The sequence below is a fragment of the Sarcophilus harrisii genome, chromosome 6, assembly GCF_902635505.1.
Source record: "Sarcophilus harrisii chromosome 6, mSarHar1.11, whole genome shotgun sequence".
In the NCBI taxonomy this organism is placed as follows: Eukaryota; Metazoa; Chordata; class Mammalia; order Dasyuromorphia; family Dasyuridae; genus Sarcophilus; species Sarcophilus harrisii.
In genome coordinates this window covers 241,938,337-241,990,878 of record NC_045431.1, presented here as the reverse complement: position 1 = coordinate 241,990,878, position 52,542 = coordinate 241,938,337, and the positions used below count along the sequence as shown (strand labels likewise).

Sequence of the window (52,542 nt, the reverse complement as noted above, 5' to 3'; positions counted from 1 at the left end):
CGGCTAGAAAATAAGCTAGAAATGTAGGGAACAAGTGGCTGGTTTGAAGTGAGAGGATCTGATTCCAAACCAGACTCTGCTTCTCTCTCCTTCCCTCCTTTCTTTTCCCCTCCCTCCTTCCCTTCCCTGGTCATCACTAGAATGTTTTCCCTTCCTTTTCTCCACCTCCTGGTTTCCTTCAATTCTAAGGGGCCACCTATGTCAGAAGCTATTTCTGATCCGCCTCAATGCTAGTTTCTTCCTTCTGAAAAAGCCTCCAATTTACTCTATCTTCCGTGTTTATCGTTGTTTATGTGTTGTCTTCCTCATTAGACAGGGAACACTTTGAGGGCAGGAGCTGTTTTTGCTTTTCTTTGTATCCTCAGCACTCAGCACAGGGCCTGCCACATAGTAGCTACTTCATAAATGTTTCTTTTCTTGACTTATATGACTTTGAACAAGACCCTCAAACTCTCTGGATCTCAATTTCAAATTTAGAATGGATCTCAGGAAAACTGGCTCCCAATTTGCACTGAACCAGGGGCCGGGAGAAGTGTTAGGATGGCTCTCATGGGAGGCCCTCAAGCAGAGGCTGGTCAGCCACTTGTCAGTTATGTTGTGAGGGGGAGCCAGTGATGGTTTGAGGTTGGACTTGATGTCGCTGGGGACCCTTCCAACTCTGAGAGTCTGATTCGGACACCAAGAAACAAATGAGGAGAAATATTGTGCAACTGAGTCATTCCCTTCTGAGAGTCACTATCCTTGTCAAGCATACCAATCAATCAATAAATATTATTAAGTACCTACTGTGTGCCAGGCACTGTGCTACATGTTTTATTTGGCAAGTGCCACACAGATTAATATGTGATCAGAGTCGGGCACCAAAAACCCCCATAGTTTTTCCTCAGGGGAAACGGACTTCCTCTGCTTTTCCCCATAAATCAAGCCAAGGTGAAGCAGGTACCAGAACCAAATGGGATTGTCTTTGCCCAGAATTACTTCCTGGGCCCTGGGGGTTATTTTTAAAAGGCCTGTGCTGTGGGGGAAGGCTGTTTTCATTGCCAGGTCTGGCATTGACATTGCCCCAGCTCTGCCCCATGTCAGCTCTGGAGGCTCCTTCCCATGTGCAGTCCCTCTCCTGCAGTCACTGGGGCCACCACATGTACCCCCGAGCATGTTGCCATATGTCTCTCAGGTTGCTGCTGCTCCAATATTTACAGAGAATTTTGGGACTTTGATCTCTCCTCTGTGATGAGACAAAATTCCATTGTTTCTAAATCCATTCACCAGGCTTTATTAAGAATCTATTTTTAAAAAAGAATCTATTATAGGAGCAGTTAGATGGTGCAGTGGATCGGAGCACCGGCCCGGAGTCAGGAAGACCTGAACTCAGACACTTGACACTTGTCAGCTGTGTGATTGTGGACAAGTCACTTAACACCCCTAAACCCCCTGCTAAACCCCCTAATAATCCCAAAAAAGAAAAAGCCCTATTGCATGCTGGGCACTGGGCTGGGTACTGAAATGCCATTTATGAGGGTTCCCCCTGTGCAAAGCCCTCCACTGAATCCCAAGGATACAACTTTAGGACCAATGCGGGTTTACTGTCTTTGCCAACAGGGGAGCCCCACTCACATGGGAGGGACCAATGGATAAAGCTTAGAGAGGCTTCAATTGAGGAGGAGTGAATTGGGTGTGAATTAGCCCCAGGTTGGCCAGGGCTCTTGCTGGAGGCTGGTAACAGGAGAGCCCCTTCTTCCCCTTAGTTAGCTCTTGCAATCCCACCCTCTCCAAATTGGATTGTCCTTGCTGGTTCAGCAGAAAGAAAGGTCACAGGTGGGAACTGCAAGAAAAGCAGGGTGAGGGGCAAGATATAGGAACTTGCAGACAAAAGAGAGTTGCTTTGGTTTTCTCCACTCCTCCCACTGGTTCCCCAGATTTGCTCCTTCATCAATCTCTGAGCTTCCCTCCTCATTTTCAAAACTTCTTTCCCCACATTCTCCAGCAGCCTTTCACTCTGGAAGATTCACGGGTCCCTTCATAGCCTTGTTCTGATTGGTCCGGTCATCTCAGAAGCTCCATTTTAAGGAAGGTGCCAGGCCAGGCCTATCAGAAACCTCTTGAACACAAGTCATTCACTTTATTTCCAAGTCTTTCCTCCAAACAATCCAAAGTATCTATCCATCCTAAAATTCATCATGACTACCAAAAATATTTATTAAGTGACTTGTGTAGTGATTCCTCCTCCTTCTCCCATCTCATTTCTTATCTCATTTCTCATTCCACAAACAACTAGAAGGAGCAAAATGTGGGTGGCAGTACAAGGGCACAGCAAGGATGAGAGAGAATGATGTGGAAGAGAAGCTAGAGCTTTTATTATTTTTAATTTTTTCTCATTTCACACTACTTTTTTTCAAAAACTGTAATAGTTTTATATTACATAATATATATTATTATATAAGTGGTACTTATGTAATAAAATACTATATACCATTACCCTGCATTTCTGTGTTTCCTTCCAAGTTTTTTCTTTCCTGCTGCACCCTTTTTTATCTCCCACCCTCTCCACCCTCCCTAGAGAAAGTTACTAAAAGACACAAATAGGTATATGCATGTAAAACCCATATACATATTTCTATGATCAATTCTTTCTCTTCATGTGGATAATATTTTCTTTCAAATGTTCTTTGTAGCTGATGCTTTCGCTCCACCATCTTCCTTTTCTTCTTTCTTGTTCTCATCAATGAGCAATTCCTTACATAATGAGAGGATGACAGATGTATGTGCTCTGAATCTGATGTGAAGTGTTTGGGCTTGGATACCTCTCTTTTGTCCCTCCAGTTTCTCTCATCTTACAGCCTCTAACTTTTTCATTCTTATTTCTATCTTTGTTGAGAGTATCTTAAAGGTGCTCTGTTCAGGTACTATAGGATGGACAAGTGAAAGTTTTAACCTATAAGTCTTTTCCAGATGGAAGTTTTACCACTGAAGAGATCTCCACATTTATAATATTCTTCTGAATATTCTTGATCATAGTGTAATGATTACTTGAAGTTCTGTTTGGTGTCAATCAAACTTGATTTTTGAATATTAGGTTTGCTGCTGATCAATCATTCCATGTTTTGCTACCACTTTAGTTTTATTTCTTGGTGTCTTTGAATCCAGATATTGCGTGTATTATCTGCTTCATCTAATTTGTGTCCCTTGTGGAACTTTAGAGCTTCAACATAGGTTTTTTGGGGTGGTATTCATCTATTCCTTTCCTCAGCAGAGATGTGGAATTATTTGGGTCCAGTCAGAGAGACTTCTTTGCCCTATAACAGCTTCACAAAAACTCCTCGAAGAATGTGGACATAAGCCATTTGGCTGTAACATTCTGCATCATTCTCTTGCACTGCTCTTCCCTGCTGCCACCAAGTGGGGAAACTTCTGAAAAAACACCCAGGAAGCTTGGATTAGAGCATTTAGTGAGGAGAAGTATATGGTCAATTTTTATAAAGCTACCATGGACTCCAGAGAAAAAGGGTTCTATTTCTATTCAATTCTTTCCAGCTATTGATCATATCTAGCTTATTTAAAATTTTATTCATCTTCTTAATTTCTTTCCTAAATTTTTTTTGGAGGGAGGTTAGATTGTAAATCCGAGAGGGAAAGTTTAAAGTCTCTGACTATTATTGTAATACTGCCCGTTTTCATCTGTAATCCATTTAAATTTTCCTTTAGAAATGTAGAAACTATAACATTTGGTGCACATAGATTTAGATTGAAATTACTTCATTGTCTATGGTGTTTTTTGTCATAATGTAGTGTCCTTGTTGATCTCTTTTAATTAAATGTAGTTTAGCTTTAACTTTATCTGAGATCATGATTGCTACTCTTGCCTTTTTTTTTTTACTCTTGCCTTTTTAAAACTTCACTTCAAGCATAATAAATTCTACTCTAGCCCTTTATTTTAGTTTTCATTGATCATTTCTTGGAACAGCATCCCTAGTTTTTTCCCTCCTGGATTTTAGGGAGATCAGTGATTCCTTAATTATCTCCTGATAATTTTTTTTAAAACCAGATAACGTGTTTTTGATTGTTTCTTTTGAGTTGTTTTAATCCTGTCTGTCTTGCTCTGACCCCACTTGAGATTTTCTTGGCAAAAAATATTGAAATGCTTTGCCATTTCCTTCTCAGTTCATTAACTGAAGGGAAACCTGAGGAAAACAGGGTTAAGTGACTTGCCCAGAGTCACATAGATAGTAAGCATCTGAGACTAAATTTGAACTCAAGGCTTAGCACTCTATCCATTGTGTCACCTAGCTGTTGTTGTGATATCAGATATCCTATTTATTGTCTTCTATATTTTCCATCTTTTGATTTTTGTTCTTATATATTACAAGTAGCTGGAAAGAAATGATTTAAATATTGTGGAATCATAGAATAACACAAGATTTAGCTGTTTCTTTATTAAAGAATGAGAGGGTTCGGAGTATATCTTGGAGCTAGGAGTACAACCACGACTCAGCAAAGTGAGTGTAATCCTTCCGTGAAAAATGAATATTTAATGAAAGAGAAGACTTGTAAGCATTCATGATGAAAAGACCAGAGCTGAATAGAAATTTTGACTTTTAAAAACATTACTCAAGAGAAGCATAAATAGGTAAAGAGGAAAGGGAAATCACAAAGGTTTCAATAAGATTAAACTCTTTACATTCCTACTTGGAGAGGTGATACTTGTAACTCCTGAACACTTTCTCATTATTAGGACAGTTAGAAGGAATCTACATAGACAGAGGTCACACGTGTGAGTTGAATATGATGGATGATTATCTAAAAAATAAAAAAATTAAGGGCTGAGAAAGTCAAATGCACAGGGAGAAAGAGAAAAGGAACGGTAGAATGAGATAAATTATCTCACATAAAAGAAGTTTGAAAAAGTTTTTACAGTGAAGAGAGAAGATGGGGAGGTCAACATTTGGGAGCCCATGAGCCTTATTCTTATTGGAGCTCACTCGAAGAGAGAATAACACAACTCAATTAGGTATCTTATCTTACAGCAAAGTAGAAGGGGATACAAAAAGGGAGGGTAATAGAAGGGATGATGGAATGGGATAAGTAAAAGATTGAAGCAAAAGACTTTTGAGGATAAACAGGGTAAAACAAAAGAGAGTAGGATAGTTTGGGGAAAATAGGATGGAATGAAAGACAAAGACAAACCAAACTGTGAAAGAACTTTTACAGCAAATTTTTTCTGATAAAGAAAAATATGTAGAGAACCGAGTCAAATTTATAAAAATAAGAGTCATTCCTCAATTGATGGTCAAAGGCAGTTTTCAGACACAGTAATCAACACCATCCATAATCATATGAAAAAATACTCTAAATCTATTGATTAGAGAAATACAAATTAAAACAACTTTGAGCTACCACTCCAATCCTATCAAATTAGCCAATATGAAAGAAAAGAAAAATGATAAATGCTAGAAGGAATCTGGGAAAATGGAGACACTAAAGTATTATTGGTGAAGTCGAATACTGATTCACCCGTTCTTAGAGCAATATGAAATTATGCCCAAAGGGATATAAAGCCACAAACCTTCATTGACCTAGCAATTCGACTTCTAGGTCTGTATCCCAAAGAGATAAAACAACAATAGGAAAAGGATATATATATATATATATATTTATATATATATATATATATATATAATGTATATACACATGTACATACATACAACACACATATATATATACAAAAATATTTGTAACAATTCTTTTAATGATATAGCAAAGAATCAGAAATTGAAGAGATGACCATCAATTAGAGAGTTCTATTTCCCATTGGATTTCTTGATCATTTTTTTATCTAGTGAAAACTTCAGTGGTGAAGGGTGGGGACTGAGGTAAGAATCTTGCCATTTTTGCAGAAACAACTGGCAGGAGACTCTAAAAAACAATAGAAGAAATTATAAAAGATGAAAGAGGTGATATCAATTATATAAAATTGAAAAGCTTTTGTATTAACAAAATTAATACAGAAAAAAGCTGTCAATTGGGAAAAAGATCTTAAATCAACTATCCCTTATAAGATCCTAGTATCTGAGATGCACAAGGCATTTTTGAGAGATATTACAGGTTCAATTCCAGAGCACCACAATAGAGTGAATAATTTTTTGTTTCCTGGTGCATGTAAAAGTTATGTTGTCACTATACTGTAGTTTATTAAGTGGGCAATAGTATTATGTCTAAAAAACCAATGTATATAACTTAATTAACGAATATTTTGTTGCTTAAAAATGCTAACCATCATCTGAGCCTTCAGTGAGTAATCCTTTTTATTGGTGGAAGATCTTGTCTCATTGATGGATGGTCAAGTGGTAACTGCTGAAGGTTGGGTAGCTGTGGCAATTTCTTTTATTTTTAAAAATGTGTTTATTTATTTAAAACAAATGCAAAATGAGAAAGAAATAGAAAAAGACAGAAAAAGGGAAAAATTTGTCAGTGCCCAGCAGAGCATCAAAGGTAGATTCAAAATATGTAACAATAGATTTCCATTTCAAGAAAGCACATAAAATAATAGAAGACATTGTATTTATATCTGTCAATTTTTTCTTTGCTTCCTTGTAGGATTTTTTATTTACTGCTGTGTACTTTTTATTTTATTTTCCCCCCTTTCTTCCCCACTATCTCCCCAAAACAAGCTACAATTAACCTGACATTTTTATTTATACATACATACATACATACACATCCATATATATACGTACATATACCTATCTACCTATACACATACATAGATATTTACATATAAACATACACATGCCTACATCTAAAATAATATTAATATGGCTGACATATAGTGTAGATTTTTCTCTTGATCAAATCTTTAAATTTGTCTTTGAGATCAATGATCTATTTTTTTCTAATAAATTTTACTTCTGATTATTGTTATTGTGTTTATGTTTATCTCTTATTTCCTATCCCTGATAACTCTTCCACTTCAGTTCCACTCCTTAACATGCCTTGTTATTAACCTCCATACTTTCTCTCCCCATGAATCTTTCCCTTATTTTCTCTCCTCAACCTTTCCCCCCACTTTCCTTAATCTAAACACCCTTCTATACACCACTTTATCCTATTCCCTCTCCACTTATTTCTTTATAGATTTTTGAGGGTGCAATAATCTTCCTGGTATATATATATATAAGTATGTATTGTTCCCTCTTTAATCCATTCCCAAGTTGAGTAGGTTTTCAGAACTACCAGCCCTGCTCCCCAACCTAATTCTTCTGTATTAGTTTTTGCTTTCACACTTTATTCATATAGCATAATTACTATTTTTATCTTTTCTTGGATGGTTTTGCTTTTTAGAATCACATCATATTCAACTCTACCCCAATCTTTCTTTTGATGTCAATTTTAGACAAATGGCTTATATTTACACATATAAAATATAAATAGTTTTGAGTCCCTTGAAATTGGTCTTTGATATTGGCTCTTTTTCATTCAATTTTTTATTGAATTCAAGTTCGTCTAAGACAAAATCCTGAAAATCTGACAGTTGGTTGAATGTCCATTTTTGTTTCATTTGATAATATACTTAATTTTGCTGAATGTAATATTTTTGGTCACAACTTTAGTTTTTTTTATTGTTGATAAATAGTATTCCAGTACTATTGGTATCAGTAGTTCTTGATAAATCTTTACAATTCTAATTGTACTTCCAGCATACTTGAATTTTTGTTGTTGCTTGTAAAATTTTCTCTTTGACCTGAGGTTTTAAAAATTTAGCACTTATGTTCCTATATGTTTTTCTTATAGGATCTTTTTGAGATTGTGATTGATGGATTTTTTTTTTATTTCTGCTTGTTCTATCACTTCAGGACAATTTTCTTTAATTATTTCTTGTATATATTTATGCACACATGCATTTTTGATTTCCTTCACAAGCTAATTGTACAATAATTCAGAGTCTGATTCTTTTTGTACAGCAAAATAATGTTTTGGTCATGTATACTTATTGTGTATCTAAGTTATATTTAATATATTTAACATCTACTGGTCATCCTGCCATTTAGGGGAGGGGGAGGGGGTAAAGGTGAAAAATTGGAACAAGAGGTTTGGCAATTGTTAATGCTGTAAAGTTACCCATGTATATATCCTGTAAATAAAAGGCTATTAAATAAAAAAAAATTATTTCTTGTATTATTGTGTCATGGTTCTTTTTTTTTTTTTGTCATAGCTTTCAGGGAGTCCAATTATTCTTGTGTTTTTTCTTCTTGATCTGTTCTCCAGATCTCTTGTTTTTCTTATAATTCTCATTCTCTTCTATTTTTTCATTCTTTATATTTTGTTTTGTTATTTTTTGGTTTCATAACTTCACTGGCTTCCCCTTGCCTAATTCTAGATTTCAGTGAGTTATTTTCTTCTTTAAGACTCTGGATCTCCTTTTCTTTTCTTTTCTTTTTTTTTTTTTTTTTGATCATCATTTCTTTTTATTATTATTAAAGTTTTTTTTGTTTTCAAAATATATGCATAAATAATTTTCAACATTCAACCTTGCAAAACCTTATATTCCAAATTTTTCCTCCCTTCCCCTGCCCTCTCCCCAGATGGCAAGTAATCCAATATATGTTTAACATGTGTAATTCTTCTGTATATATTTCCACAATTATCATAACAAGCATTATTATTTATGCAGCTTCTATATGTCAGGCATTAGTCTAGATTATTATTATTTTTTAATTGGGTTTTTTTTCTTCTTCTTTTTTTTTTATTATAGTAACTTTTTATTGACAGAATCCATGCCAGGGTTAATTTTTAAACATTATCCTTACTCCTTCTTCAATTTTCCCTTCCACCCTCCACCTCCCTAGATGGCAAGCAGTCCTATATATTTGAATTGTCCTAGTATATCCTAGATACAATGTATTGTGCAGATCAAACAGTTTTCTTGTTGCACAGGAGAATTGGATTCAGAAGGTAGAAATAACCCAGGAAGGAAACAAAATGCAAACAGTTTACATTCATTTCCCAATGTTCTTTCTTTGGGTGTAGCTCTTCTGTCCATCATTGATCAATTGAAACTGAATTAGGTCCTTTTGTCAAAGAAATCCACTTCCATCAGATTCCATCTTCATACAGTATCGTTGTTGACGTATATAATGATCTCTTGGTTCTGCTCATTTCACTTAGCATCAGTTCATGTAATTTTCTCCAAGCTTCTCTGTATTCATCTTGCTGGTCATTTCTTACAGAACAAAAATATTCCATAACATTCATATACCACAATTTACCCAACCATTCTCCAATTGATGGGCATCCACTCAGATTCCAGCTTCTAGCCACTACAAACAGGGCTGCCACAAACATTTTGGCACATACTAGTCCCTTTCCCTTCTTTAGTATCTCCTTGGGATATAAGCCCAGTAGAAACACTGCTGGATCAAAGGGTATGCACAGTTTTGGGCCTAATTCCAGATTGCTCTCCAGAATGGTTGGATTCGTTCACAACTCCACCAACAATGTATCAGTGTCCCAGTTTTCCCGCATCCCCTACAACAATCATCATTATTTTTTCCTGTCATCTTAGCCAATCTGACAGGTGTGTAGTGGTATCTCAGAGTTGTCTTAATTTGCATTTCTCTGATTAATAATGATTTGGAACACTCTTTCATATGAGTGGTAATAATTTCAATTTCATCATCTGAAAATTGTCTGTTCATATCCTTTGACCATTTGTCAATTGGAGAATGGCTTGGTTTCTTATAAATTAGCGTCAGTTCTCTATATATTTCGGAAATGAGGCCTTTATCAGAACCTTTAACTGTGAAGATGTTTTCCCAATTTGTTGCTTGCCTTCTAATCTTGTTTACATTAGTTTTGTTTGTACAGAAGCTTTTTAATTTGATGTAATCAAACTTTTCTATTTTGTGATCAATAATGGTCTCTAGTTCGTCTTTAGTCACAAATTTCTTCCTCCTCCACAAGTCTGAGAGATAAACTATCCTATGTTCCTCCAATTTGTTTATAATCTCATTCTTTATGTCTAAATCATGGACCCATTTTGATCTTATCTTGGTATACAGTGTTAAGTATGGGTCCATGCCTAATTTCTGCCATACTAATTTCCAGTTATCACAGCAGTTTTGTCAAATAATGAATTCTTATCCCAAAAGTTAGGATCTTTTGGTTTGTGAAAACTAAATTGCTATATTGATTATTCTGTCTTTAACCTAACCTGTTCCACTGATCAACTAATTACTTAAATAAATTGTTTTTGGTGACTTTTAATATAAAGTCTTTGCTATAATATAATTGTAGATCAAATTTATAGGCCACCTTTTTGATTTTTTTTTCATTAATTCTTTTTGGATTCTTGACCTTTATTATTCCATATGAATTTTTTTGTTATTTTTCTAGATCTTAAAATATTTTCTTGGAAGTCTGTTGGTATAGCATTAAATAAATAGATTTTTAGGAATATTTCATCTTTATTATATTCCTTGACCTATCGGAGCATTGATATTTTTCAATTTTTAAGTCTGACTTTATTTGTGGGACAGTTGTTTTTGTAATTTAGCTTATAAATTCCACTTTCCTTTGCTAGATGATTCCCAAATATTTTATTTAAGTTATTCTAATGGAATTTCTCTTTTACCTCTTGCTGTTGGATTTTTTGGTGATGTATAAAATGCTGAGGTTTAGGATTTTTTTATAACCTGCAACTTTGCTAAAGTTTGGATTATTTCTAATAGCTTTTTATAGAATCTCTAGGGTTCTCTAAGTTTACCATCATATCATCTGCAAAGAGTGATAGTTTGGTTTCCTCTGCCTATTCATTCCTTTAATCTCTTTCTCGACTCTTTTCCAAGGCTGTGTTTCAATACAATTTGATAATAATGGTGACAGTGGGCAACCTTGCTTCCTCAGATCTTACTGGGGAAAAGGTTCCATTTTTCCCCATTGCATATGATGTTACGTGGTTTTAAATATATCCTTTTTTTAAGAAAATCCATTTTTCCTATACTCTCAAGTGTTTTTTTTAAGGAATGGATTTGGATTTTTATCAAATGCTTTTTCCATCTTTGAGATGATCATATGGTTTTGTTGGTTCTTATTGATATAGTCAATTTGCTAAAGTTTTTCCTAATTTGAACCACCCCTGCATTCCTGGTATAAATCCTCTTGGCCGTGTATTATCCTGGGAATGATTTTCTGTAATCTTTTTTGCTAATATTTTTTTAAGATTTTGTTGATATTCATTAGAGAATTGGTCTATAATTTTCTTTCTCTGTTTTCAGCCTACCTGGTTTAGGTATCATACCATGTCTTGTCGTAAAAAGGGTTTGGTGGAGTCCTCCAAACTCTAGATTATTTTTCAAATAGTTTATATAGCATTGGGGTTAATTGTTCTTTTGTTTGGTGAATTCAATAAATCCATCTGGTCCGGGAATTTTTTCTTAGGGGAGTTGGTTAATAAAACTTTTTTTTTTTTCTAAGATGGGACTTTTGGATATTTACTTCTTCCTCTTTAATCTAGGCAAGCTATATTTTGAAGGTATTCTTCCATTTCATTTAAGTTGTCAATTTATTATAAAAGTTGGGCAAAGTAATTCCTAATTTTGCTTAATTTCCTCTTCATTAGTGGCGGTTCTCCTTTTCATTTTAAGACTAACAATTTGATTTTCCCTTTCCCTTTTTTTTAATCAGATTTACTAAGGTTTGCATTTTTTTGGTTTTTCATAGAACCAACTCTTAATTTTATTAATTAATTCAATAGTTTTTACTTTCAATTTTTTGATCTCTCCCTTTTATTTTTAAATTTCAAGTTTAGTGTTTGACTGGGGGTTTTAATTTGTTCCTTTTTAGCATTTTTTTAGTTTTCCCCAATTCGTTGACCTTCTTTTCTCTATTTTTAAGGTAGGCCTCTAAGATTAAAATTTCCCCTTATTACCCTTTGACTGCATCCACAAATTTTGGTATGATGTCTCATTTTTCATTTTCTTGGGTGAAGTTATTAATTATATGATTTCTGTTTCCCCAATCTTCTTTTAGTAAGGTTATTTGTTTCCAATTATTTTTTTTGGTCTACTTTCCCCTGGCTTTTTGTTGGTGTAATTTTATTGCATCGTGGTCTGAAAAGGATGTTTACTATTTCTGTCTTCTGCATTTGAGTTTGGGGTTTTTTGTCCTAATTTGGTCTATTTTTTGTATAGGTTCCATGAACTGCTGAAAAGAAAGTGTACTCCTTTCTGCCTCCATTTTTTTCTCAGGGGCTATCATATCTAACTTTTCTATATTCTATTTACCTCTTTGACTTCTTTCTTACTTATTTTGTGGTTTGGTTTCTAATTCTGGAGTAAGGTTGGATCTCCCACTATTTGTTTTGCTATCTTTTCTTCTTTTGGCTCTCTTAATTTCTTTTAAAATTTAGATGCTAACCAGTTGGTGCATATATTTTAATATTAATTTCTTCATTATTTATGCTCCCTTTAGCAAATTACCTTTCCTTATCTCTTTTTAATTGATCAATTTTTTGTTTTGCTTGTCTGAGATCAGGATGTCCCTGCTTTTGACTTACCTGAAGCATAGTAGATTTTGCTCCATCCACCTTTATTCTGTGTATCCCCTGTAGGTGTGTTTCCTTAAACAACATTTTAGGATTCTTTTTTAATCCATTCTGCTAATCTTTCCCTTTATGGGGGAGTTTCCTGTTTACATTTATGGTTAAAATTCCAATTCTGTTTACTTGCCATCTTTTAACCCTGTTTTTTTTCTCCTTTCTTTTCCCCTTTTCCCTTCCCAGTATTAGACTTGTGAGCACCATTGCCTCCACAGCCCTCCCTTTTTTAGTATCCCTACCCAAAGTTCCTCCCCAGATGACTAAAACCATTACATTGATTCCCAATCCCTATTTTTGCCACCTGCATTTTTTGATTTCCTTCACAAGCTTTGTACAATTTTCAGAGTCCAAATTCTTTTTCTACAGCAAAATACTCAGTATACTTATTTGTATCTAATTTTTTTTTTAATATATTTAACATCTACTGGTTCCTGCCATCTGGGGGGGGGGGTGGGGGGGGGATAAAGGTGAAAAAATTGGAACAAAGGTTTGGCAATTTTAATGCTGTAAAAGTTACCATGTTATATCCTGTAAATAAAGGCTATTAAATAAAAAAAAATAAATAAATAAGCCTCCCCCTATCTTCTCCTTTCCCTCACAGTTTCCTTTCCTTTCTGAGTTATTCCTTCCCTTTCCTTTTCCCTTCTCACTTTTCAATGGATGGGAAAGTTTCCCATCATTGAAATGTTCAAAATTTTTTTCTCTTAAAGTCAATTCTTATGGCAGTAAAATCTCATCCCCCCTCATTCTTTCTCTCAGATTAATGGTTCCCTTTGCCTCTTTGTGAGATATAGTACCCCCATTTTACCCTTTTTTTCTGATACAATGTCCTTTCCACCTCTAATTTTTAGAACAAAGTATACGTTTTTTTATACATTTTGCAGAAATATAGTTCCCAAAGATTTCTTTTTACCTTTTAGGTTTTCTTGGTTCTTTTTTGCAGATCAAACCTTTTAAGTTCTGGTTTTCACCAAAAATAAGTAAATTCCTTATTTTGTTGAATACCATCTTCTTCCTGGAAAAGATGCTCATTCTGGCTGGGTAAGATTTTTTGGTTTCATATCAGGTTCCTTAGCCTTTTGGAATATTATTCAGGCCCTTCAATCTTTTTAATGTGGATGCTGGATCTTGGGTGATCCTTTTTGGCTCCTCTATTTTGAATTGGGTTTTTCTAGCTGCTTGGAGCATTTTTTCCTTCGTTTGAGGGTTCTGGCATTTGGCCACTATATTTCTTGGTGTTTTGATTTTAGGATCCCTTTCAGTGGGTGATCAATGAATCCTTTCAATCTCTATTTTACCCTCTGTTTCTATGACTTCCGGGCAGTTCTCTTTGATAATTACCTGGAAAATAGTGTCCAGGCTCTTTTTTTCATTGTATTTTTCTGGGAGTCCAATAATTCTCATATTGTCTCTCCTAGACCTATTTTCCAGGTCTGTTGTTTTACCAAGAAGCTATTTCACATTTTTCTCCATTGTTTGATTTTTTTGGTTTTGCTTGACTGATTCTTCTTGTCTCCTCGAGTCATTCAATTCCATTTGTTCTATTCTGATTTTCAATGAAGTGTTTTCTTCACTCACTTTTTTTATATCTTTTTCTAATTGTCCAATTTGTTCTATGGAATGTTTTTCCATTTCACCAATTTTATTCTTTAGAGAGCTATTTTCTGTTTCCAGTTCACTAATCCTATTTTTCAAGGATTTGTTTTCTTTATCCACTCTGTCTTTAAATGAGTGGAATGACTTCTCCAGTCTCTCTTGCCAAGCCTCCCTCTCCTTTTCCCATTTTTCTTCTAGCTCTCTTGTGAGAGCCTTTTTAATTTCTTCTATGAGATTCATCTGTGCTGAGGAACAGATGATCTCCTCCTGTGGGGATTCACCTGGAGATAATCTGTTTTTAGTCTCCTCAGGGTTTAGAGTCTGCTCTCTGTCCGTATAAAAGCTGTCAATCGTTAAGGTCCTTTTCAATTTTTTGCTCATTTTGTCAGAGAAGAATCAGAGACAAACTAGCAAAGAAAAAAAAAGGAAAAAACCCCAAATGGAATCTGCTTTTTTTGGGGGGGAGGGGCTGGGTGGTGTTACCGAGCTTCCTCTACAGACTGCAGAGGCAGCAGCGAGGCACTAGCAGGACTGTGCTGCGCCTGCCCTCTGAGACTCTGAGAGCGTGCTGAGACGCTGTGGGGGAGGGGTGGCCAGGTCCCAAGGAACTCCAGCTGTTTGGGGTTGTATTCTTCACCCCCGGTGTTTTTAGCTTCTCTGCTGGGCTACTGACTTGCTGCCAGGGCAAAGTATCCAATCCTGTAGCGAAGCTCTCCCTGCAGAGGCGGCTGAGATCACACCCCAACCCCCTCCGGTCTGCTCAGCTGTGAGCTGCCTGCTGAGCTCTCACTGCTGCTGCCTGCCCTCAGCTTGTGCCCGATCTAAAACCGTCCCACCCTGGAGCAAAAACAAACCTTTCCTGGTGAATCTCAAGGATGTCTTCTCTTGGTAACTATCTGTGGGTTTTTTTTTTTTTTCAGTCAGGCATTAATTCAGAGGCTTGTAATGAGATGGATTCTGAGAGAAAATGCGGAGCTTACAGAGCTGTGTGCCTCCTCACTGCCATCTTGGCCGGAAGTCCCGGATCTCCTTTTCTAGTTGGTTGATTTTCTTTTCTTAATCTTATTTTTCTTGGATGCTTCTTACTTTAAAAAAACTTTTTCTTAAATTTCTCTCATTTGGCTTTTTAAGTCTTTTAAAAATTCTTCTATAATTTTTTTGTCTGAGCAGGGAACTATTTAACATTACTCTTTGGGGTAAGGGAAATTTTTTTTCTTTTACTTCAGAATCCTCCTCTGACGATGAATCTATTTCCATAGTAACTTTCTATAGTTGTGTACTTTCTCTTTTGCCTAATCATTTTTTAAAGATAAGAACTTATTAGTGTAATCATCTGTAGTTCTTGGGGAGAGGAAATAGTGCTTCTGGTTTCACTTCAGCTGTCTCCTCTTGTCTGGAACTCCCAACCAGAACTCCCTTCTCCTGTAAGTGCCCACAGCCAGAAGCACACCTGCCCCATTGCTTCTGCACTCACCCGGTGTTCCTGTGGTTCTGGCAGAGGATCCCTCCAAACCCAGATAGTCCCAGCTCCCCATTTAGCTGTTCAGAAGAGCTACCCTGGAGGTGTTAACACTTCATAGTTGTTAACTATCTTGGAGTCTCTCTTTGGGTTTTCTCAGGTTGTCCTAGGAGGAATGAGTTTTATTTGTTTTTCACTAGCCTACATTCACTCTGAAATGCCATTTTGTTTTGCTTATGGGGAAAGTTTGGAACATTTGGAATTTTCTGACCTACTGCACCATCTTCCCAGAATCCTCCAGCAATTTCTTAAGATAAGATAATAAAATTTGCTTTATTTATCAACTTTTCCTTTCATGAAAGAGTTATCTGTGGTATTCAGTGCTGTTTGATAGCATTTGTCAACCCCAGATTCGGTCTAAAGAAGAGTCAGGAATTTAAAAAAAACCAACAAACCCCAAACCCAGAAATGAACCTTTAATATGGACAAGAACAGGGATATCTGTACCAGGACACTTTTTGCAAGAGTGCCCAACAGTACAAACTACGAGAGAGGGAACAAAGAAGTTTGGGGGAGAAATTCTTGGAATGCATGAAACTGAGCAGTAGGACCTTGGTGTGGATCAGCAATCCTAAGATCACTTTAGGCTGGTGTAGGGGAGAATCTGAGCTGCTCCAGGCTTAAGGTTCCGTCAGAGGACAAACAAGAGGTTCATGGTTGTCTTTGGTGATTGGTCAGCTGAAGCCTTCCTCTAAAAATGGGAATTCTGCCAAAGCAATAACAGAATCAGTCATTTTCACACATTTTACTCACAGTAGAACTTCTTTCAAAAGCCAGTCCTCTCAACCCTGATTTTTAATTGCTACTTTACCATCCAAGTTTATGTAATATTCTTCAATATTTTTGAGTCTCAAGAAAGAGGGAGAGCTAAGAAAAGGGAGACAGATGAAACAGCCGGTCAACAGAGCAGTCAGAACACATAACATTTATTGATTAAATTTGTCACCTGATATGGATGTAATTTTTGATGTCCTAAAAGAATTATAATAGTAACAGCAAAGATCAGTGATCACAGATCACCATAACAGAGCTAATAATAATGAAAAAGTTTGAAATGTAGCAAGAATTAGCAAAGTGTGACACAGAGATATGAAACAAGCACATGTTGTGGGAAAAATGGTGCTGGTAGACTTAAATGATGCAGAGTTGCCACAAACCTTCAACTTGCTAAAAATGCAATAACTGTAAAATGCAATAAAATGAGGTATATCTGTACAGGAAACTAACACAAAGATATAATCAAAAGTCATTCCCAGATGCGTAAGAGTTCAAAATAATAATAATAATAAATAATAAATAAATAGCTCTCAAAAGAAGGATATGATTGGTGTAGGTAGTGTTTTTCAGTTCTGTCCAATTCTTTGTGACTCCATTTGAGGTTTTCTTGGAGTGGTCTGCCAATACCTTCTCCAGCACTCTTTATGGATGTAGAAACTGAAGCAGGGTGCCCCAGGTCACATAGCTAATCTAATGCTGGTTTTAAACTCAGGAAGACAGTTCCCTCCAGCTTGTACCTAAACACAAACAAAGATGACAAAAGGTGTAAGTAGTAAATCTTAAATCTTAAAAAAATTGTGGAAAGACAATTCATATGATTACATTTTTGGTGGACCTCTGAGGTGGACCAAACATTCTGGAAGCAACTTGATATTATTCTAAGTAAATGACTAGATCAAAGGTAGTAAAATTTTTTTTTGAGGAATATGTGATTTCTCAGTTTTCCAGTTCCCTCATTGCCCAAGGCTATAATCAACAATGAAATCAAGCCAAATACCCAAGGGTTATTTACTAATTAATATTACTAAAAATCAAACTGGAGTTGGAGGCAGTCAGTCTAAGAGAACAGAATTGTAAACCACTGCTGCCAGAGGTGTGGATATCCAAGATGGGGTTTTCTGAGTTATTGGACACCATCGGGGGTGTGGGCTGCTACCACGTCATGCAGGGTGTAATGACATTTATTTGTGGAATACTGTTGGCCTTTCAAAATTTCCTGCAGAACTTTGTTGCAGGGGTACCAGAACACTACTGCCAGTTCCTGAATCAGACGGGTGCTGAGTCTCTCTACCTGGGAGGTGACAGAAGTGGGGATCTGCTGAAAGCGTCTATTCCCATGGACAAGGGTGGGAAGCCAGAAAGATGCCTCAGGTTCACTGAACCTCAGTGGCATCTTCTGAATGCAAACTCCACAGAGGAGTTGAAACTGGACACTGAAGACTGCCTGGATGGATGGGTCTATGACAAGAGTATCTTCCTTTCTTCTATTGTTATTGAGGTCAGTAGAAAGTCACATATGAATGAGTATCTGTTTTGCCAAATTCTCTCTTCTCCCCTTTTCCTTTAGACCTTGCAAACAACATCCCATTTCCAATCTGCTATCCCCAAAGTGACTTCCTTTCTTAGGAAAACCAGAACAAGGCTTTTAAAGACTTCTGGTAAATTACTTTGTTTCTACTAACTTTCTAATGTGAATGATTCTCTTCTACATCCTTAGATGAATCCAACTGCAATTAAGGAAGTTGGGAGAGAGGGGCAGTTTCTCAAGGGTAATAATGAAGTCTTCTGGATATTTTGTATCAGGTCTATTGGGCTCCGTGTGTTGAACATTAGATATAAAATATTATTAGGATCTGAATGATTAGTAACAAGAACATTGTCAACAATAACTGACATTTCTCTAGAGCTATACGGATTTCATTTGAGGCTTCCAACAATCCTGTGAGGTAATTGCTACAGATATTGTTTATACCCCTTTTATAGATAAGAAAACTGAGGCTCAGAGAGATTAGATATTTAATAAATACTTGTTTCTTCCCCTTTTGAAGTCCCCCTGCTAATTATTTATAGGACCTTGGACAAGGTCACGTAATTTCTCTGAGCCTCAGTTTCCAGAATTCTAATGTGAGAAGGTTAAACTATTCCTCTGAGAGCCCTTCCAGGTCTATACCTATGATCCAATGAATACCAAAAATATATTGCCTTACAAAGAAGGGCCTTTGTTTTGGGGACGCTCTTGGATCCATGAAATATATTTCAAAGTTTCTGAATCACTGAAGCCCACTCCTTTATCCTGGTCAACTTTTAGCCTCATTTTTTTCCATTGGCAAAGTATAGAAAATACTCTTATTCAAAGGATAGGATACACATGACCAAGTCCTATTTGTTGTCTATACAACTGCTTCTCATAATGGGGGCAATGGGTATTTTTCATCCATTTGGTTTTTCTTGTTTGACCTCACTTGTTCAGAAATGTATATTTTATGTCCCAAACCATGAACAAAGAGTAAGACACCCACAGGACTAAGTGAGACTGATTCCTTAGGAGACAAATGGTGGGCACCAGAAGCCATATTGCTCCTCTGTTGACCAAAGATACATCATCAGTCTGTATCAGGAGTGGAATTGGGAGAATTAGAAAAATGCAGATTTCTCTGTGAAACAAGTAGAAAGACCTATGCCAGGAACAAGTTAAAGTGGTGATTGGTTAGAAATCTATGAAGTAGAGAGGGCTCAGTAAGAATTGCATGTCCTGCAGTGGACAAAGCTAAGCTTAATATTTAGTCTATTTGACTATAATTGTCTGTATATATGTGGTAATGAATGACTCTTGAAAAGGGAATTCCTGTGCCAATTGACGAGGTGCTTTCTGATGTCTCTTTCAGCTCAGAGACTCTGTGATTTCATGTTCTCATGCACGTGAGTGAATTCATACTCATTAAACCTCAGCCACTGACTTAAGTGGATGTTATTGTCTAGCGACCCAATAAGTTGAAGTATAAAATGTTCATTCTTAAAATCCACAAATGTTTGATGTTCTGGGTCCATATCTATGATGAAGACACCAATTCCTTTGAGTTTCAAAGAAGGAAAGAAGCCGATTTTGAAGTCACAGGCAGGATGCTGATATGAGCCAAGAGTGGGCTGTTGGGCACCCTACATGTGGTTCTACTTTTGGGCAATTACCCTTGAGCCCCATAGATTTTGGAATAGTTCTTGACAATACATTGTCCTCTTTTCACCACAGGTGCCCATTGTGTTTGAAAGTATAGAATGTGACAACTAGGGCAAGTGAATGATTTTTTTTTCTTTTGCTAATGACTACCTTGGACCCCATTTCTTGAGGTTAAGAACATTCATTTGTTCCAGCAATATATTATTGTTAATTTTAGAGGCCTTTGTCTTTGTTGTTATATACACAGGTTCGGAATTTACCAAAAAGAAAACAAATCCAAACCACAACATCTATGCCATTTGGGGAAAATATGCTTAAACTAAGGCAGAGGGAAGTAATCAGAACCAAAAGAATAATACACACAATAACTGTAACATAATTTCAAAGATCCCTAAGAAGAAGCCGAACTCTGAGCAAATGATACACTCATAATGGTTCAGAAAACTAGACAATGAAACATATCTTCTTTCCATTGAAAGAAAGCTTGTGGGGAATGAGGGCAGAATACTGTATACCACTCAGCCACTCATTATATTTCCTGTTTTTTGTTAATTTTTTTTATGACAAGATAGAGTTCAATTTCAAAAGAGTGGGAATATTTCTAGAAATATGTTACAAAAGTATGAGTAAAATTATTTCAAAAATCTCACTGCAAAAGAGAAATGCATTGGGAGAAAGAGAAAGAGAAAGGTAGAATGGGGGGATTATCTCATAAAAACTGTGCAATGAAAATTTTTTTACAGTGAAGGAGGAGATGAAGTAGTTATGGACAATGTTTGAACCTCATTATCATCAGTTAAAAGAAGGAAGGATACATATACTCTTAATAAGATATAGAAATATATTTTACCCAATAGAGGAAAGAGAGAAGTGTGTGTGTGTGTGTGTGTGTGTGTGTGTGTGTGTGTGTGAAGATAATAAAGATGAGGGCAAATTAAGGAAGGCAAAACAGGATAAGAAGAGAGAATTATAAACAGAAGAAAATAGGATGGAGAGAAATAGTCAGTAATCATAACTGTGAATGTGAATGCGGTGAATTCACCCATAAAATGAAAGCAGATAGCAGAATGGATTGGAATATAAAATCCAACTATTTGTCATTTGTAAGAGAAACACTTGAAATAGAGAGAAACCTACACAGAGTTAAAACAAATGGAGCAGAATCTATTATGCTTAGCTGAAGTAAAAAAAGACAAGAGTAGTAATCATGACCTCAGAAAAACAAAAGCAAAAACAGACCTAATTAAAAAAGATAATAAGGGAAACCACATTTTGATAAAAAATGCCATAGAGCATGAAATATTTTCAAAAAATCTATAGCAGGTTTATCTAATAAATGCCTATTTTATCAAATATACAGGGAAATAAATAAAATTTATAAAAAACAAAAGCCATTCTCCAGTTGATAAATTACAAAGGATATGAACAGGCAATTTTCAGAAAAAGAAATCAAGACTATCTTTGGTTACAGATTAGAGAAATGAAAAATGGAACAACTCCAAGGTACCACATCACAATAATCAGAAATAACAAATGCTGAAAGGAATGAGGGAAAATAGGTACATTAAAGAACTGTTGGTGGAGTTGTGAACTGGTCCAACCATTCTGGAAAACAATTTGGATGTATGCTCAAAAACCTATTAGACTATGCATAACCATTGACCAAGCAATACTACCTCCTTGTATTATCTGTAAGTATGATCTGTACCCCAAAGAAATCAAAGAAAAAGGAAAATAACCTATGTATACAAAAATATTTATAGTAGCTCTTTTTTGTGTGTGTGTGAAAAGAACTGGAAAGTGAAAGAACTTCCATCAATTGGAGAATGGCTGAACAAATTGTATTATATGATTGTGATGGAGTACTCTTGTATTATAAAAAAAATAAGCAGAATCATTTTTAAAAGATTCATGGGAGGATCTATATAAACCGATGCAAAGTGAAGTGAGCAGAACTAGGAGATTATTGTACACTGTTACAGCACTATTACAATGATATAATGATCAACTATGAAAAACTTAGTTATTTTAATCAATATAGTGATCCAAGATAATTCCAACCCATTTTTCATGATGAAAATTGCTGTCCACTTCCAGAGAGAGAACTGATGAACTCTGACTGCAAATTGAACTTGATTTTTCTTGCTTTTTTTTTTTAGGTCCTTGTGCTATGGCTAGCATGAAAATATGTTTTTCATCGTTTCTTGCCTTCTCAATGGGTAGGGGTGGGATGGTAGTGAGGGAAAGAATTTGGAAGTCAAAATGTAAAATAGAAAAACACTTAAAAATAAATAATATATTAAAAAACTCACTCTTTAAGTGGCAGTTGAAGTAAACAAGGAAACCTTCAATCCCATGTATTTTACATTTTAAAGAGAGAAAAAATGATTATGCATATGTAAACAAAGAGTCAAACCAAAGAATGTAAACAAAAATCAAACAAAGCAATAAATCACAAAGAAATAAGTTTTTAAAAAACCTATTCGAGGTTCTCTTTCAAATATCTATGTAATCTTTTAGCCTTGGCTTGGTTTTCTTTTTCTGTATATAGATTGTTGTAGCTGCTTGTATGCTTACAATCTTCCCAGACCTCTAATCTAGGAGCAGCTTTGAGTGAGAAGAACAAAGAACCTTCACAGGATCATCCACTGAGCCTGAGAGAGAAATGTTTCTGATAGTGGACTTCCCTTCCCTCTAGGAGCTGGTTATTTTGATAAGGGTGGGAAGCATGGTGCCATAGAAAGAGTTCTACATTTGGAGTTGGAGAATCTGGGTTCAAATCTCAGCTCTGCCATTTTCTGTCTATATGACTTTTCTGTGTTTAAGTCTCCCCAGCTGTAAAATCAATGTCAGAAGAGATGGCTTTGAAGGTCCCATCCACTGTCAAATCTGTGATTTTTGGAAATTGTGGATGCTCATCCATGTGATTCAAGTAGAGGGTTCATGTTCAATGTTTCCAAAGCTAAACTTCCTAAGAAAAAGAGAAGATAATGCTGATTTCTTAGGTTCAATGATTTTAAAGCTAAACTTTCTAATGAAGAGTGGAGATTTCATGGTCAATGACCTAAAACTTATCTCAAGAATTAATATCCTTAGATAACTTATCTATTTTGTATTGGAAATTATACCACAATGCCTCCTGTCCTAGGACTCCTTACCATTTGCATTTTCTAGACTAAGGATTCTTTTTTTTTTTTAAATTATAGCTTTTTATTTAGAAGTTATATGCATGGGTAATTTTATTAGCATTGATAATTGCCAGACCTCTTGTTCCAATTTTTCCCCTCCTTCCCCTCACCCTCTCCCCCAGATGGCAGGTTGACCAATACATGTTAAATATGTTAAAGTATAATTTAAATACAAAATAAGTATATATGTCCAAACAGTTATTTTGCTGTACAAAAAGAATAGGACTCTGAAATAGTGAACAATTAGCCTGTCAAGGAAATCAAAAATGCAGGCGGACAAAAATAGAGGGATTGGGAATTCTATGTAATGGTTCTTAGTCATCTCCCAGAGTTTTTTCGCTGGGTATAGCTGGTTCAGTTCATTCCTGCTCCATTGAAACTGATTTAGTTCATCTCATTGCTGAGGATGGCCAGGTCCATCAGAATTGATCATCATATAGTATTGTTGTTGAAGTATATAATGACTTCCTGGTCCTGCTTATTTCCCTCAGCATCAGTTCCTGTCAGTCTCTCCAGGCCTTTCTGAAATCTTCCTGCTGGTCATTTCTTATCGAACAATAATATTCCATAATATTCATATACTACAATTTATTCAGCCATTCTCCAGCTGATGGGCATCCACTCAGTTTCCAGTTTCTGGGCACTACAAAGAGGGCTGCCACAAACATTCTTGCACATACAGGTCCCTTTCCCTTCTTTAAAATCTCTTTGGGATATAAGCCCAGTAGTCACACTGCTGGATCAAAGGGTTTGCACAGTTTGATAACTTTTTGAGCATAGTTCCAAATTGTTCTCCAGAATGGCTGGATGTATTTACAGTTCCACCAATAATGCATTAGTTAGACTAAGGATTCTTAATCTGGAATCCATGAACTCAAAAAAAGTCCAATGGCAGATTTCAGAGGGTTAGGGAGATCTATGACTTTGGATGGGAAACAGCTATAGTTTTATTTTTACTCACCTCTAATTAAAATGGCAACCCTAACTCTAACCCGATTCTAACCCGACTCTAACCCTAACCCTCCTGACTCTAACCCTAAATTCCTTAAAATGTTATTCTGGAAAATGATTTATTCATTTGACTAGACTTTCAAAGTGCTCCATGATGTTAAAAATTTAAGTTCTGGAGAGAGAAGGAAATTTCTTGTAGCATGCTTCTTGGAAAAAAGAATAGCTCACCGCATGGCACTCTTAGATAATAGTAGAAGATTAAAGTAAACTAGGCAATTAGAAGTATTGCTTTGCTCCCCACTATTTACATAAATTATTTGGACACATCCACTTGAATGCTGAAATGTCATTCTGACAAGCCTGAATTAAAATCTCTTTTGAAGGAAGTATATTGGTGTGTGTGTATGTGTGTGTATTTGTGTTTTCATGTGGGTTGTTTTATCTGTGGGGTGAAATAAAAGTTATCCTCTCTCCAATATATATTTGTTCCCTTGAGTACTTGCTTAATTCTGGGGACTGGTTTTTCATATCTGTGGCAATCTAAGGTGTATTGAATTTGGAAGTTTCCCAAATAAACCCTGGGCATAAACCCCAAGAAGAAACTGATCTTTTGTCATCACATTCCTCAAATAGGGCACAGTTCTTGTAAATCCAGAGCTTTGAAGGCTCTGGGCTACAGTGATAAATTCCCGGCCATTATGGGAAAGGACCAAAAGAGTATTATCTTTCTATAAACAACTAGGGGACAGACCTTGTGCATGCACACCCCTCTTTAGTTTTCTAATATTGAAGGCCTTAAATTGGGGATAGTTGATTCTTCCAAGCCTCAGTGGGTCAGATTCTGCTGGTAGAAGATATGCTAACATGCCATCCTACTTGCTTGGTTCTAATTGTCAAACTCTAATCAGCTCCTCATTGGTGAAGTGAGGGAGTTTGAATCATATTCAAATCATGCTCAAAGTGGTTTAACAACAAGCCACTCTCTCTCATATTCTTTTCACTTTTGATTTCATGATTCCTAATGTAATCCAAGATGGCATTCACTCTTTAGGGCTATTATTTCATTCTGTTCTCTTGATCTTGGAGTTCATTGACATTCTCCAATCTTTTTTTTTTTTTTTTTTTTTTTTTTGATGAATTGCCATCTAGTCCAACTTCCCTTACATTTGCTTTGTAAAGGTGAAGCATAATCTCTATAAAATTTTGTGACTATATTTGTTCCAAATCTGATACATGTTTAGGTGTCCTAAATTTTCGGGCTCTCACATGGGATCACATTGTCGCTTTGTCTCCTCTCCCCCTCTCTCATTGCCTCCCTCTTTCTCAGTGGGACTTGGTATGTGGACGGAAGCCACTGAAGCCATTAATACAGACCATCTTCATGGGAGGACAGCAAGTAGGAAGTGTTTTTTTCGGCATACTCTCTGACAGGTAAGTGAAGGACTCATGGAGATAGTTCTCCAATGAACGAAAAAGAACATTTGGAATGAAATAATGATACAGCTTGGTAAGCTGTTGACATAAGGGGGGTCCAAGGCAAAATCTTAAAGAAGGCAGAACTTCAGAGCTTTCAGCTTTTTTTGCCTCTTGATTAGACAGTCTCACCCTGTTTCTAGGAAACGATAGAAACCATTGTGGCTCTATCTCCTCCTCCAAGCTGATCTGATCATTGCCTTCCAGTATGCTTAATTACTAATGACTGCATATAACAGGTTGCTGTCTAGACTGTCATGATCCTATGTGAGCCACAGACTGGCCAGAGTCCCAGAAAGGAAAGTGCTTTTTACCAACCCACTGTATGGTGCAGGTGCTCCTTCTGTCCAAGGTATTAACATTCAGGTCCTTCAAGTGATGGAAACCAGGTGATTAATTTTCTCTGGTGTCTTGCCACTAGATCAAATGTTTGAGAAAAGGACCTAGAGGGAATGTCCAGAAAAAAGTAAGATTTGTGTGGAGGGCTAAGAGTCTCTCAGCTAAGGATTGGTAGCAGGTATATAGACTAATGGCTCCCTGTATTTGAAGAAGCTCTAGCTCTCCCGTGTTCCAGATTTTCCCATTGATACTGTGAGTTTTTCCCTTGCCTTAGGGTTGAATTCCATTTCATTATACACACACACACACACACACACACACACACACACACCATTTAGTTTCTTAGCATACACACATACACAGGCTCGGATTGCTTACCTTGTTTATGCCACAATTGGAGTTTAGCAAAAGGCAAATCTTTGAGCAAGATAACATTTATTAATAAGAATATACTGCCTGCCAACAAATGAGTCAATGGCTGTCCTCCATTATTGTCAAAGACCCCAAGGAGATGGAGAGCTTCCATTGTACAAGTTTTTTGGTATACACAATGAAGAACAGAACCGCATAGGTGACATCATGTAACTGAGTACAAACTGATTAGATAGAAAGCTGAGGCATAGGAAACAACATGATTGATAGGAAATTTGGCAATAGTGGCTAGCACTGGGGCCCTTCCTCTTTTCTCACAAGACTGTAAAGTTCTCCTTGAGTCCAGGTGTGAAATAGCAGGCCAGACTTTTGGATAGTTTTTTATTATTATAGTTTTTATTGGCAGAACATATGCATGGGTAATTTTTCAATATTGACCCTTGCAAACATTTCTGTTCCAACTTTTCCCTTCCTTCCCTCCACATGTTAAAGTATATCTTAAATACAATATATGTATACATATTTATACAGTTCTCTTGTTGCATAAGAAAAAGTAGATTTAGAAAGAAGGTAAAAACAACCCGGGAAGAAAAACAAAAATGTAAGCAACCCACACTCATTTCCCAGTGTTCTTTCACTGGGGGTAGCTGGTTCTGTTCATCACTGATCAATTGGAACTGAATTGGATCCTCGCATTGCTGAACATAGATACTTCCATCAGAATTGATCCTCATACAGTATTGTTGTTGAAGTGTGTAATGATCTCCTGGTTCTGCTCGTTTCACTTGGCAAGGAACAGACATCCTTAAAGGATAGCTTGGTTGTGTAAAGCTATTAGGCCCATTAGTACTGGGTCTGTTTCCAAAAATGATTAGGGAGAAAGGAAAAGATCCAATTCATTCTAAAAATTTTTTTTATCAGCTCTCTTTGTGGTGGGAAAAAACTGGAAATTGCAGAAATGTCTATCAATTGGGGAACGTCTGAACAAGTTGTGGTATATGATTGTGACGGAGTACTACTGTGCTGTAAGAAATGATGAACACAATAATTTTAGAAAAATGTAGAAATACTTGCAAGAAATGAGCAGGACCAAGAGCACATTGTATACCGTAACAGCAATTTTCTAAAATAATGATATTGAGTGAATAAGTTACTTTGACCATCATATGTACTCAAATTACTATAAAGGTCATAAGAAGAAAGATGCTGTTTGTATCCAGAGAAAGAATTCTCTATAGAATGATTTTATGCATATACATATATATTCATACACACATATACTCCTATATATGTGTCTGTCTGCCTGTTTGTGTCTAATGGTAGCCATCTCTAGTGTGTGGGAAAGGGAAGAAGAAAAAAGAAAAACGTTTACACCATAATTTTGCTGTATATTTGAAGGGAACAGCAAGCTGTCTCTGGTAGATTTGCAGTTCTACGTACAATCATCTTTATTATTGTGCTATGTTATGGGAGTGTTTGTTTTATTCCATAAATTAACAAAATTAGGGGAGGGAAAGTCTGACTTCCTTCTTTTCATACACATTTCTCAAGATCACTTAAATTCCTTGAGTCAAGAAGAGGCAGATTTTTAAACATAATCCATCACAAGCTAACTAATTCAAAGACAAACATTCATGTCTCAAGTCCTGTAAATAGGATAAATAAATGATACAGGATAAATTCTAATATTCTCATCTACTAGTAGATAAGCTGATAATACTTCAGAAGGAATCCAAATTAAGAGCTTCTCAAAAAGACTGAAAAATCTTTGAGGGAGGGCAAAACACAAACTCCATCAAGATGTTAATATTGCTCAATCTAAAAGATTCAAGCTAGGTAATCTGTTCTTAATTGGACATTATTTACATTTGATGCATTGTTTCCCATTAATTTTCAATAAGGACTGAAAAAAGATTTACATATTAGCTTTTAAAAAATATATTTGCGTTCAACAGTGGACAGTATTTGACCAACCCGTCCCCCCCAAATTTCCAGTGGTGACTTGTCAGACATGAACAATGGAAAGAGACTTTTGGGTAAGGGCTATTGATGACTAAGCTGTTAGCAGTAATATCTACCAGCTGATGCCTGAATACCTTCCAAATGTTGCATTTGTCCACTGATAGATGAATCCTGATTAAGGAAAGGGAGGGGACAATCTTATTATTAGTTTTTTATTTTATCAAGAAGAGAGATTAATTATTTCTAAATGGGGCAGGACAGAGCAGAGACAATGACCTATGAGGAAAAAGAAATTAGGGAAGAAGGGGAGTGGCTGGGTAAGAAACAGTCAATGCTCTGTCAGTGATACAGTTTTCTTTCCTTTGTGAAAGGTTTGGTCGAAGGACAGTCCTGCGGTGGTCCTCTCTGTTAGCCACCATTATTGGTACCTGTGTAGCCTTTGCACCCACCTTTAACAGCTATGCCGTACTGATTTTCTTCATTGGAGCAGTTATTGCTGGAATCAATCTTAGCTGTGCCTGCCTGAGTGAGTACTATAGAAGAAGCAAAAATCCTGGTTGTTAAATGAATTGCAGCTGTTATGAGCCAGGTCGGGCAAAGAAATGGCAAGTTTTGGGAAAGTCAATCACAGTAAATCTTTAAAAAACGTATATATTTCTGTGATGTCAGCCTAGTGGAATGTAAGCTCCTTGAGGGGAGGGAATATCTCCTTTTCATTTTGGTATCATTGTCCCATAGTGCAGTGCCTTGGACATAGGTGTTTGTTGATTGTTTGGTGCACTGATTAATTGATTAGAATGTCAGCCTCTTGAAGGCACACACTATGTGCTTGCCTCATTGTAGGAGTTAATAAGTAATAAATGTTTGTGGAATTGAATCATGAGTGCATGTGTTGATTTCCCTCAGAAAAATGTAAAGACCTTGAAGGAAAGGATTATGTCACTTATCTGTGTAACTTCAGTGCCAGACACATAGTAGGAATCTTACAAATACTTACTGAAATGTTTGTTGTTAAACCACTTTGAGCATGATTTTTGTCAATCTGTTACGATTTTCCTACATTTCATACGTCTCTCTCTTTTTTTTCCCTCCTTTTCCATTAAGCCTTAGAGTGGGCCCCTCTCAAGAATAGAATGATTGTGCACAACGGTATCACCTTTTCCTTCAGTGCTGGACAGATCCTCCTGCCTGGATGGGCGTACCTGGTCCGAGAATGGCGCTGGCTGCAGTTTTCCACATTAATCTCATTTGGGATCATTCTTTTTGGTAGCCTGTATGTAAAGAGAGTAGAGACAATTATTCCAGAGCCGAGGGGGTAAAGGAATAGAGGCTGCCAAGTAGGAGGTTGTGGGAGGAAAGTGACCTTGAGAAAGGCTGCTCTGCAACTCCTTCCTCATCTTGTAGAGTGCTGAGAAGCTTTTGCTTTGTAATGTGGGAGGCTGGCATTAGGCCAAAGTCATTCCTGTGGGGCCATGAGAGCTCCCCGGGCTTGTTGGGTCAGACCTATCTGGATTCTATTCCTAGGTAAGAATCAATGAATAGCTAATGTATCCCAGATCAGGCCCAGCCAATGCTCCCACTGATTTTTTTCTTTGGCTTGAATAGCCTTTAGCCTTGAATCATTTTTTGGTAGATCATGTGATTCTTTGGGTAGGCTGGGGCCCATCTCTAAAGGGTGATAAGGGGTCATTAACTTGTATCCTTTGATCTCTTGGGAACCTTGAACTGTTATACTTGTGGGACAATCTCTGGACACATATATACTTACTATTAGCATGGAGATGTCATGGTTCTCTAGTTCCCATATATACTTAGTACTCAGCACGGTGATGTCATGGTTCTCTAGTTCCCATATATACTTAGTGCTCAACATGATGATGTCATGGTTCTCTAGTTCACACATAATCAGTGTGCTGTAATGATGTAATTACAATAAGGGATATAAGGGCTAAGAAGGACTGGAAGAGAGACATTCTGTCTTTGACCAGCCTCCTGGTGGCCCTCCTGCCTCCTGCACTAAGATCAAGACTAGGCCTGAATAAAGATTCTAGACTCTATTCTTGACCATTCTCATGGTGTCTATCCTGCTGAGACCAAGGCCCGTCCAAAGGACCTCCGGAAAGCTAGCCTGAACATTACATATATACACATATATGTAGCAAATATATATCAGTCAATTGTGTATGTGTGTATGTGAATGTATATGCACACATGCACACAGATAATTACCTCTTGTGATAAGATGTGAACTTCATAAGGGTAGGTACATCTTTTTGCTTTCATCTTTTTCTTCCCAGTGTCTAGTATAGTCATTGAGTCATGATGAATCCCAAAAGCTCCCGTTGATTGATTGTTGTTGTACCTTCTTGAAAAGAACTAAAATGACATCATTATGTTGGAGTCACATTATGTTGTCCAACTTTGACTGATTAGACCAATATGAGCTTTGAATTCTCTGCCACAGCTTGAGATAAATTAATAGGGATTCATTGAGGAACTAGGAGCTAACTTCCAAGTTTCCTTGAAAAGCCCAGCTTTTTTCCTAGTCCAAAAGAGTCCAAAGTGGCTTGGAGACATTCCAAAGAAACCAAGGTGGAGACAAGAACTCATTCTCTTGTGTTCTAAGCATTTCTTTGTCAATAGAAGGCATCAGGAACAAGTAGCAATCGACTTCCCTTGGTAGAGGGACTCCTTTATTCTGGAGTCTGCCTCCTCTAAGCACATTATTCTTTGGGGTGAGGAAACCATCTGGAAAGTAACAGTCTAGCCACCGATGCTGCCTGCATTCTGGGAACTGGCCCTTTGGTAGCCCGAGATGACCCCAGGACAAGGCTGCCTTGCTCCCTTTGGGTTTCATCCTTAGAGTTTTTCCTTTCTCTCATTTCTGTATCAGGTTTCTCCAAGAATCTGTCTGCTGGCTTGCTACCCATAATAAACTTCCTCTGGCCGTGAAGAGTCTTCAGAAGGTAGCATGGATAAATGGGCACAAAGAGAAGGGGAGAAAGCTCACTCCAGAAGTAAGGCTAAGGGAAATCTTCATTGTACCCCCAACCTTATTCACAAGAGTATCCAGTCTCAGGGGAGTTGGCTTTTTATATTCTATTTTTCTTGTACATTTTAAAAATTCATTTTAAACTTAAATTCAAAATGAGAAAAGAAAAAAAAAAAAAAAGAACATTGACACATATACAGCAGAACCCGAGGGATTCAATATAAAAGAACAGATTTCTATTTCAAGAAAATCTATATAATAAATACTACACATTGTTTTCAAAGCTAAAGTTTTTAATTTGCTTCCTTGTAGGTTTTCTTTTGTTCTCTGCTATGTACGTGGGTACATATATCTACATAAATATCTGTGAACATACACCTCTATACACATAAGTAAGATTCTACTATGTGATTGCCTTTTCTGAGGATTGATAGCATCTGCTTTCATAGGTCCAAGTCTTTCCATGTATTAAATTAATCAGCTCATCATTTTGTACATCACAGTAATATTCCAACATCATCTGAGAGGGTCTCTGAGAGTCTTCCCCCCCTCCCCATTTTCTGCATTCTGTTTATTCTAGGCTACATTGGTTTTATTTATACAAGAAGATTTTAACTTAAAGTAAACAAAATTATCTATTTTATATTTCAACAATGCTCTCCCCTATAATATAACTTAAGGTTTAATACTGCTGAATATTCTTTGAAATTCGTGACCTTTTATTCTTCCAAATGATCTTTGCTATTATTTTTTCTAACTCAATAGATTATTTTTAGTAATTTAATTTGGAATGGCTTTGAATAAATAGGTTAGGTAAAATTGCTATTTAAAAATTTTATTGGCTTTACCTATTACATAGGCATTATCCAAATATTATTTCAAATTTTTAGATCTGACTTCATTCGTATAAAAAGTGTTTTACATTTATGTTCAAATAGTTCCTGGATCTGGTTTTTTTCCAGGTATATCCTCAGGTATTTTACATTAGTTATTTTAAATGGTCTAAAATACTATTGAATGATCGTTGATGCAAAATAATTTCTGTATTTTTCTCTTTTGATAGTCTATTTTAGCTTTAACTTTTTCTGAGATCATGGTATTTTAAAAATGTAATAAATTCTACTTTTACCCTTCATTTTATCTTTGTGGGTACCTCTTCTTTTCATCGTATTTCCTGAAAGCAACATATTATTGAAAGCAAATTTTTACTCTGCTATCCATTTCTAGTTTAAAGGAAAATTCATCTCATTCTCATCTTAAGCTACAATTATTTCTTATGTAGTTTCTTCCTTTCCAATTTTCCTCACTAACCTTCTCATCCTATTTACCCTATCTATCCTTACTTTCCTACTTGTACCTGCTATTTTTCTCTCCTATTCTTTAATCTACCAGCCCCTCTAAGAATCCCTCTCTTATTCTCTCCTTTCACTATATCTTTACTCATGTATTTACTTCTGAATTAGAATAAAGATATATTCTAGTTCACAAGTATTCAGAATGTATATATTGTTCGTAGTTCAACTCAATCCCGATGAGAACAAAGTTCCAGCTTTACTTTTACTACACAATCTCCCCTCTAATAGCTTCTTCTATATCATTTATTCCTTTTATAATCATTTATATGGGATAAGTACTTCTTTTTTAGCTCTCCCTACACAGTTTACAAAACATTACCTCGCCATATATAGCTCATCTCAAACCTTTTTTTCAAACTACCCAAATAATGATAACAACCATAGGAATACTGAATACATTTTCACTTATGAAAAGTAAACAATTTGACTTTATTGAGTCTATTATAATTGGTCTTTAATGCTTACCTTATATTTCTTCTGAATCTTATATGCTGAATTTTTCATTAAGTTCTTTTATTTTTATTAGAAATACCTGAAAGTCTTTCAGTTCAGTAAATGTCTATTTTTTTTTTTCATTCAGAATTATACTTAACTTTGCTGGGTAAGTTACTTTTGATTATAATCCCAGTTTGAGGCATCAGGTATGTGTCACAGTGTTGCCTCTGCAAGAATTCAGGCTCAGATGGTCTCCAACCAAAGTAAAGGCATTTTAATGGGATTTACACACTCAGTGGATGGACCAAGCTTCCTGAAGGAGTCAGCAGCCCATCAAAGCAAGGGAAGGAAGAGTAAATGGTACTGATTACATCACATGACATGTAAATGTTGACGTTAGAGAACTTTGCTAATATGGGGAGGTCATAAAATCTCAAGAGAACTATGCATAGAGAAAAGCCCATCTAGGGGGATATTAATGTATGGTAATGCATAAGTTCACTCAAAGACAACAAAGAAGTGGAACTGCACCAGTACCATGTTAGGGGAAAGATTTATTTAGGTTTGTGCTCCAATGTCCTTTTCGGCATCTTGCTGCTACCTTTTTTATTGGCTGATATCTGTGTTATGTTTTGTGGTAACCATCATGTGATAACCTGATGATGTGGTCATAGAATATGTTGGACTAGTCATTGTTTTAGTGAGATCCATGATTAATGATATCTTTAGGACTCAGCCTGAGTGAGGCTTGAGGTGGACTTCTCGGGGCAACAATCAGAATCCTATCACTAGTCCTTTTACTCCATGAAATATGATATTCTAAGACCTATGGTCCTATATTGTAGTAGCTGCTAGGTTTTGTGTAATCCTTTCTATAGCTCTATAATATTTAAATTAGTTTTTTTCTTTTTGCTTGCAATATTTTGTACTTGACCTGGGAATATTGCAACTGGCAATTGTGTTCCTATAAGTTTTCCTTCTGGGATCTCTTTCAAGTGGTGATTGATGATTTTTATTTTCTATTTCTGCTTTGCCTTCTTGTTCTAGAACTTAAAACCTATTTTCCTTAATTCTTTTGTAATATAGTATCAAGATTACTTTTTCATTATAATTTTCAGGTAGTCTGACTATTTTCATATTAGTTCTTCCTCATCTGTACTCCAAATCAATTGTTTTGGAGATGTTTCACATCTTCTTCTATTTTTCATTCTTTTGAAGTTGCTTTATTATTTTTAGGTGCCTTAGAACATCATTAGCTTCCACTTGCCCAATTCTAGTTTTCAAAAAAATTCTTTTTTTCCTTCATTGTTTGATTCTCTACTTCAAGTTAGTTAAACCTTCTTTTCTTGATTTTCTTGGATTGCTCTTTTTTTCTCTTTTTTCTCAGTCCCCCTTATTTGATTTTTTTTGACATTTCTCATTGAAAAAAAAGAAGAGTAGCTCTTCTGGTTCCATTATATTCCTCTGAATATGAACCTTGATCTTCTCTATCCTCATAGTAACTATCTATGCTTTAGTTCTTTTTCCTTTTTTTAAATTAATTTTTATTTTGTTTTTAGCAACAAGATCATTTGCCCAACAGTGTGGTTAAGGATCCTAGCAGTGGCTTAATGGTAGAAAAGAGAGCCTAAATTTGGACAGAAATGAACTCAGAAAATAACAGGAAAAAGCACTTGAATGTGGGGGAATTATATAACTTCATCATACTAAAAACAAAATAAAAATTGCTTTTTGGGGTTCCTAGAATAATTGCAAACTATAGCTATCTTCTGCCCTGGAACTTAAACCAGGGATTCTGGTCTCCTGCAAGTGTTCACAAGCCAGCAGAGTTTCTGCCCCTCTGTTACTGCATTTGCCAGCTGTGTGTTATATCCTTTTCCACAAAGCCTCAGTTTGGAGCATCTCTGGTCAGTATAGCTGTGATTGGTATCCCTCAAAAGTAGAAGTTCCTTTAATCCTCTCCTATTCAGCCTTCTGACTCTAACACTATCTCTGAGGTGAAAGCGCCTGAGATTGATGTTGCCTCCCAACCTTGCTGCCCCCAGAGTTTATTCTTTATAGATTTCACAGAAATAGCCTGAAGGTATTTGCAATTCAATCAGTAGGAACCTTACCCAGACTTAGAGGTCTGGTCTTTTCCAGTGTCTTGGATTATTTTAGGATGACAACTGATTTATCTGATTTTTGTTTATTTCTACTACTGTGCATTGTCTCTGATATGATGTTCTGGGATGGCGTTTTTTGTGGGGGTGGGGACGAAATTTGGAAAATTGAAAGTTTTTTTTAATAGCTAACTCACTATCTTCTCAAAATCCTTTTCTAGGGGAGTTATTAATTTAGTATTTCCATGCCAACTATTTCTACAAAGGGTTGGAGGAGGTTTATAATCTTAAAGATTATACAAAAGAGAGTTGAGGATATAGCTAATAAACATTCTGTAGCAAAAATGATCTGTATTCTTCATATTCCACAATTGGTTTAGTCACCAGTCAGTCAATGGACATCTACTTTGTTTCCAGTTTTCTTCTACAAAATATTCTACAATGAATATTTTGATGTATAAAGAACAATTCTTTGTTTTGACTTCTTAAGATAATATGCTTAGCAATGGACTCTCTTAGGGAGAAAATTGTTGTTCTCTTTTTTCATTTCACCAATTCTATTTTCGAGAAGTTGTTTTCTTTTTCTATTTTGCCAAATCTATTTTTTAAGAAATAGTTTTCTTCAGTATATATTTTTTCCATTTCACCAAATGTATTTTTTAAGGAGTTGTTTTTTTTCAAACAATTTCTGTGTTTCCTTTCCCAAACCCTTTTGTAAATCTATCATTTCATTTCCCCACTTTTTTCTAACTCTCTTTTAAGATTTTTTTCTTTTGAATTCTTCTAAGTGAGACTTTTGAGTTGGAGACCAGTTCATATCAGGGGAAATTTTTTAACTGAACAATGGAGAGATGTGAATATATCCATAAAATGAATCATTTTAAATTATGTAAAAAATGGAAACTTTTTGCATAAATAAAATTATTGCAGATATTGAAAAGAAGCAGTTAGCTGGGAGGAAATCTTTGCAGTAGATTTTGTGAGAAGGATGTCTAATGTCTAAGATTTATACAAAATTTATATTGTAAATAAGACAGATCCCCATCAATTGGTTGGTGGCCAAAGAAATTGTACATTGAGCTTATGAGTTGTGCCAAAATTTGGATCTGGATTTCTTTATTTTTATTTCATAAATTTTTATTTACATATTTTCAAATGAGTTTTTTGGGAAAGAAAAACCAGAACAATAACAGCAGCAACAAACAACAACAGAAAATGTGAAAACAGTATGTCTCAACCACATCTAAGTCTCTGGATATGGATGGAATTTTTTATTCAAAGTCTTTTGGATTGTCTTGAATTACCAATTTGCTGAAAACAGCTAAATCTATCATGGTTGATCATCACATAATCTTGTTGTTACTGTGTACAACATTTTCCTGGTTCTGCTCCCTTCACTCAGCATCAATTTTTGTCTTTCTAGGCTTTTATAAAATCAGCCTGCTCATCATTTCTTATAGAACAACAGTATTCCATATACCATACTATGTATTCATATACTATATCTCATTCAGCCACTCCCTAATGGACATTTTCTCCATTTCCAGCTCCTTGCCACCACAGAAAGGCTGCTACAAACAATTTTGCCTATGTGAATCCTTTTCCTTCTTTTGTGATCTCTTTGGGATGCAGACTCAGTACTAGTCCTGTTGGATCAAAGGGTATGCACAGTGGAAATGGAACTGATGATCTCTTTGTCCAGATACTCAGTTGAGAGTTCAGAATTCTGGACCATAAATCTTAAATTATTTTGGCAGGTTTTACCATTTGATTTTGTTTTCTGCTTTAGTTGATGGTGTGAAGGTGGGATTCTAGGCTTCCATCTGACCCTAGAGTACAGTGGTTGAAGAGACCTTGAAGAGGTTGAAGAAACTGGCCCTAAGGGTACAAGATTTGGAAAGTTGCCCTCTGACATTAAGATGTCAAGTAACTAGGGTGCAAAACTGGAAACCTTTCCAGGGGACAATTGAGGCTTTCCTTTTAGCCTAGAGCCTTCTAGGTTATAACAGGAAGCAAGCGTTGCTATTTTCAAAGTGTAGAAAGAACCATCCTTGAATAGTGTTGATTGAGACTGTGATGTGGCTATGGAGGAAGAAGCTAAGCAGAGGTGTGGCCCCCAGTGTAGGATAGTGGGAAGGTCTCTGGCCAGAGAACTCAGGAGTGAAGTCCCCTGCTACTTACTACTTACCACCTTTGTGACATTGAACAAATCACTTATTCTACTTCACTCCATGGTGAAATGCAGCATTTGGCCTGGAAAGTCTAAGAGGAACCTTCCAAATCCATGGTGCCTTCAGTGACTTATAGGATGGCTGAATCTTGGGTGAGCTGACAGCATGAGGAGGACATAGTTTGATTTGCCAGATGGTTGTAGGCAGGGCTTGGTATTTTGACAGTTACCATAGCTTTGTACAATGACAGTATCTCTGCCAGGAAAGCTGATTTAAGAGCACTGATCTACCCTTCCCATCCCTCATCTCTTTCAAAAACCCCTAATTTAAGCAAATATCTCCTTCCTCTGCCCTGGGTAGGTGGTGATGTCTTATATTCAGGAGGATCTTGAGGCCATGAAGACTTCCCCTTTTCTCACAGACCTTTTCCGGACCCCAGGAATACGTCTGACAACATTCTGTATCATGCTTGAGTGGTGAGTGGTCCCTGTTTTTAGCCAGCTGTATGTACCCAAAATATTCAAGAAACTCCAAAAGCACTGCAAGAAATCACTCTACAATTTAGATCCTAAAAGCTATTATTCTGCAGATGGATGGATCTGAAAAAACTGGGGTTCAGAACTTTGACGATAGGGGAAAAAGGAGATATTTGAGATTCCGGGATTATGATTCAAGACCATTCTCATTTCATAGCTAAAGAGTCATTTCATTGGCTTGAAATGAAAAATTAAAATATGTACCAGAGTGTAGCCTATAATAAATGTTTCTACTTCCAGGTTCGCATGTGGCTTCTCTTTTTATGGACTGGGTTTGGACTTGCAGAAATTTGGTTTCAGCATTTACTGGGTCCAAGTGATATTTGCACTTGTAGATTTTCCAGGAAAACTACTGGCATCCATCAGCATGTCTTACCTGGGACGCCGTGTTACCTTGTTTTTCTTAACATTTTTTCCTGGACTCATGATCATCATTAATATATTTATTCCTCAAGGTGAGAAACTTTATTTTTCTTTAATAATCTTCTGCTACTGAAAGAGTGCTTTTTCTTTCTTTTTTTAATTTAAAGCTTTTTATTTACAAAACATATGCCCACGTAATTTTTCAACACTGACCCTTGCAACACCTTCTGTTCCAAGTTTTCCCCTCCTTCTCCCCATCCCTCCCCTAGATGGCAGATGGTCCCATACATGTTAAATATGTTAAAGTATATGTTAAATACAATATGTGTATGCATATTTATACAGTTATCTTGATGCACAAGAAAAATTGGATCAAGAAGGAAAAAAAAACCCGAGAAAGAAAACACAATGCAAGCAAACAACAACAGAAAGAGTGAAAATGCTATGTTGTGTTCCACACTCAGTTCCCACAGTCCTCTCTCTGGATGTACATGGCTCTCTTCATTACTGAACAATTGGAAATGGTTTGAATCCTCTCATTGTTGAAGAGACCCACGTCCATCAGAATTGATCATTGTGTAGTCTTGTTGTTGTGTACAATGATCTCCTGGTTCTGCTGATTTCACTTAGCATTAGTTCATGTAAGACTCTTCAGGTCTCTCTGAAGGTGAGAAACTTTGATGAAAATAACCCAATTTTTATTAAATGCCTATAATATATGGGACATATAAAATGAGATACTTAATATTTTCTTAATATTTTCTCTACAGTCAGGAGCTACTTATTCTTCTACCTACGTATCAATTGACAAAACATTCTAGGCAAGGCAAGATGTTTGATTAAATTCACCATGGTGAGGAACTGGGGAGAAAGACAATCCCTTGGAGAAGGCTACAGGAAGATATTAAGTGACTCATTAACTGGCTGTACAATGAGTACTGAGGGGTGCATGTGGAGTCCTGCTTTCTAAATAGAACAGGACTTATTAATAAAAATAGTCAATAATAAACAGCAACTAGTTCCAGGAACTTTTCATAGCTTGAGAATTCTCTGTTCTGAAAAGCAATGCAAATAAATGAAAATAGAAGCCTGGGGGACTAACCCTAACCCTAAATGTGCACTGTGTATCGAATACTGGGCCTGTAGTCAAGAATACCTGAGTTTAAATCTAGTCCCTGTCAGTTGCTAGTTGTGTCCCTGTAGGCAAGTTATTTAATCTCTGTCCCAATTTCCTCAATGGGGACAATAATAGCCCTTGCTTCTGTAGTTGTGAAGATATGAGATTCCTGTATATCAAGTGAGATTATATAAAGCACTTGATACGTTTCCTGCCACGAAGGCAGTTGATAAATGTCTATTTCCTTTCTTTCCTCTCTCTTTTTTCTATCCTTCCCTCCATTCTCCCTTTGTTTCTTCTGTCCTTTCTTTGCTTCTTCTCTCTTTTCCCCTCTCTTCTTTCATTCCCTCCTTCCATCATCTCTCCTTCCTTCCTTTCCTTCATTCTTGAGAAACAGAGCCTCCCACTAATCTTGAATAAACTGCTGATTTGACCATCGTTCGTCCTCAGATATGCCCGTCTTTCAGATGATACTCAGTATGCTCGGAAAAGGTGCCTTGGGAGGGGCCATGTCCTGCCTCTACCTCTATACACCAGAACTCTACCCAACTGAAATCAGGTAAGAAGAGTTCAGGAAAGATGCTGTGACCAGAATACAGAAAGTTAACTATGGTAAACTGCTCATATCATGAACTCAGGCAGATAAAGTGATGATAAGTCATTGATTTGGAAATACAGCCCATGGAGATGAAATTTATTTCAATTCAACTTAATAAGTATTTACTATGTGCCAGGCACTGTACTAGGGAATGAAAATGCAAACACAGAAATAAAATATTTCTTGCCTTCAGGGAATTTCCTTTCTATTTATTTTGCACTGAAGGAGGATAATAAAAGAACTGAGTTGTACAAAACAAATAACATATATCATGTCTGTTCTGGGACTAGCATGCCTAACTGATTTACTTAAGTTGCCTATGTCAAAGATGCATAATGGGGCAGGCCAGATGGGAGGGCCCGAAAGCCATAGTCATTCTGTACTGAGCAATACAATCATAAAATAGTTACCTTTTCTGTTTAGATTTTTGTTAGCGCAGTCATTGATTTGACTTTCTCCTAAAATTTGGAGATACAAGCCTAGAAATTTAAAATTTAGGTGAAGCAATTAAGAAAAACTATTTTAAAATCATGGCATGGAATAAGACATACTGTGAGATTGGGAAAAAGTAGAAAAAGATGAAAAAGGAGATTGGAAAGCATACAGAGAAAGAAAAGTAGAAGACTATTGTCAAGGAACCTCTCATCCCAGCTCCACTGTCCAGAGTGCTGATCATTCATCCTTACCAGCAGTTTCACTCAATTAATAATGTTGTCAGATGCTTTCATTGAAGATGAACATGGCATCAAGGTAAGCTACCACACTGATGGTAAAAGATTTAATCTTGAATATTCTAAGAGCTAAGACTAAAGTGCAGGGAGATGTGGTGCATGCTGTTTTGTTCGTAGATGATTGTGTGTTCAGTGAAGCCTTTAAGGCAGAGATATACCAGAATAGGATTGGTTCTCTGCTATTTGTGCTAATTTTGGCGAAACTTGTAACACCGAGGAACAGAGGTTCTCCACCAGCCAGCACCACACCTTCTACATGTAGAGTCATTGCTTACAGCAAATGGAGAAGTTTTAAATGTTGTGGATAAGTTCACTTCCATTAGAGTATAATTTCCATTTTGGAAAGTTTCTTCCTCTGGACAATGAAGAGGTCACTTGGTCTGGATCTGTGATCTAGTTTGTAGAATTTTCATGACTGTTGCTTTATAAACAAGCAGTTTTTGGTACTCAGATGAATCAGATGTTTACCCGCTCTTTGCTGAACATATACATTTGAACAGGTAAAGTTTAAGATCTATTCATTTTATTTGCAGACAACTATGTGAAAAACACTGTGTCAGATTCTGGGGAAAGAAAAAAGCAGCACAGCCCCTGTACTCTTAAAGGGCTTACTTTCTAACATCTGTTCTAATTTGATTTGCTTGCAGACAAATAGGCATGAGTGCTGGGATATTCAGTATTCGCTTTGGTTCACTTCTGGCTCCCGTTGTCTTCATCATCAGCAACTATGTCTCGATTCTGAAGCCCTTGTTGTTTGGGATTGTACCTATCCTTTCTGCAATTTCTGTCTACTTCCTGACTGAGACTCGTGGACTTCCATTTCTGGAGACCATTCAGGAGACGGAGAACAGGTCAGCTCCTGACACCTATCAAGGTGTAACTTTTTGGGAAGACTAAAGATGGGGACTGGGTCTTTTGGGTTGTTCCTCAGGCCTCTTCTGGCTCAGAATACATCAATATTTGTAAAAAAAAATCTTTGGTTGCCTCAATAGGTTCATAACAAACCTAAATCCAATAATCAAGCCCCAAGTGTCTTCTTCTTACACCTTTATTTTAAAAATAAGACATTTAAATAGGAAGACAGGAGAAAAGCATTTATTAAGTGCCTACAATGTACCAGGTACTGGGCTAAGCACTTTCCAAATATCTTATTTGCAGCTTACAAGTAAGTGGTATTATTATCACCATTTTACAGTTGAGGAAACTGAGGCAGATAGAGGCCTCATTCCTTTACCACTTAGACATTAGACATTAGACCATTAGACAACTAATTAGTGTCTGAAGTTACATTTGAACTCAGCTGTTCCTGACTCTAGATCTGCTGTTCTATCCAATGTTCTATCTAGGTTCTCATAATATCTTTCCTTTGCTAACAGTTACAATAATAATTAGTGTGATGCATCAAGAACTTGAAGATCTAGATATATTCTATATGCATCACCTCCGTTCTCTCTTATCTATACTCTTCAATTATGTTAATAACTTAAAATATACAAATATTATTAAGTATCTACTTTGTGCGACATACTGTGATATATGCTGAGGAGGCAAAGAGAGCTAGAAAACACATCTTGTTCTTCAGGAGATAATGAAGGAGAAAATACTTCCAATAATCAATAAAATTAGTATAAAACACTAGAAGTATAAAGATAATTATGACACAAAGCAGAAGGAGGTAGTTGCAAAGAAGGGATGTGACAAAAATTTAAAGTAGGAGAGCTCACTCTCTTCTCCTCCCCCTGGGAGAATCAGAGAAGACTTCATTGAGAAAGTGGCACCTAAATTTGAAGGAAAGGAAGATGGTGAGTGAAATGTGAGAATGGAGGATGGACATTTGTTCAGTCTGGCTACATATGGGCTCACTCAATAGAAGCAGGGAGAGACAAGGTGAACAAGGAGATTGAAGCAGTTATGGAAGTCAGTGAATCCAGGATCAGGAATTTTGACTATATTTGCTAAACAATTGTGAGCCACAGAAGATTTTTGATGAGATGAAATGACCTAAGCATTGTCTTGCATAACAGATTAATGATGTGGCAGATGGATGGGAGAGAGAAGGAAATGGGGGGGGGGGAGAGTAGAAACAGTTGGGAATCTAATTTGGAAAAGATGAGCGTAAGAACCAGGGAGGCTGCACTGGAGAAAGAGAAGACTTGCTAACTGAACATCTAGGGAACAAAGAGGCAAAGGTTATGCACCTGGGGAATTGAGAAGATCAGTGGTCCTTCTATATGAAGATAAATAGAACATTTGGTGAACACTGGGAATTTTGTGAAAATAAGCAGTTTTAGACATGTTAGTTTAGGGGCATCAACATGACATTCAGGTGGGGATAGTCAGGGAAGCGCTGGAAATATTTGGAATAGAAATCTAAGGAGAGATTAAAGGTAAAATATAGATTTGGAGTTCACTGCATGGGAATGACAGTGGATGCAGAGCAATGACAGTAGATCTCATGGCTATGGGTGAGATCACTGAGGGAAGGGATCTAGAAAGAGAAAAGCTTTAGGGCTTTGTTTTTTTTAAATATATTTTATTCTGAATTTAAACAACCCATGAGAAAAAATTAGCATTTCCATATACACAGCAGAACTGAAAAATAGGATTACACAGAAAATTGTGAAAGTCCATTTCATATTGGCTTCTTTACAGATCTATGTATATCTATGTGTATATATCAATATGCTTATGTCTACATCTAAAATTCAATATTATTTACAAAACTGTCCTTCTTATTCATTCTTCCTTCTTCTACCTGTTTCCTTCTGTGCATTTTACAAAAAAAAGTTTCACACTCCTCTTTTCTTTAACATTACTCTGCCCCATACCCCCACTCCTCTCATTAAAAATAGAAAGAAAATAAATCCTTGCAATAAAGAAACTTAGTGAAGAAAAATAACAAGTGGCATTGCCCTTTAATATGTTGTTTTCCTTTTGTCCTTGTGCCCTTCACCTCTCTGTCAGGAGGTGGGTGCCATGTTCCCTCCCTTAGACACAAGCTTGGTCTTGCCCTGCTGAGAGTTCTTAATTCTTTCAAAGTGTTTTGTTCTTTACATTTTTTTAAAATGTAAACATTTAAAAATGTTTTCCTATTTCTACTCACTTCACTTTGCATCTGGTCATACTACCCAGAGTTCTCAGAAGTAATCTCTTTCATCATTGCTTACAATGAAATAATATTCCATTGTATTCATATACCAGTTTGGCCAGTCATGTCTTAATTGATAGACATCTACTTAGCTTTTACTCCCCCTCCCTCCCTGTTTATTTCTGTCTCTAAGATCAGGAAATTTCCTTTGCTTGTATACTTCATTCCTTTCTTTCAACGCACATTGTGATTATTATCAGTTGTTTTCCAGTTGATTATATATATTTCTATGTCAAACTTTTGTATGCGCACATGTGTGTTCAACTCTCTTTACTCAATTTAAGACAAGAATACAGCTCATTTGATGCCAGTTTTTCCTTTTTCCTCCAAGTTTATATATTCTCATCTGCCCAAAATATGAGAAATAACCAGTTTTATCACTGTCTTTCTCATTTTTGCATACGAGAGGGCAGTACCATAAAAGGACAGCCCTTGTATAGACACAAACTTATTCGTATCTGTGTATATCTCATTCCTTTACCACTTAGATAATATCACCTTCTTGGGGGCAGGAATTTTATTATTTTTTTTTGTCTTGGTATCTATGGAATCTTGTTCATAGCAAGTGCTCTACTAATAGCAAGATCTACTAATATGTAATCTATTGTTTGCTGAATTGATTGTGTTGGTTCATACAGATCTCCTTCATGATTCATGATTGATCACATACGTTTCTTTGCAACTGGAAACTTTTCTTCCCTCAGGTTCTAGACTCTTCGTCTGATTAGGGCAAGTTTTGCCTTTAATTACTGAGAGAAATGTTGTTTTCTCTCTATACAGGATGAAGATACCACGGTTTTTGAGAAAAAATGCCCGTAAAGATGAACAGATCACTCCATCCTTGCTCCCTCCTGCCATGGCAGAAACAGAAAGCACAGTTTAATGTTTTCTTTAAGACTTTGGTCCATATTTCTGAAGTCAAGTTTAGGTCAAGTTTTCACCATATTTTCTTGCTTTGAAGTTAGATCCAATGTCTCCTGATTGAGAGTGGACACTGGCCACTGAGAGGATGGAATTAACTGGACAGGTCCTGATTCACTGCAATCCAACCAATTAATAATCTGAAAGGTTAAACAGCACATCTCCAATGGAGATCAATTAAAATGAAGAGAAATACATTGATTCCTTTCCTCCACTTGGCTATATAAAGAAGTGTTGCCTTCTGGCAGATGCCTCCCTTATACTGTCTTGTATTATTCAATAATTAAGATATTGCATGAAGTTGTAAAAAAAATATCTCTGGGAAATTCTACTTAAATGATTATAAGACTTCTGATGCCAAGGTGCTGATGCAATTTATAATTTCCCTTTTGATTATATTTTCCTGGACTAGTAAGCTAATCCTGTCCTCAAATAAGAAATACAAACACAAAGAAAAGTAAATAAAGCCTCTACTAAGAAAATAACTTCGGACACCAGAGTCTCTTGGGAAACCAACAAATCTATCTGTATTTTTGAGAGTGCATCGTTAGTGTGAGGATTAAAATCATTATAGAGTAAAATCTCATCTTTATTACTTCTCTTCTGTATGTTCTTGGGTCACTTACTTAGCATCTCTAGACCTCAGTTTCCTCCTTTGTAAAAACAAGGCATTGGAGTAGATTCCCTCTAACTTCTTTCCTAGTCTTTTTTCTCTTTTTCCCAGTTCCTGTCCTTCTTTGATGTTTCCTCAAACACCTTTACTTTCAAACTGATCAGGCTTTTAAAATCCCAGGACCCATTTCTTGTCTCCAGTTCAGTTATATGCAGGGATAGTTACATCTTGTTTGTCAATATTACCCAGAAGTGTTCTAGTTCCATGATTTTTTGATCCATGTGAGAGAGCTCTCACGTTCCTTTATATGATCATAACTTCTTATTGTTCCATCTCTACTTCTGTCTTATTCCTCCTCAACCTGTTCTTGATTTTCAGTATGACCTTCATTTCCTGCCCTCCCTCGCTACTTTCTCAGGTCATTGCCGTAACTCTGACCTCTTTGTTCCCTTCTTTCTCTTACCCCCATATTTATCCAGTTCAAGGCTACACTGTTCTGTGTTATTCACACCACTTTTGCCTTGCAAAACACCAGCCCTGGATTGTTTCCGACATCTGCCTTCTTTTCTCTTGTAGTTTATTCACATGCAGTTGAACAGAACTAGGGAAAGACACTAAAACATGATGACTTGGTCCATTATAAATTCATGTTACTCAACCTATTAGGCACTAAGGTGAGTGAAGAATACCTCTAAAAGGACTGAAGGGAAATATAGTCAACCAAGCCCTGAGAATTCAATTCATCCTGTACTGCAAATGCTTGTTACATTGAATTGACTATTCAAAGAGAAGTTAGCTGCTCTGGACATACCGATATTTTTGTTTCCTCTGAAAATCAGCTTCATGCTCCAGCATGTTTTACCTTGGCTGCTAAAAAATCCAGTGCTACTTCAGAGCTCAACTATAAGAAAGAACTCATCCCAAGTGGTTAAAACCTTTTTTTCTCTTATTCTGCCAACTGGTTTCCATACAACCTTTACCTTTAACTTTCCTTCTGTGAGTGTATATTTTACCTTCACAACCCATGTACAATTGTTGGTTTTTTGTTTTTTTTTGAAACAGATTGGCTCGAAATTCTAAAATTAACAATGTCCTTTAAGACTATATTCTTGGGAATGGGAATCCATTCTTGTGGATGCAGAAAGGATTTCCTTGGTTATACTTCTACAGGGGAGACCCTGTTCCTTATGGCCATTTATCCATACCATCTTCTGAATTTGTTGTGAGTGATTAGCCAATAAGCTGATCCTGGGAGGGCCCTGGAAGAACAAAGAGAGAAAGAAAAAGCCCCAAGGATGGGACCCGAACACAGAAAAACCTTTATGTGCCTAATGTGATCATACATATCCATGAGCCTATTCCAGAGCTAGACCCAATAAGGACAGATTACTGGCTTAATTTCTAGATCGCTTCTTTTCCCCACAGGATGTATTCCCTAACCAGGGAGGCCCCAGAATCAGGAAGATGATCCAGAAGAGGAATTCACTTCCCGGTTGCTACTGTTCTTGGTGTGAATTTCCTGTGAACATGAATAGATCTACTAATATTCCCCACCTTGGGCTGCTGGGAATGCTCGAATGGCACTGACACGGATGTGCCCACATGGTTTTATCCAGGCTCAAAATAAGCTTGTTTCTGTAAGGAGGACTTGAAAGGCAGCCTGTAATCACCTAAGATTTCCCTGTTAGTTAATCAATCAGTCCATTGCAAAAGACCTAGGATGTGCCAGGTTCTGTGCCAGCCACTGGAAAGAATGGCACAACGACAAACGGTCCCTGCCCTGAAGGAGCTTGCATTCCAGAAGGGGAAGTGAATGTCAGCAAGCCCAAAATAAATGAGATGTCTTTGGTAGGCATGGGGAGGGAGTCACAAAGAGGTGGCAGCAGCTGAAAGTCACCTAGAGCGGGGTATCTGCCTGAGCTTTGAAGAAAATGAGGCATTCAAAGAGTTAGACTTCAAGGATTGTATTGGGAATGTAGCCGCTCCAGGACCACCAGGGGTATGGGTCAGGGACTCCTTACTTCCCTCTGTACTTGGGATCCAGCATATCTAGAGGATCACAGGCTCCACATGGTTTTACTAATTACCCTCAGGCTCAGTTTTCTTATCAGCGAAATGGGGATAACAATGGCACCTTCCTCTCAGACTTATTGTGAAAGCCCAATGAGATAAGATATGGGAAAAAGCTTTGGAAACCTTAAAGTGCTCTATAAATGCCAGCTCTTATCACTAAAGACAGTTGAGAGGATGTTCAGTGGGGGGTATCTGATGGGCCTGGCCGAGGGCACAGGAAATAGCATTTCTGGTTTCTTTAGCTGGGAATGAAATCCAGATAGTTCTAACAGAAGGTCCTGGTGGAGCTGTCACAGTCTCCGAGACACGGACAGCCCTTATGGGACTGATGGTAGCACCTTACATCACGCAGCAGAAACTTCTCTGTACAGGGCAAGGTGAGTGATGGGGAGAAGCACTTAGGAGGACTTTAGAGTAATTCTGCATACCTACTTTCTCAATGCTGCATTCCCCCAGAAACTTCTATCTTTAAGTCTTTTTTTTTTTTTTTTTTTTTTTTTTTTAAATCTTTAAAGCCTTCTGCCTTTAAGCCTTTTTCAGTCTTTGGTAGCATTTGGCCTGGCACAGAGTAGGTGCTTAATAAATGCTACTAGACTGACCGGTTGGACAATTTACTTTCTGTTCTGTCCACAAACAGGGCAAAAAGAAATAGGATCCCAAATGAGTGCAAAGTGGAAAACTGCAGCAGGCAACATTCGTGGATCAATTAGGCCCAACCAGTCAGGAGACTGTCCTTACATAAAAGTCTATGAATTACAATGTACTCACAAGGGTCTGTCTCTCAGGAGACATTCATTTCAAGGCTTAAGAGAAAAACAAGATGAAAAATTAGGCTTGTTGTGAGTGATTAGCCAATAAGCTGATCCTTGGAGGGCCCTGGAAGAGCAAAGAGAGAAAGAAAAATGTGGAGAGAACGGAACCCAAAATCTTGGGTGCAAACTGATTGTTGCTTAATAGTTCAACAGTATATATTTCTTTCTTTCTTTTTTTTATAGCTTTTTATTTACAAGATATATGCATGGGTAATTTTTCAGCATTGACAACTGCCAAACCTTTTGTTCCAATTTTTCTCCTCCTTCCCCCCATCCCCTCCCCCAGATGGCAGGTTGACCAATACATGTTAAATATGTTAAAGTATAAATTAAATACAATATAAGTATACATGTCCAAACAGTCTATATTTCAACCACCATTTGCTATGTAGCCTACCACGTGCCAGGCAGTGGAGGCATAGAGACAAAAATGGAGCACTTTCTGCCCTCAAGGAGCTTCTATTTTATCATTTGGATAGCACAAATATATCAGTGATTGCATTTAGCAAACACTTATGGAGCTCCTGCGATGTACCAGGAAGATGGCATTTCTCTACTCAACAAACTTTCCTTCTTGTTAATTACTATTATTACTACAAATAATACTTTCTAGAATTTCTATTTTGCTTGAAAGTTTTCAAAGTGCTTTAATGTGTTATCTTGTTTGATCCCCACAATAGTCGTGTGATTTGGGTTATCCCCATTTTACCAGGGTAAACTGATCCTGAGAAGGCTAAAGAACTAGCAATGGCAGTACTCAAACTCAGGTCAAATCTAGCATTCTATGTGTTCATTGTGCTGCCTAACTGACAAATTAATTAAAGAATCAATCAACAGGCCTTATTAAGCCTCTACTGTGAACTGGACATTGTGCTAACCACTTAGAATTTACGTGCAAAAAGAAAAAAAAACAAAAAACAGTCCCTGTCTCTAGAAAGCTGTCTGACAGAAACTGGCCTTAGACCAATACTTTATACCATATTTCTCAACACATTTTGTAGAGGGGCTGGAACTCTGGAGAAGGGTACCTGAAACAGGGTGTTAATTCAGTAGAATTGATGAGATGATGGTTCTCTAGTTCACATATACTTGGTACACATTACACAAAATTATGGGCCTGCCACATCCCAGGTACTGTAGATAGAGACACCCTGAAAACAATCCCTGTCCTCAAGGAACTCACATTTTCACAAGGAGAATAACACGTTCACAGATATAGAAGGACTAATGAATGGGAGGGGGCCAGTAGTAATGTGGGGAATCAAGCAATGGGTTCTTCTGGTGCTTGAGCTCCACCATGAATCAAAGAAGGAATTCCAAGGGGCAGAGGTGAAGATGGCTTCCTAGCCATCCATGCGACAACCCAGAGGTAGAAGATGGGATTACTATTAGGGAAGGCCTAGTGAGGCACTTCATATAAAAGAGAAAGTGTGTGTATTGGGGGCAGGCGCAGATAATGGAGACCAGGACGGAGTTCTCTGACCTAAATCATTTTTCTGGCTCCCTGAGTGTTGGCTCTTCATGGCCAACTTCTCATATTCTAGTTTAACAGGCTCTCCTAGGTAGCATGGGTGGGTACGGGCCTAGTCTTGACCCATTCTCTTGGGCCGAACAGACTCTTGTTTCTTGCCAGAAGTTATGTGTGGCCAGAGACTTCTGGTTCTTCCCATGGTCTCCACACTGAGGGAGGGGGATGTGTCAAAGACATGGCCACAGAGGAGGAAGAAGTTCCCCCTCAATAAGTGAGACAAGTGAGCTAGAAGAAAAACTCCTTTCTTTGAGCTACCTTCTTTCTTGGAGACAGGCAACCCCCATTCTTCCTCAGATTTCTTTGCCCAGGATGCCCCTGGTCTCAACCCCAAAATGGCTCTGACCTTTCATGGCTCAGCTTCAGTCTGCTGAGCAGCTCTTTCACATGGATAATGATGGACGAGTTCTTTCTGAGCAGCAGCTTCCAGCAGGTTTGGATCCTCCGGTCAGCACAGTGACAGCACCTCCTCCTGTCCCTAGACTCCTCCTCCTCTGAGCCCAGTATTGTCCTGAGGGTTGAGCTCAGAGTGAAGAAGACCTGAGTTCAAAGCTGACCCCAGATACTTACTAGTTGTGTGATCCTGGGGAAGCCATCAAATCTCTCTTTGCCTCAGTTTCCCAATATGTATAAAAAGAGCACCTTTCTTCCCAGATTATTAAAGGATCAAATGAGATAATCATGGGAAAGTGCAGAACCCAGTGCCTACCACATCTTAAGTGTTATTTAAGTGGCAGCTTATATTGTTTCTAATCAGCACCCAGCATCTCCCAATCTCTCCAACTTGGAAGGGCTAAGTCATCCATCTCAGTAGAAATTGCTGCTCCTTCCCCCTGTGACTCATTTGATTGTTGAAAGGGATGAGAAAAGGGATAATATCACCTTGTGAAGTCAGTGTCTTAATAAAATGGTTTGGGTTTTTTTAATCTATGAAATTAGAAGATTGGACTGGATGGGCACAGTGGTCCGTTCGAGCTCTAACTTGATGATCTTATGTAAAGGAGATCCACAGGGAAGTGCCCTTCACATGAATGTACTGAGAGCACCTGTTTGAAGACAGAGGACTACAACAACAGGGGCAGCAAGGCATTGTGGACTCAGCTCATTTACATATCTTTTTTTTTTTTTTTAGCATTTTAAGATTATAGCCGACAAAGTTCCAAGTCAAATGAGTCTTTGGAGAACGTGGGGAAATTAAACAAAAGCCATTAGATTCCTGACAACAGGGTAGACTCCTTTAGTTGTACATCAAAAGGCAAAGATCAATGACTGGCCTTTAGGGAGCACTGCTTGAAGGCCAGGTGCAAGCAATTCCGTGGGAAGGAGCCAGCAGGGGGGCTTCTGGGCCCTGAAGTTATGTGTGGTTACTTCCTTGGTTGTCTGCAGAAAATCTGGCACTTATCAGAAGGAGCCAGATTCTGCTGCTGACATTTGAATGTCTTGGTCTCTAGCTCCATCTATCGCGTGACACAGGGCTCGCCCCCAGAGGTACCTGGCTGCAAGTCCAATACCCTCTCTCTGACTTAAGGTCAAAAAAACCAGGAGGAAAAGACTTGTAGCTTCTCTGCTGTGAGTCATTCCACGAACCTTCAAGTGCCTACTATGTGCCGGGCTTTGTATTAGATGCTGGGGGGAAAAGAATGGGAAAAGCCAGTCTGCCATTTTTAGGGACTTCCTGTCTAAAGAGCTAAGTACAAACAAACCACATACAGAATAAATTAGAAATAATCAACAGAAGGAAGACACTCAACTTAAGGGAGATCAGGAAAAGATTCCTGTAGGATTTGACGGGGATAGAGGTAGAGGGATGGCCTAGAAATAGGACTATGGAAATCAAGGGATATTTCAGCTCCCCAAGATGATTCAATGAGTCTGGAGTGATGTATAATCAATATTAGAGACAGTGGAAGGGTTGGCTGTGTCCCCAAAGGGGAGCCAAGTCTCCGTGAGATCCAGAAGATCCAGAAAAAGCAGAAAAGGAAAAGATTTCAGATGAAAGCCAGTTTGTTGCCTGCTGAACATATACATTTCAAAGTCCACAGTGGAATTGTGGGTAGTTTTAGAATGTGACATGGGATTGGGGGAGAATATGAAGGGTAATGAGGGATCAGGTAATACAGGACATATCACATTGACTGAGACATGACATGATGAGGATATAGATTAGTGTGTAGTGAGAAATAAAAAGAATTGTAAAGAAATAAAGAGAAAGGAAGACATGTATATGTATCTGTAGCTATATATGTATGATGTTGTAGAGGTAGAAATGACAAGATTTGATCATTGTTTATACAATCAGTTATGGGGTAAGGGACAGTAAGGAGCTGAGGTTAGTGCTAAAGTTGGTACTAAAGCTGAGTGATTGAAGTAGATGCCCTTTATAGAAATGGTGACATTCCAAAAAGGGCAGAGTTTTTGGAGAAAGAAAATGACATTTCTTTTGGCCATGTTTAGTTGAAGATGGCTAGACAACAGCTAGTTAGATTGGTTTGGGCTCTTGGTTTGGGGTCTAAAGCCCAGGAGAGAGACTTGGGCTGGATTTAAATATTAAAGAATTATCTGCTTAGAGAAGATAATCAAACCCATTTTATTTTATTTTGTAGTTTATAATCTTTTTTTAAAAAATAATTATAACTTTTTATTGACAGAATCCATGCCAGGGTAACTTTTTACAACATTATCCCTTGCACTCACTTCTGTTCCGACTTTTCCCCTCCCTCCCTCCACCCTCTCCCCCAGATGGCAAGCAGTCCTATACATGTTGAATATGTCACAGTATATCCTAGATACAATATATGTGTGCAGAACCAAACAGTCAAACCCATTTTATAAGGTCGCCAAGTGATGGAGAGAGGAGAGCAAAAAAATGGGAGTGCAGGCCAGAGCCTTGGGGAATAAGTACAATGAGGGGACCTGATATAGATGACGACACAGGAAAGGAGATTAGGAAGGAGCAGTAGGAATGGAACTAGGAGAGAAGAGTGTCACAAAAACCATGAGGAAAGCTATTCAGTAGGAGAGGGTGATTAGCATTGTAAAATTTTAAGGACATTTTGAAAAAGATTATAACTGCAAAAAGACCATCAGATTCAGCAATTAAGAGATT

At 37.2% G+C, this 52,542-nt stretch overlaps 1 protein-coding gene and 1 pseudogene across 1 annotated transcript; one reads left to right on the top strand and one right to left on the bottom strand.

The window, feature by feature from the left end:
• Positions 1–2,655: 2,655 nt before the first annotated feature.
• On the bottom strand, positions 2,656–3,757 carry LOC100928667 (annotated as a pseudogene).
• Positions 3,758–17,271: 13,514 nt separating this feature from the next.
• Positions 17,272–44,978, top strand: LOC100928924 (solute carrier family 22 member 20-like). The gene is made up of 10 exons (XM_031942343.1): positions 17,272–17,979; positions 25,123–25,226; positions 28,313–28,467; positions 29,046–29,214; positions 30,835–30,958; positions 37,357–37,472; positions 37,773–37,987; positions 39,463–39,571; positions 40,989–41,192; positions 44,270–44,978. Exons 1-10 carry the CDS (start codon positions 17,590–17,592, stop codon positions 44,370–44,372), a joined length of 1,689 nt encoding a protein of 562 aa, XP_031798203.1. The 5' UTR covers positions 17,272–17,589; the 3' UTR covers positions 44,373–44,978.
• Positions 44,979–52,542: the final 7,564 nt, after the last annotated feature.

Excerpts from the sequence above, each read along its gene's own strand:
- LOC100928924 (XM_031942343.1), top strand. The coding sequence starts at position 17,590 with ATGGGGTTTTCTGAGTTATTGGACACCATCGGGGGTGTGGGCTGCTAC. Across the intron at positions 17,980-25,122 it reads TTTCTTCTATTGTTATTGAG|TGGGACTTGGTATGTGGACG; the intron begins GTCAGTAGAAAG and ends CCTCTTTCTCAG. Across the intron at positions 28,468-29,045 it reads TCTTAGCTGTGCCTGCCTGA|CCTTAGAGTGGGCCCCTCTC; the intron begins GTGAGTACTATA and ends TTTTCCATTAAG.